Genomic DNA, 72,089 nt, shown 5'->3' on the forward strand with positions numbered 1-72,089 from the left:
TTGACCCCTGAAGCTCCCAGTGTCCGGCTCCCGAAGAGAGCAGACAAAAGAGTCCGACACCGTCTGGTATGCGGTCAGATGTTCTGAGGGAGTTGGTGGGGCGAGCGGCCATCTCAGATGAACACCGTATGCTGATGAATACGGTGATGGAGAGAATCTCGTCTGCCGAAAGCGGATTGCATGAAGCTTTTATGAGTCTACTGACAGGCTTTGAGGTACGTAAAATAATGTATGATAGTCCTGCACATGCTAGGTGTGCCCTGTGTAGATAGTAGCCCCTGAGACTCCGGTTGCCGTCGGAAACGACGACGAATAGATGATCATATTCCCAGGTAATAACCATACTGCCTCTATGTGCAGGTGATGGAAGCTCCGGTGGCTAGCTGGACTATCGAGTTTTCCTATTTAAAACGACAGTTGGATGCGGCAGACGCCGACATCGAGCTTGTTAACAAAAGGTTTGACGAGGCATAGGGTAAGTGTCATTATCTGGTAAACGCCACATAGTAAGAGCAGCATGATGCCAGTATCTTTAATATGTTGTGACTGCAGATGGAGCTGCCACTGTTGAAGCCTTGCGGGTAGAACTTGCCCGAGCCAAGGAACAAGCGAGGTTTGGTAATGCGGCTGCTTTGAAGGCGGCCGAAGAGTTGAAAGCCGAGAAGGTCGCGCATGGCGAGAGCCGAGATAAGATGGCCAAGATGGCCATACAATTAAAAGCCGCCGCCGACCGTTGCCGGGTTCTTGAAAAGGAAAACCTAGCGAAGGCATCAGACCTTGAGAAGGCTGCTGCGATGAGAAAAGACATCCGCTCTGCTATGAGGGCGAAGAAGGAGGAGCTGCGGGAAGCCGGGGATATTGTAGCTGGGAAATCCTTTATGTTGTGGAGGAAGTTCGAAGATCCACGGTATGCCCCTCTGGATCGGCTGTGGAGTTCGGAGGATGTGTATATGGATTTGGCGGCGAGCGCTACCAATGCGGCCAAGTACTTCCAGGGTCAGACGGACCGTGAAGTGGACCAGCTGTTTTGGACACAATTCCATTCTCCCGAGCGTCCGCTTTCATTGACTGACCAATTAGCCGAATAGCCGAACTGAATAGGTTGTCCGGACTCGCCATGAGGTCTGTTGTGGATCAGCTATGGCCGGAAAGGCCAAAACCGAATAGCTATTTCAGCTTGGTGCAACAGTTCCTTGACGTGGTGCCGCGCATTAATGCGATGAAGAGGTCGGCGTGCATAGAGGGCTCACGGATGGCCTTTGCCCGTGTTAAAGCATACTGGGCAGAGATGGATGCTACCACTGTTGCAGCGCGGGATTCGGCCATAGGCCGAATGGCTGCTGAGCACTACTTTGAAGAAGTTCTTGAGGGTGCTCGTTTGATAGAGACCCAATGCTCAAAAAATATTATGTTTGAGTGATATGTAATCTCATTGTAAGCGAAATGCTTTTATAAATTTTTATAAGGCTATTTTTATACTTTTGCCTAAAAGTAATATGATGCCTCCTGGGCGGTCGTTTATGTATACATGTGTATAACCTGAAAGATTGCAGCCGTCGGCTTCAACCCCGACGCATATAATGCGGAGGTGCTCACAAAAAACACGCGTTCACACTTAACCCAACGTCTTGGTCCTATTAAGGAGGTGATAGCGGAGCGATCGAGGCAACCGGACTATAATGCTTTAGCATTTTCACTTAGCCATTGGAGTTTGACAGTGGGGCTACTAGATAGCCCCTGGTGGCTCCGCACTCTCCCGATCCCGTGGTGCATACATGCCTGGCCGGAAACGGCCCTTCGTTAAGGCGGAGGAATTCTAACATTCCAACAGGTCATCGAGTGGTTGACCAGTCTCACGCTATATCATGACAGTCAGTTTTCGGCTTCCTCTACTGAGGTGCTCGTCCGGATGAACCAGGGCACAATCGCAGTAGTTCTCTTGGTGCTACCTTAGCCGGTAAAGCGGAACGTAAGGCGCCAAAACACAGGAGCCGGGTAAACCCAACATTTGACCAAAGACAATGATTCGGAGCTGATGCATATAGGGCCAAACTCACGACGCCGAACACTCCCTAAGGTATTCGGTCTTTGTGGTATAAACCAGGCCTAAATAATGGCCTTTGTAAGAAGCCCCTTGTGTCCAGGTACGTGCACTGTTCTGGCATGGCCACATGCCAAGACGTCAGCATCCTTCTCAACGGTGGATATGTATCAATAAGAGACAGTAAAAAAGGTTTACGCAGGGTCTTAATCTAAAAAGAATCCTTGGAGCGGGTCCCTGCTGCACGTCTGCGCTTGTGTCTTCGTTGTGCCGTATCCTGGACGGGTGTAGCACGATGATATTTTTTCTGCGCGCGTTGAGCCCCTTGTATTGACAAATAGGGGTGGGACCATTTATTCGGTATAAATAGCGGCGCCGGACTTGATTAGTTGTGTCTGAGGTCTTGATGACCTATTGGATGCTTTCGCTGGTCCGGGCGCCTTTAGTGTGCGGCTGCCAAGGCAGCCGCACTCTCTTCGGCGCGCAGAGATCGCTTGATATTTCCGTTCACTGAAATGATGCCACGTGGATCAGGCATCTTGAGTGTGAGGGAGGCGTAGTGTGGTATTGTATTAAAGCGAGCGAAAGCTTCGCGTCCGAGCAGTGCTTGATAGCCACCTTGGAACGGAGCGATGTGGAAGGTTAAATGCTCGCGACGGAAGTTATCGGGGGAGCCGAATATAACTTGTAGTAGGAGGGAGCCCGTACAACGAGCCCCTGGGCCTGGCGTTACTCCATTAAAGGTAGTATTGCTATGGCGAATTTTTGTTGGGTCTAACCCCATCCCGCGGATTGTATCCTGATATATCAGGTTTAGATTGCTGCCACCGTCCATCAAGACTCGTGTGAAGTGATATCCGCCAATTACTGGGTCTAATACCAGGGTAGCCCATCCTGCGCTTCGGATACTTGCTGAGTAATCGCGATGGTCGAAAGTGATCAGTTGAGACGACCGGTGGCAGGACTTCGCGGTGACAGGCACTTGGGTATATTTTCCTGGGAGTGTCGCGTTGTTTTTTCCCTTGATCACGTGTAACACGTTTACTGTTTTGACTTCTGGTGGAAATTTCTTTTGTTCCCCAGTGTCTTGCTTGGGAGGCTCGTCCTCGTCTTCACTTGGTGTATCCTCCCCCTTGTGTACGGCGTTGAGCTTGCCGGACTGCTTGAAGACCCAACATTCTCTGTGGGTATGATTAGCAGGTTTACCAGGGGTACTATGGATCTGACATACTTGGTCCAGAATTTTGCTGAGGCTGGACAGTTCATCCCTGGTGCCTTTATAGGGCCGCTTTTGCTGACCTGGCTGAGAGCTTTTGAATCCGGCGTTTACTGCCGTGCCCTTCGTGTTGTCTTCTTTATTCCGGCGTTTGTTATTGCTGTTGCGCCGTGATTTCCCGTTTCCATCTCTAACTTCAGATGTACTGGGGTTGCTGGTGCTGCATCTGGCTAGCCAGTTGTCCTCAGTCGCGCAAAAGCGGGTCATGAGGCTTGTTAATGCGGCCATCGTTCTTGGCTTATTTTGGCCGAGGTGTCTGGCGAGCCATTCGTCACGGACGCTATGCTTAAAAGCTACCAAGGCTTCGATGCCCGGACAGTCGACAATCTGGTTCTTTTTAGTAAGAAACCTGTTCCAAAGCTTTCAGGCTGACTCTCCAGGCTGTTGAGTTATATGACTCAAATCGTCCGCATCCGGAGGTCGGACATAAGTCCCTTGAAAATTTGCCCGAAAGGCGTCTTCGAGCTCTTCCCAACTTCCAATGGAGCTTTCAGGGAGGCCTTTAAGCCAGTGACGAGCTGGCCCTTTGAGCTTGAGGGGTAAGTACTTGATGGCGTGGAGATCATCTCCTCGAGCCATATGGATATGAAGGATGTAGTCCTCAATCCAGACCCCAGGGTTTGTTGTTCCGTCGTATGTCTCTATGTTTACGGGTTTGAATCCCTCTAGAAATTCATGGTCCAGCACCTCATCGGTGAAACATAGGGGGTGTGCAGCACCCCTGTAGCTGGGTGTACCGCGTTGTTCGGATGTTTGTTGTTTTGCATTGTATGCCGGGGCGCGCTTGCGTGGTCCATAGATGGATCTTGTTGCGCCGTCCTTTGGGTGCGAGCCCTCGCATGGGTCGCGTGTTGTATTGTGAGTGGCGTTGTATGCCGCTCTGTGTTGGTAGAGGGGTCGTCTATCCGACCAGGTGGCTGCTTTGATATTTGGTTGTGGGGGGTCTGAGGCCTCCTCATCGAATTCAGGTAGCAGCTTTCGCTTTGGGTAGCTCTTGGAGGGGCGATTGTCACCGTACCTCGCTGTTGTGTTGAGTATTTTACTCCATCTGATTTGGAGTGTGTCTTGCGCAACCTTGAGCCTTTGCTTCTGCTTTTTAAGACTCCTCGCGGTGGCAACAAGCCTTTTACGGGCATTCTGCTGCTCCGGGTGCCTGTCCGGCGTTATGTCGTCCGGACTATTATCCTTGATAGAATTTGTTTGTTCGGTTTGATTATCCGGATTGTCGTTGTCCGACAGCGGTTCGCCCTGCTCCAGCGCTGGGTCTGTGTGATCGTTATTTCTGTCGAGGCGGGATTTGGGGCGGCACTTGCGTCGCCGCTTTGACTGCTTCTCGAGGGAACAAGCCTTCGGTGCGTCCTTCCGCTCCTCGTCGTCATCTTTTGGTGCGTTTACCATGTATACGTCATATGATGAGGTGGGCGTCCAGCGCCCTGTGGGCGGTGGTTCTTCTTCGCCTCCCGCATCGTCGTCCATACCGTCGATGTTTTCAGAGTCAAAGTCGAGCATGTCGGTTAAATCGTCGACAGTGGCTACAAAGTGGGTGGTGGGTGGGCGTCAAATTTCTTCGTCTTCCACATCCCAATCCTGCTGGCCATGATCCGGGCAGGGCTCTCTTGACAAAGGGAGAGACTTTAGTGATTTCATAATATCGCCGAAGGGCGAGTGCTGAAAGATGTCCGCGGCGGTAAACTCCATGATCGGCACCCAATCGGATTCGATCGGCAGGGGCGCGGAAGGTTCGGAGTCCGGGGAGGAGTCCGGCTCCTTGGAGTCACGAGTCTCGCGGAGTGCGGGGCTGGTGTTCGGCTCGATCGTCGTTGGGATCGCAGCCCCCGAGGCAGCGTCCAACCACCCATCCTCGATCGGCGCAGTTGGCTCCGAATTAAGGGTCGAAGCCGATGCGGGTGCGGCCTCCAAGGCACTGTTCGGCGGCAGAGCTAGATCATGCCCGTTGTGACAGTGCGGCGCACTCGGCAGTGGCTCGACTCCGTCAAAGATCAAGTCCCCGCGGATGTCAGTCGTGTAGTTTAAACTTCCAAACCTGACCTGACGGCCAGGGGCGTAGCTTTTGATCTACTCCAGATGGCCAAGCAAATTAGCCCGCAGTGCAAAGCCGCCGAAGACAGAGATCTATCCGGGGAGACAAGTTTCACCCTGGACCGCATCACTATCGATGATAGTAGGAGCCATCAAGCCTGACGGCGACGACACAGAGGAACTCTCAATGAAAGCACCAATGTCGGTGTCAAAACCGGCGGATCTCGGGTAGGGGGTCCCGAACTGTGCGTCTAGGCCGGATGGTAACAGGAGGCAAGGGACACAAAGTTTTACCCAGGTTCGGGCCCTCTTGATGGAGGTAAAACCCTACGTCCTGCTTGATTAATATTGATGATATGGGTAGTACAAGAGTAGATCTAGCACGAGATCGGAGAGGCTAAACCCTAGAAGCTAGCCTATGGTATGATTGTTGTTCTATATGTTGTCCTACGGACTAAAACCAGCCTATGGTATGATTGTTGTTCTATATGTTGTCCTACGGACTAAAACCCTCCGGTTTATATAGACACCGGAGAGGGTTAGGGTTACACAAAGTCGGTTACAATGGTAGGAGATCTACATATCCGTATCGTCAAGCTTGCCTTCCACGCCAAGGAAAGTCCCTTTCGGACACGGGACGAAGTCTTCAATCTTGTATCTTCATAGTCCAGGAGTCCGGCTGAAGGTATAGTCCGGCCATCCGGACACCCCCTAATCCAGGACTCCCTCAACCACCTACCGGAACCACGACAAAAACATCCGTGTCTCCAATTGCGTTTGAATACTCCAAACCCTTCTCTTTACATTCTTGGAAGTTGCACGCTTTACTTTCCGCTGCTCATATACTCATTGCATGCTTGCTTGATATGTATTGTGTTTGTTAAACTTGTGCTTAAACTCCACTTAAACTTAAGAATATTAAAAACTGCAACTTTTGGCACTTAGTGTCTAATCACCCCCCTCTAGACACCTCTTCTCGATCCTTTCAATTGGTATCAGAGATTTTGTTTCCATTGCCTTGGTTTAAACACCATTGGAGGAAGATGGATGTGTCTACTTTGGGGAGTCTTAGACATAGAGTGCCTATTCTTGATGGAGAATATTTTCATGAGTGGAAAAATGAAATGCTTGAGATTTTCAATGAATATCATTTGAACAAGTACATTACTAGCCCTTATGCACCTCATGTTGATCCTTTGCACCCTACCCTGGATGAAGATATTGACATGATTCGCAATCTTAGAACTGTTAATCTTATCACTAGAGGCTTGCCTAGAAACTTGATTGGATGTTTGCCAACTCTTAAGTGTGCCTACACCATATGGAAATTTCTTGAGGAACTCTTTCCTAATTACTCCTTGAAAGATCTAGATGAAATCCTCCATAAGTCTATTGCTTTGATTAAGATGAGTTCCAATGATCCCAAATTTGGTGACTGCTTAATTGAGCTTACTAATCTTACGAGTGCCAAAGGAGATGTTGGAATCATTAGATATCATTTCCAAAGCTATTAGAATTCATAAAGATAACTATAGAAATGATCATTTATCTAATGAATTGTTCTCTCTAGGAATTGATCAATCACAAGATGATGTTGAACATGAATACTCGGATGAGGATGATGATGATAGTGACTATGATCTCGATGATGCGATTAGACACTTTGGTCTTATGGCAAATCTTCGCGGCTACATGGCTGGAGGAAAGGAATGGGTCCTTGATAGTGGATGTACTGATCATATGACCGGAGATAAAGATATGTTCCATGAGCTTGCTGAAAACGACGGCCTTCGAAAATATGTCACTTTTGGTGATAATTCAAAGGGTAAGGTGGTTGGCCTTGGTAAGGTGGCCATCTCACATGATAGCTCCATACAAAATGTCACGCTCGTTGAATCTCTTGGATACAATTTACTTTTAGTTTCTAGACTTGCGGATTTCGGTTTCAATGTCTTATTCATTGAAGTAGATTGCCAAGTGTTTCATAGAGACAATCATAAAATGGTCTTTACCGGTATACGTAGAGGAGATCTTTACATTGTTGATTTCACTAAAAAGGCTCAACCTAAAACTTGCTTAATTGCTAAATCTTCTAAAGGCTGGTTGTGGCATAGAAGACTAGGTCACGTTGGTATGAGAAATCTTGATAAGCTTATTAAAGGTGATCATATCCTTGGAATAAAAGATGTCATATTTGACAAGGATAGACTTTGTAGTGCTTGTCAAGCAGGGAAACAAGTTGGAGGAAGTCACCGCGCGAAGAACATCATGACCACAAGAAGACCACTCGAGCTACTTCACATGGATCTCTTTGGTCCAAATGCCTACAAGAGTCTCGGTGGTAACTCATTTGGTCTAGTCATAGTTGATGATTTTTCAAGATTTACGTGGGTGTTCTTTCTTGATGACAAATCGCAGGTCCAAAAGATCTTCAAAAACTTCGCTAGGAAGGCCCAAAATCAGTTTGACGTGAAGATCAAGAAGGTTCGGAGCGACAACGGAACGGAGTTCAAGAACGCAAATGTGGACACCTTTCTTAACGAAGAAGGGATTTCACACGAATTCTCGGCTACGTACACACCTCAACAAAATGGAGTTGTTGAAAGGAAGAACCGGACTCTTATTGAGATGGCAAGAACGATGCTTGATGAGTACAAAACGCCAAAGCACTTTTGGGTGGAAGCGGTTGAGACAGCTTGTCATGCAACAAATCGCTTGTATCTTCACAAGCTACTCGGCAAGACGGCATACGAGATCCTCACCGGTAACAAACCCCAAGTTGGATACTTTCGAGTATTTGGCTCAAAGTGCTACATTCTTGATAAGCATCATCGTTCTAAATTTGCTCCTAAATCTCATGAAGGTTTCCTACTTGGTTATGTCTCAAACTCTCACACTTACCGTGTCTACAACAATTTCACCCGAAAGGTTGAAGAGACGGTAGATGTGAAGTTTGATGAATCTAACGGCTCGCAAGTAGAGCAATTGCCAATTGATGTAGGAGACAAAGACCCTTCGGAAGCAATTCAAGACTTGTCCATTGGCAAGATTCGTCCAACGGAAGTGAAGGAGAGTACCTCGTCCGTCCAAGTGGAAGCTTCTACCTCACGACAAGGTGAACCAAGAGTTGATACGGAAGCATCCACAAGTGGGACACGCCAAGATGAAGAAAACAAGGAAGCGCACCAAGATGAACATCAACAACCTCCTTCTCCACCACGACAAGAGAACGACAACGTCAACAATGAAGAAGGCCAAGAAGAAGAACAAGATGAAGAGGATGTTCCACCCCAACCCAAGCAAAAGCTTTCACGAGTTCGAGCAAGAATTGCCAAAGATCATCCCGTCGAGCAAATCTACAATGATATCCAAACCAGGAGAATCACTCGCTCTAAAACTCATTTAGCTAACTTTTGTGAACATTACTCATTCATCTCTAGCATTGAACCTATGAAGGTTGAAGAAGCATTGGAGGATCCGGACTGGATAAACGCTATGCATGAAGAGCTACACAACTTTGAGAGAAATCAAGTGTGGACATTGGTCAAGAAGCCCGACAACAACCACAACATCATTGGTACCAAATGGGTATTTCGCAACAAGCAAGATGAAGATGGACAAGTGGTTCGCAACAAAGCACGTCTCGTCGCCCAAGGCTACACACAAGTTGAAGGTATGGACTATGGTGAGACATATGCTCCCGTTGCTAGACTTGATTCCATTCGCATCTTACTTGCTTATGCTAATCACCATGGTATCACCTTGTACCAAATGGACATTAAAAGTGCTTTTCTAAATGGCAAAATTGAGGAAGAAGTTTATGTTAAGCAACCTCCCGGCTTCGTCAATCCTAAGAAACCTAATCATGTTTACAAACTTCACAAAGCCCTTTATGGTCTTAAACAAGCTCCTAGAGCATGGTATAAATGCTTGACCAAGTTCCTTATCGAAAAAGGCTTTGAAATTGGTAAAATTGATTCTACTCTTTTTACTAAAAGGGTTAATGGAGAACTATTTGTGTGCCAAATTTATGTTGATGATATCATATTTGGTTCAACTAACCCTCATTTTAGTGAGAAGTTTGGAAAGCTAATGTCGGAGAAGTTTGAGATGTCTATGATGAGTGAACTCAAATTCTTTCTCGGTTTGCAAATCAAGCAAACTAAGGAAGGTACCTTTGTCTCTCAAACGAAGTACACCAAGGACTTATTCAAGAAGTTCAATATGCAAGAATGCAAAGGTATGACTACACCCATGCCTACTAGTGGACATCTTGATTTGACCAAAGATGGTGAACCGGTTGATCAAAAGGTTTATCGCTCTATGATTGGTTCATTGTTATATCTATGTGCCTCTCGTCCCGATATTATGCTAAGTGTGTGCATGTGTGCATGATATCAAGCTGCTCCTAAAGAGTGTCATCTTAAGGCTGTGAAAAGGATAGTGAGATACCTAATCCATACACCAGACTTTGGCATTTGGTATCCCAAGAGGTCCTCTTTTGATCTTGTTGGCTACTCCGATTCGGACTATGCCGGAGACAAGGTTGATAGAAAATCCACTTCGGGTACTTGTCAATTCCTTGGTAGATCTCTTGTGTCTTGGTCTTCCAAGAAACAAAACTCGGTATCCTTATCCACCGCCGAAGCGGAATACATTGCCGCTGGTTCATGTTGCGCTCAATTACTTTGGATGACCCAAACTCTTAAAGATTATGGGATATATGTGAAACATGTTCCATTGCTATGTGACAATGAAAGTGCTATTAAGATTGCTCACAATCCCGTGCAACATTCTCGAACTAAGCATATTGAAGTTCGTCATCATTTCATTCGAGATCATGTTGCAAAAGGGGACATTAACCTTAAGCATGTTCGCACCGATAAGCAATTGGCGGATATATTCACTAAACCACTTGATGAGAAAGTGTTTTGCAGGTTGAGAGGTGAATTGAACATCATTGATGCTTCAAACTTGGAGTAGGAACTCCATTTGATACATGCGGGGCATGAGCCTATGACTAATCCTCGATATTTCTCTTATGATGCTATTCATATGTCTTGGATATATTTGTACCTTGCATGTTATCTAACCCGTGTAGGTACTTGGTTGAATCTAAATCTATGAGATTGCAACTCACTCACATCTTGAGCAATCTCTACATCACCAAGTCTCTACACAATGGTGGTTGAAGACAAGGAAGCACAAAACCATTCAAACATATCCTTTGGCAAATTCTATGTTGAGTCTCATGATTGTCATTTTGGATACACAAGTGCTCTTTCTTGCAAAGCTAACCCATGTAGGTAGTGTTGGGTTTCGTAGTAATTTCAAAAAAAATCCTACGCTCACGCAAGATCATGGTGATGCATAGCAACGAGAGGGGAGAGTATGATCTATGTACCCTTGTAGATCAACAACGGAAGCGTTTGGTTGATGTAGTCGTACGTCTTCACGGCCCGACCGATCAAGCACCGAAACTACGGCACCTCCGAGTTCTAGCACACGTTTAGCTCGATGATGATCCCCGGACTCCGATCCAGCAAAGTGTCGGGGAAGAGTTCCGTCAGCACGACGGCGTGGTGACGATCTTGATGTACTACCGTCGCAGGGCTTCGCCTAAGCACCGCTACAATATTATCGAGGACTATGGTGGAAGGGGGCACCGCACATGGCTAAGAATATGATCACGTGGATCAACTTGTGTCTCTAGGGGTGCCCCTGCCTCCGTATATAAAGGTTTAAGGGAGGGGGGCCGGCCGGCCAAGGTGTGGCGCGCCAGGAGGAGTCCTACTCCTTCTGGGAGTAGGACTCCCCCCTTTCCTAGTTGGAATAGGATTCGTGGAGGGGGGGAGAGGAGAGAGAGGAGGAAGGGGGGCCGGCCCCCTCTCTTTGTCCAATTCGGACCAAGGGGGGAGGGGCGCGCGGCCCATCTCTGGCCACCTCTCCTCTCTTCCACCAAGGCCCACTAAGGCCCATATACCTCCCGGGGGGTTCCGGTAACCTCCCGGTACTCCGGTAAAATCCCGATTTCACCCGGAACACTTCCGATATCCAAACATAGGCTTCCAATATATCAATCTTTATGTCTCGACCATTTCGAGACTCCTCGTCATGTCCGTGATCACACCCGGGACTCCGAACAACCTTCGGTACATCAAAATGCATAAACTCATAATATAACTGTCATCGTAACCTTAAGCGTGCGGACCCTACGGGTTCGAGAACAATGTAGACATAACCTTAAGCGTTACCGGCAAGTCTCTTTACTCGTTCTGTAATACATCATCCCGCAACTAACTCATTAGTTGCTATGCTTTCAAGGCTTAAGTGATGTGCATTACCGAGAGGGCCCAGAGATACCTCTCCGACAATCGGAGTGACAAATCCTAATCTCGAAATACGCCAACCCAACATGTACCTTTGGAGACACTTGTAGAGCTCCTTTATAATCACCCAGTTATGTTGTGACGTTTGGTAGCACACAAAGTGTTCCTCTGGCAAACGGGAGTTGCATAATCTCATAGTCATAGGAACATGTATAAGTCATGAAGAAAGCAATAGCAACATACTAAACGATCGGGTGCTAAGCTAATGGAATGGGTCATCTCAATCAGATCATTCAACTAATGATGTGATCCCGTTAATCAAATAACAACTCTTTGTCCATGGTTAGGACACATAACCATCTTTGATTAACGAGCTAGTCAAGTAGAGGCATACTAGTGACACTCTGTTTGTCTATGTATTCACACATGTCTTATGTTTCTGGTTAATACAATTCTAGCATGAATAATAAACTTTTATCATGATATAAGGAAATAAATAATAACTTTATTATTGCCTCTAGGGCATATTTCCTTCAGTCTCCCACTTGCACTAGAGTCAATAATCTAGATTAAACAGTAATGATTCTAACACCCATGGAGCCTTGGTGCTGATCATGTTTTGCTCGTGGAAGAGGCTTAGTCAACGGGTCTGCAACATTCAGATCCGTATGTATCTTGCAAATCTCTATGTCTCCCACCTGGACTAGATCCCGGATGGAATTGAAGCGTCTCTTGATGTGCTTGGTTCTCTTGTGAAATCTGGATTCCTTCGCCAAGGCAATTGCACTAGTATTGTCACAAAAGATTTTCATTGGACCCGATGCACTAGGTATGACACCTAGATCGGATATGAACTCCTTCATCCAGACTCCTTCATTTGCTGCTTCCGAAGCAGCTATGTATTCCGCTTCACACGTAGATCCCGCCACGACGCTCTGTTTAGAACTGCACCAACTAACAGCTCCACCGTTTAATGTAAACACGTATCCGGTTTGCGATTTAGAATCGTCCGGATCAGTGTCAAAGCTTGCATCAACGTAACCGTTTACGATGAGCTCTTTGTCACCTCCATATACGAGAAACATATCCTTAGTCCTTTTCAGGTACTTCAGGATGTTCTTGACCGCTGTCCAGTGATCCACTCCTGGATTACTTTGGTACCTCCCTGCTAGACTTATAGCAAGGCACACATCAGGTCTGGTACACATCATTGCATACATGATAGAGCCTATGGCTGAAGCATAGGGAACATCTTTCATCTTCTCTCTATCTTCTGCAGTGGTCGGGCATTGAGTCCGACTCAACTTCACACCTTGTAACACAGGCAAGAACCCTTTCTTTGCTTGATCCATTTTGAACTTCTTCAAAATCTTGTCAAGGTATGTGCTTTGTGAAAGTCCAATTAAACGTCTTGATCTATCTCTATAGATCTTTATGCCTAATATGTAAGCAGCTTCACCGAGGTCTTTCATTGAAAAACTCTTATTCAAGTATCCCTTTATGCTATCCAGAAATTCTATATCATTTCCAATCAGTAATATGTCATCCACATATAATATCAGAAATGCTACAGAGCTCCCACTCACTTTCTTGTAAATACAGACTTCTCCAAAAGTCTGTATAAAACCAAATGCTTTGATCACACTATCAAAGCGTTTATTCCAACTCCGAGAGGCTTGCACCAGTCCATAAATGGATCGCTGGAGCTTGCACACTTTGTTAGCTCCCTTTGGATCGACAAAACCTTCCGGTTGCATCATATACAACTCTTCTTCCAGAAATCCATTTAGGAATGCAGTTTTGACATCCATCTGCCAAATTTCATAATCATAAAATGCGGCAATTGCTAACATGATTCGGACAGACTTAAGCATCGCTACAGGTGAGAAGGTCTCATTGTAGTCAATCCCTTGAACTTGCCGAAACCCTTTTGCGACAAGTTGAGCTTTGTAGAGAGTAATATTACCGTCGGCGTCAGTCTTCTTCTTGAAGATCCATTTATTCTCAATTGCTTGCCGATCATTGGGCAAGTCAACCAAGGTCCATACTTTGTTCTCATACATGGATCCCATCTCAGATTTCATGGCTTCAAGCCATTTTGCGGAATCTGGGCTCACCATCGCTTCTTCATAGTTCGTAGGTTCATCATGATCTAGTAGCATGACTTCCAGAACAGGATTACCGTACCACTCTGTGCGGATCTCACTCTGGTTGATCTACGAGGTTCAGTAGTATCTTGTTCTGAAGTTTCATGATCATTATCATTAGCTTCCTCACTAATTGGTGTAGGTGTCACAGAAACAGTTTTCTGTGATGCACTACTTTCCAATAAGGGAGCAGGTACAGTTACCTCGTCAAGTTCTACTTTCCTCCCACTCACTTCTTTCGAGAGAAACTCCTTCTCCAGAAAGTTTTCGAACTTAGCAACAAAAGTCTTGCCTTCGGATCTGTGATAGAAGGTGTATCCAATAGTCTCCTTTGGATATCCTATGAAGACATATTTCTCCGATTTGGGTTCGAGCTTATCAGGTTGAAGCTTTTTCACATAAGCATCGCAACCCCAAACTTTCAGAAACGACAACTTTGGTTTCTTGCCAAACCATAGTTCATAAGGCGTCGTCTCAACGGATTTTGATGGTGCCCTATTTAACGTGAATGCGGCCGTCTCCAAAGCATAACCCTAAAACGATAGCGGTAAATCAGTAAGAGACATCATAGATCGCACCATATCTAGTAAAGTACGATTACGACGTTCGGACACACCATTACGCTGTGGTGTTCCGGGTGGCGTGAGTTGCGAAACTATTCCGCATTGTTTCAAATATACACCAAACTCGTAACTCAAATATTCTCCTCCATGATCAGATCATAGAAACTTTATTTTCTTGTTACGATGATTTTCAACTTCACTCTGAAATTCTTTGAACTTTTCAAATGTTTCAGACTTATGTTTCATTAAGTAGATATACCCATATCTGCTTAAATCATCTGTGAAGGTGAGAAAATAACGAAATCCGCCACGAGCCTCAATATTCATCGGACCACATACATCTGTATGTATGATTTCCAACAAATCTGTTGCTCTCTCCATAGTACCGGAGAACGGCGTTTTAGTCATCTTGCCCATGAGGCACGGTTCGCAAGTACCAAGTGATTCATAATCAAGTGGTTCCAAAAGTCCATCAGTATGGAGTTTCTTCATGCGCTTTACACCGATATGACCTAAACGGCAGTGCCACAAATAAGTTGCACTATCATTATCAACTCTGCATCTTTTGGTTTAACATTATGAATATGTGTGTTACTACTATCGAGATTCAATAAGAATAGACCACTCTTCAGGGGTGCATGACCATAAAAGATATTACTCATATAAATAGAACAACCATTATTCTCTGATTTAAATGAATAACCGTCTCGCATCAAACAAGATCCAGATATAATGTTCACGCTTAACGCTGGCACTAAATAACAATTATTTAGGTCTAATATTAATCCCGAAGGTAGATGTAGAGGTAGCGTGCCGACCACAATCACATCGACTTTGGAACCGTTTCCCACGCGCATCGTCATCTCGTCCTTAGCCAATCTTCGCTTAATCCGTAGTCCCTGTTTCGAGTTGCAAATATTAGCAACAGAACCAGTATCAAATACCCAGGTGCTACTGCGAGCATTAGTAAGGTACCCATCAATAACATGTATATCACATATACCTTTGTTCACCTTGCCATCCTTCTTATCCGCCAAATACTTGGGGCAGTTCCGCTTCCAGTGACCAGTCTGCTTGCAGTAGAAGCATTCAGTTTCAGGCTTATGTCCAGACTTGGGTTTCTTCTCTTGAGCAGCAACTTGCTTGCTGTTCTTCTTGAAGTTCCCCTTCTTCTTCCCCTTGCCCTTTTCTTGAAACTAGTGGTCTTGTTGACCATCAACACTTGATGCTCCTTTTTGATTTCTACCTCCGCAGCTTTTAGCATTGCGAAGAGCTCGGGAATAGTCTTATTCATCCCTTGCATATTATAGTTCATCACGAAGCTCTTGTAGCTTGGTGGCAGTGATTGGAGAATTCTGTCAATGACGCAATCATCTGGAAGATTAACTCCCATTTGAATCAAGTGATTATTATACCCAGACATTTTGAGTATATGCTCACTGACAGAACTGTTCTCCTCCATTTTGCAGCTATAGAACTTATTGGAGACTTCATATCTCTCAATCTGGGCATTTGCTTGAAATATTAACTTCAACTCCTGGAACATCTCATATGCTCCATGACGTTCAAAACATCGTTGAAGTCCCGGTTCTAAGCCGTAAAGCATGGCACACTGAACTATCGAGTAGTCATCAGCTTTGCTCTGCCAGACGTTCACAACATCTGGTGTTGCTCCAGCAGCAGGCCTGTCACCCAGCGGTGCTTCCAGGACGTAATTCTTCTGTGCAGCAATGAGGATAATCCTCAAGTTACGGACCCAGTCCGTGTAATTGCTACCATCATCTTTCAACTTTGCTTTCTCAAGGAACGCATTAAAATTCAACGGAACAACAGCACGGGCCATTTATCTACAATCATACATAAACAAGCAAGATACTATCAGGTACTAAGTTCATGATAAATTTAGGTTCAGTTAATCATATTACTTAAAGAACTCCCACTTAGATAGACATCCCTCTAATCATCTAAGTGATTACGTGATCCAAATCAACTAAACCATGTCCGATCATCACGTGAGATGGAGTAGTTTCATTGGTGAACATCACTATGTTGATCATATCTACTATATGATTCACGCTCGACCTTTCGGTCTCCGTGTTCTGAGGCCATATCTGTATATGCTTGGCTCGTCAAGTATAACCTGAGTATTCCGCGTGTGCAACTGTTTTGCACCCGTTGTATTTGAATGTAGAGCCTATCACACCCGATCATCACGTGGTGTCTCAGCACGAAGAACTTTCGCAACGGTGCATACTCAGGAAGAACACTTCTTGATAATTTAGTGAGAGATCATCTTATAATGCTACCGTCAATCAAAGCAAGATAAGATGCATAAAAGATAAACATCACATGCAATCAATATAAGTGATATGATATGGCCATCATCATCTTGTGCTTGTGATCTCCATCTCCGAAGCACCGTCATGATCACCATCGTCACCGGCGCGACACCTTGATCTCCATCGTAGCATCATTGTCGTCTCGCCAATCTTATGCTTCCACGACTATCGCTACTGCTTAGTGATAAAGTAAAGCATTACAGCGTGATTGCATTGCATACAATAAAGCAACAACCATATAGCTCCTGCCAGTTGTCGATAACTCGGTTACAAAACATGATCATCTCATACAATAAAATTTAGCATCATGTCTTGACCATATCACATCACAACATGCCCTGCAAAAACAAGTTAGACGTCCTCTACTTTGTTGTTGCATGTTTTACGTGGCTGCTACGGGCTTAAGCAAGAACCAATCTTACCTATGCATCAAAACCACAACGATAGTTTGTCAAGTTGGTGATGTTTTAACCTTCACAAGGACCGGGCGTAGCCACACTCGGTTCAACTAAAGTTGGAGAAACTGTCACCCGCAAGCCACCTATGTGCAAAGCACGTCGGGAGAACCGGTCTCGCGTAAGCGTACGCGTAATGTTGGTCCGGGCCGCTTCGTCCAACAATACCGCCGAACCAAAGTATGACATGATGGTAAGCAGTATGACTTATATCGCCCACAACTCACTTGTGTTCTACTCATGCATATAACATCAACATATAAAACCTAGGCTCGGATGCCACTGTTGGGTTTCGTAGTAATTTCAAAAAAATTCCTACGCTCACGCAAGATCATGGTGATGCATAGCAACGAGAGGGGAGAGTATGATCTACGTACCCTTGTAGATCGACAATGGAAGCGTTTGGTTGATGTAGTCGTACGTCTTCACAGCCCGACCGATCAAGCACCGAAACTACGGCACCTCCGAGTTCTAGCACACGTTCAGCTCGATGACGATCCCCGGACTCCGATCCAGCAAAGTGTCGGAGAAGAGTTCCGTCAGCATGACGGCGTGGTGACGATCTTGATGTACTACCATCGCAGGGCTTCGCCTAAGCACCGCTACAATATTATCGAGGACTATGGTGGAAGGGGGCACCGCACACGGCTAAGAATATGATCATGTGGATCAACTTGTGTCTCTAGGGGTGCCCCTGCCTCCGTATATAAAGGTTCAAGGGAGGGGGGCCGGCCGGCCAAGGTGTGGCGCGCCAGGAGGAGTCCTACTCCTTCTGGGAGTAGGACTCCCCCCTTTCCTAGTTGGAATAGGATTCGTGGAGGGGGGGGGAAGAGGAGAGAGAGGAGGAAGGGGGCCCGGCCCCCTCTCCTTGTCCAATTCGGACCAAGGGGGGAGGGGCACGTGGCCCATCTCTGGCCACCTCTCCTCTCTTCCACCAAGGCCCACTAAGGCCCATATACCTCCCGGGGGGTTCCGGTAACCTCCCGGTACTTCGGTAAAATCCCGATTTCACCCGAAACACTTCCGATATCCAAACATAGGCTTCCAATATATCAATCTTTATGTCTCGACCATTTCGAGACTCCTCGTCATGTCCGTGATCACATCCGGGACTCCGAACAACCTTCGGTACATCAAAATGCATAAACTCATAATATAACTGTCATCGTAACCTTAAGCGTGCGGACCCTACGGGTTCGAGAACAATGTAGACATGACCGAGACACATCTCCGGTCAATAACCAATAGCGGAACCTGGATGCTCATATTGGCTCCTACATATTCTACGAAGATCTTTTATCGGTCAGACCGCATAACAACATACGTTGTTCCCTTTGTCATCGGTATGTTACTTGCCCGAGATTCGATCGTCAGTATCCTATAACTAGTTCAATCTCGTTACCGGCAAGTCTCTTTACTCGTTCTGTAATACATCATCCCGCAACTAACTCATTAGTTGCAATGGTTGCAAGGCTTAAGTGATGTGCATTACCGAGAGGGCCCAGAGATACCTCTCCGACAATCGGAGTGACAAATCCTAATCTCGAAATACGCCAACCCAACATGTACCTTTGGAGACACCTGTAGAGCTCCTTTATAATCACCCAGTTACGTTGTGACGTTTGGTAGCACACAAAGTGTTCCTCTGGCAAACGGGAGTTGCATAATCTCATAGTCATAGGAACATGTATAAGTCATGAAGAAAGCAATAGCAACATACTAAACGATTGGGTGCTAAGCTAATGGAATGGGTCATGTCAATCAGATCATTCAACTAATGATGTGATCCCGTTAATCAAATAACAACTCTTTGTCCATGGTTAGGAAACATAACCATCTTTGATTAACGAGCTAGTCAAGTAGAGGCATACTAGTGACACTCTGTTTGTCTATGTATTCACACATGTATTATGTTTCCGGTTAATACAATTCTAGCATGAATAATAAACTTTTATCATGATATAAGGAAATAAATAATAACTTTATTATTGCCTCTAGGGCATATTTCCTTCAGGTAGATGAACTCAAACTCCAAGTGGTGCTCCCAACCCTTGATGAACTACATCAACCTTGAGCAACCCGCACAAGTTCAACCACATGAGCAAGATCAACACCACCACCCAAGGTATGTTATTCCATCTTAGAGAAGCTTTACTCCAAGTCATGAGTCAAAGCAACTCGACAAGATGTGAATACATCAGAAGGCTTAAACGAAAAATGGTAACCCCATTTTGAGCTTAAACGATGAGTATGACCTATGATCAAGTGCTCTCACTTGACTCCTAAGTCAATATACTCTAACATAGGTGACTTTGTCACCGACCATTTCTAGATGAAGTTCTCTAGTGTTTCTCCGTGCTTTTGCATTTGCATATTTGTTTCCCCTTTCAAAAAAAACTTCATCTAGAACTTTTAGTTTCTTTTCTTTCCTTTTTGTTCTGCATCTTCTGCATCCAATTCATTGCAAATCTTTCAGTAAATTCCTTGCATATCCTTGTGAGATCTTACTTGTCTAGTGAGCTGAGGTGACAAGTGGTTTCACTCTGATGAACTCGGTCACACCGGTTTGTTCTCTTCGGCCTAACCGAAATCTTTCGGTGCAACCGAAGCACACAACTCGGAGTCACCGATTCCATCACAGGAAAACCAACTTGCCACTTATTCCTGATTTTTGTTTGCTCCAGCTCCACTCAATGATTCTTGTCCTCTACCAGCATCATATTAGACATGCTGCTTTGCTCTGTGACTCGAGGACCAACCCATTTGTATCACATGTCCAGAAGAGCCCTTCTTGGAAATTGATGTCAAAGGGGGAGAGAGAGAGATCACATCAAAGCTTAATCCTTCCTATAGGGGGAGAAAGAGAGAATACTCAGGGGGAGAGAGTTTCTCAACTAGGAGAAAGTAAAATCATCAAAGACCCCAGATGCTTGGTTTTCAAGAGGAGATATGTCACATGTCTTTAAGAGGGGAAAGACATGTTTGGTTGCTTGCTTTAGCTCAAGCTCTGTTGTTTCCTTTTTGTTGCTCTGATTTTCTGTTCCCTATCTTCTCCCAATATCCCATGCAGATTCATGGGGAGCAAGACATCTAAAGGAAGGAAATCTCTGATTTTATTGCATATCTTTACCTTTGGGGACATGTCTATATCCATTGTGGTACTTAGTACTCACTCTACATGTCATCCCAGTCTTGGTTCTCTTGTGGTTTCTCTTGCTTGCTCTGGTCAGTAGGTGTATCTGTGTTATTTAACCTTGTTTGCGCAGGTTCATCCCATCCTAAGCCAACTCAAGACCACAAGGTAAGTATATGCATCACAGTCATGTGAATGAGAAGTTCTTGCTGATGTACATACTGTTTGCAAGAAGGACTCATGAGCATGAAGGTACATTTCTCACATTCACATCATTTGCTCTGATGCATATAGCCAAGATACATGTAACACATTGCTTACTCTGTCATGTTTACACATTCACATGCTCCTATATTCAATATTCACATGATTGCATACATGTAGGGGGAGCCTATGCATGTTACATGTCTTTACAAAGCTTTACTTGCTATTCTCTATACCTTTATCTAAAGTTTTGATGTATGTTGTCATCAATTACCAAAAAGAGGGAGATTGAAAGCACAAGTGCTCCCTGGGTGGTTTTGGTAATTAATGTCAACATATCTCTTGTTGGACTAACACTTTTACCTAGTATGTTTCAGATAAGTTCAACAATGGAGTGGCATGGACTAGAGGATGTGGAACCCTTTCAAGATGCTAAGGACAAAGGATAGACTCAAGCTTCAAGATCAAGACTCTACATTTTCTATTTTAGTGATCCAAGATCACATTGAGTCTATAGGAAAAGCCAATACTATCAAGAGGGGATGAGGTGTTACTTAATGGCTTGCTTGCTCAAAGTGCTTAGTGATATGCTCCAAAACCCTCAACTACCTTCCCACATCCACATATGACCTAAACCAAAAGTCAAACTCGGCCCCATCGATTCTATCTATCCGGCGCCACCGAGTTTCAGATGTCATAGCCACTGCCACAAACCCTAGCAAATCGGTTTCACCGATAGGGATCTCGGTCTCACCGAGATGGGATTGTAATCTCTCTGTGTATGTCCATTACCAAAATCGGTCTCACCGAGTTTGAGCAATCGGTACTACCGAGATTACAATGCAAACCCTCTGGTTAGCTTATTACCAAAATCGGTCCCACCGAGTTTGTGTAATCGGTCTCACCGAGTTTGCCTGACCAACTCTCTGGTTAGCTTATTACCAAAATTGGTCCCACCGAGTTTGTGTAATCGGTCACACCGAGATTATGTTATGCCCTAACCCTAACCATATCGGTCCTACCGAATTGCATCTCAGTCCCACTGAAAATCCTAACGGTCACTAGGTTTGCCGAATCGGTCCGACCGAGTTTAACCATTCGGTCCCACCGAGTTTGGCAAATTATGTGTAACGGTTAGATTTTGTGTGGAAGCTATATATACCCCTCCACTCACTCTTCATTCGTGGCGAGAGCCATCAGAACATACCTACACTTCCAATACACATTTTCTGAGAGAGAACCACCTACACTTGTGTTAAGGTCAAGATATTCCATTCCAACCATATGAATCTTGATCTCTAGCCTTCCCCAAGTTGCTTTCCACTCAAATCTTCTTTCCACACAATCCAAATCCTGTGAGAGAGAGTTGAGTGTTGGGGAGACTATCATTTGAAGCACAAGAGCAAGGAGTTCATCATCAACACACCATTTGTTACTTCTTGGAGAGTGGTGTCTCCTAGGTTGGCTAGGTGTCACTTGGGAGCCTCCAACAAGATTGTGGAGTTGAACCAAGGAGTTTGTAAGGGCAAGGAGATCGCCTACTTCGTGAAGATCTACCGCTAGTGAGACAAGTCCTTCGTGGGCGGCGACCATGATGGAATAGACAAGGTTGCTTCTTCATGGGCCCTTCATGGGTGGAGCCCTCCGTGGACTCGCGCAACCGTTACCCTCCGTGGGTTGAAGTCTCCATCAACGTGGATGTACGATAGCACCACCTATGGGAACCACGACAAAACATCTGTGTCTCCAATTGCGTTTGAATACTCCAAACCCTTCTCTTTACATTCTTGGAAGTTGCATGCTTTACTTTCCGCTGCTCATATACTCATTGCATGCTTGGTTGATATGTATTGTATTTGTTAAACTTGTGCTTAAACTCCACTTAAACTTAAGAATATTAAAAACCGTAACTTTTGGCACTTAGTGTCTAATCACCCCCCCCTCTAGACACCTCTTCTTGATCCTTTCAACAAGGCGCACTCTGGCACACATGGGGTGGGCTACGAGCACGGCTGGCAAAAAAAGTTTGCGGCGCGTCTCGTGCTGGTCCTAGAACCATGTGTCCTGGAGGGACTAGTCTACGTCGTACCTATGGTCGGCTAGGTACTGGCGCGGAATCTGGGCGCGACGACGGGCGTTCCCAAGGAGGCGGACACGGTCGCTCGCCAGGACGGGGGAACGGGTACCCGATCTGGGCTCAGATGCCACTCATTAGGAGGTGCGCATCTTACCACGACAGTGGGGGCCTGGTCTCTGAGTACCGACGACAGATGGCGACCTTGACATAGGGCCGAAAGTGTGGCGCCGCCGCCGGAGGGGAGATGAAGAAGGATGCCGACGAGGTGGAATGGCTGGTCGCGCTTCCAGACGAGGCGGACGATGACCCTGCCTCATGGTCGTGCTTGGTCTTCTTGCCAAGATGCCACTTTTCCAGAACCCCATGGCCGGTAAGGAGCGAGGTGGGCGGGGGAGCTAGGCTAGGGTTTACTATCTAGGAGGGAGGGAGCAATGGAGATGGCGAGGAAGTGGAAGTGGATGGGAAAGTGGAAGTGAAAGTCCACGATTTCGCCATAAAAAAGGACGTGGCTGGGGCGTCTGGCTGACCGGCTGGCCCCCCATCCGTGTGCATTAACTGGGGTAGGTGGGAGGTAGTTGGACGATCGACACGTGGGGCCAAGGCGGACGACGAGAGGCCGCGTGTGCATCTGCTCTCTGTCCGTTTGACCGCAAAGCCAAATCAAGTTTGCGCCCAGGATGGGGTAAGCTGGACCAGAAACGAACGTTTTTTGCGGACGAAGGTGGCGTGTTGGGACAACTCGTCTGTCCGATTGGGCCCAAACATACTGATCCCGACGGTTTGAAGTCCTGCGTTGGAGTTGGCATAAAGACCTCACCCTCATACCCCAGTAACATAATAAAGATGACTAATACCTCATCCTCAATCACATCCTCCATTTCAATATGACATCAGACCATGTTTTCGCTTGTCCTTTTTGCCGTCCTCGTCACCGGTGGTCGTAGTACCAGTTATCACTAACTAAGGTTGGCCAGGTCTAATAGCCGGATCATTGAGTCTCCTTCATGTCCGGTGAGATCAAGAACGTTGAACAAAGTTTTTTTATTATCCGGCTAATATAATAGGAAAAAACACCACACATAATATATCTACGTATTATAATGTAAATTGAGTAATTTGTGCCAGATAGAACATGAAAAATTATTCAGATTTAAATAAAAGGAAAAAAATTGTTTTTTTAATGGCCGAGTTTAAATTTCTTTGTTGCTCTCACTTGAGAGCAAAAAGAAAAACACTTTTTATTTGGAAAAATGAATATTTTAGAACGCAAATATTTTGCGAAGTTTTGTACAAAGAAATTTAAACTCGGACATTAAAAATATATATTTTTCCATGGATCACTATCTTACCTTTTTTTAAATAGAAAAATCACTATCTTACCAACCACTGTAATTGCCCTCAGTGCACTCTGGTCGGATAGCGGTCTGAAATGGGCCGCTGATATCAATCGACCATGGGATCCAACGGCCCAACTGCAGCCCTAAACCAAGTACATCGCCAACAGAACCCAACGCCTCTCCTCCTAGGGCTCCACCAGCCGCCGGCTGTCCCGAAGTGTTCCGCTCTGGCTCTGCTGCCGCCGACGGCCGGAGCAGTTCCCCAAGTCAGGATCCGACGACTCGGGGGAGCAGAAAGGAAGAAAATCCAACTGCGCGCACCCTGAACTGGGGGAGAGGACGAGGTGCCCTATGAGCGCGATTCACAATTGTCTGATGCGTGGAAGAATCAGCTTCAGATGGATCGAGGAGATGGCCTGAGCTGGGGTGGCACACAGCGCACGGGGAACAGGTACGCAACCCTAGCAACTCCTAGTAGCGAAGGTAGGAGGGCGGAGGTGCGTGGGGGAAGCTCGGCGGAAGCCGAGCGAACAGCAAAGGCGCAAATGCAGTCCAAGATCAAACGCAGAAACACACAAGGGATCACCTACTTCGGCCTCGTATGGAAGAAAAACAAGAGCGACACGAATGCTATCAACGCGGACGATGTTATCTTTGGAAGCAAGGATGGTGTTGGTTCGTCCATGAAACCAATCTGCTGTCTCTGTCGCAAGCGATATTCCCCAGACTTGATGTACATCCGGTGTGAGAGGTGCAGAAGTAAGTTGATTCCACCTTTGACCTGCCATTTTTTAAGCAAGCAATTTCTGTTTTGCGTTATCATACCGATCTTTTCCGCATCTTGATATTCTCCTGTATACAGATTGGTTCCATGGAGATGCCTTGAGACTTGAGGAGGCAAAGATTGCTGAAGTCATATCCTACAGATGCTGCAGATGTCGGAGGAGGGCAATACCGGGATGTCCTCATTCAGATGATTATTATTATAAGAGGCCTGAACCAGAACCTGTCATCCAAGAAAGTGCAGCTAATATTCCCTCAAGTGAGGAAGCTATTGGCGCAGCAGATGAAAATACATCAAGTGCTTCATTTGGTATATTCGAACAAACTGTAGAAGATATTCATGCTGATTCCTCAGTGCACATGGAAACCTTTGTGCTGGGAAGTAATCAAGAGATGAACTTTGTGGATGGTTCTTACAATTCCGCCCATCCATTCGATAAGGTAGAAATTAAGCAGGCTATGAAGGTAACACTTGTTCTACTCATAATCTAAAATTGACATGCTCAGTTTACCTAACTTAATTTTTTCCTCCATGGATTTCTGTAGGTTTTTTTTCAGAACGGAAATCATTGTTTGTCAGTAGGTCACTTTTTTTTTGCAAGTTTCAATAGCTCATTATTGTATGGTTTCAATTGAGCATAAGAAATATTTGTAGTTTTTTTGTTGCCGATTGACAATTCTTGGTCTGCATATCCTATGTCCTATTACTTCGATGTATGCCATAATTTTAAGATTTAAGTGCAACAGTAATGAAAGGTGCTTGCAGTTCTTTAGTGCATATGGCTCTAGCCCCAATATGATCATGTGTGCGTATGCGAGCAGAGTCGTTAGTATAAACTGGAAATATCTAGTGCTCTAAAAGCATTTAGCCAAGTTGGAAATCACAATGTGTGTACATTCATTTATAATGTGTGTCTACTGTCTAAATTGAAATTTGAGTGCAGTTTACTGTAAAAGTGATATTTTATAACAAACACTGGACAAGAGTTCAGTTGCAGTCCTTGATATTTTATTTTTGAAAAATCTTGGTTTATCAATTATTCAGGACGCTCGGCCATATGATGCATGCTTTGCATGGTATGCTCCTGGTAGTGGTACATGCCAGCAATTGGACCCTATGGATCCTGTGGATGATGCCCCCCTGCCAGTTCCCACAGTGGAGACCAACTTTGAGAAAGACCAAACTGCCGCACTTCACAGAGCTGTATGTGTTAGAGTCTTGTCTGCATAATTCATTCATATTGCCTTGTGATGTTTTTATCGTAAATGCACTTCTTGCAGTATGGTGGTTTTCGGGTTGTTGCTGCGGAGACTGGCTCATTATATGAGCGGATTAGACAGGGGGATTATCTCACTAATGATGAGATCATGGGGACCTTGGACAAGCTTCAGAAAATTGCTCTACACCAAATGAAGGATATTGCCAGCCATGGCGTAGTCTACTCCGAGGTCCCGACACAACCAATGCACAACGCAAGCACCTCCACCACCCGGCCATCTGATCACCAGAGTAGCCTCTAAGACTCCAGCACCAAATGTGATTGCTACAGCATCGTAATGAACTATGCTATCAAGTGAGTAAGCTTTTCTATGGTTGCCGAGAATACATGTTCAATTAATAAGTAATCTGTATCATTGAAGTAATTCCAGAACTCTAGAAACCGTGAAGAATTTATTCCATTTTTCTATTTGGATTTTAGCGAACAGGCTTTTAAATGAGATTAGTTAAGTTGGTTTGCCTTAGTTGTCTGCTATAAGATAGCTAGTTGGAGTCAGATTTCTCCTCCTGGTAGAAAGAGTTACAATGCAGTTTTTGTTAAATAAATTATTAAAATAAGTGCAGCAGCCGGTTTCACAGCAGTTGGAGCCTACTTTATCAGATCAAGTTCAAGTGCTGAACCATGAACAAATTGGTGATTTACTGCAGCCCTGTAGCCAGTTCCACTGCAGTTGGAACCTACCATATCACATCAAGTTGATTCCATCGCCTTGCCGACATGAGCAAAGCTAATAGTCCACTACTAAATTGGGGCCAACTGCAGCGTGCAGGAGGTTGTTGTGAGGGAGACGGGGGTTATAGGCTGTGTAATTGCATTGGGATCTACTAGTCTAGGGTTCATTGTTTGTTGTTTTAGGTGTATACTGCAGTCTATATGCCCTATCGGTGCAGACTGTCCATGCCAGGGGGGCCTCCCCCAACCTTTTTTAAGGAAAACTTCAAGCAAAGCCCTGTCAGTATTTTTAATTCAAACACGCATCTAATTGCGTGTTGTTTTGTGTTAAAGAAAACACCAAGAAGGCGCAAATTGCCTGCGCCCACAAACAAAAATATTGTACAAAAAGTACCAGCCTGTCTAAGAGGATCTCCAACCACAAATAGCTAATTTGGCCCCCTATATGTCCGCGGACAGCATGGGCTCACCCCTCATTTGTCCGTGTCCGCAACAGCGCTCCCCATTTCCCAACCCTCAAATACATACACAAGCATGCAACGTCGATCAATACACGTACTTCGATTCCATAGCACATAGTTCATACATAGTCTGGAGCACAGGCGGAGCTCTTGGTAGGGCGAGGTGAGGCGCTCGCCCTACCTTGATTTCCAGTGATTTGGGTTTTATGTATGCAGATCGATCGCTAAAAAAATCATGGGAGAAGAAAACCAGTGTTCTATTGGGCCGTGAGCACTGACCCACCTTATTGGGCCTTATTTAAGTCACGCATCGAGCCACCCATCCATGGATGCTCCAGTCCACAACGCTCGATCAGGGCTAGTTCCTTGGTTTGTGACCCAGCGATAGTGAGTGCACAATTCTGTAGTTGCCTTTTGTTCTATGCCAACATTTAGTACTAGTGTATGTGCTTTTTTTTTGCGAGGGACTAGTGTATGTGCTAACAGGGGTTAGTACGGAATGGTGTGCATTTTTTCTTACGTCTGCAAAGTGTTTGCCTTTTCTTGTATGCATAGAATAGATCTGTCCGAAATGTTTTTGGGCATAATATTGTAAAATTAGTGGCGATTTTACATTGTGCAATGCGACTTTCTGACTATTTAAGTATTTATTATTGATTGGTCACATTTCCGCGTGCATATGTATAGCTCTTCTACATGGAAAAACTATTTGTGTGCATTTTAGTGCGTATCGACTACTCTAGTTTTGCATCGATTTTTTTTGTGCTTTAGGGCCTGCCCCACCTAAAAAAATTCGTCCTCTGCCACTGATGTGGAGATAGCATAGGGAAGTTCATCATAATCCCTCCGTCCCAAATTACTTGTCGCAGAAATGGATGTATCTAGAACTAAAAATACGTCTAGATACATCCATTTCTATGACAAGTAATTCAGGACGGAGGGAGTACATGCCATCAGACTACCACAATAACGGCATGTTCTAATAGTTCATAACTATATATAGGCTAAAGCATAAAGTAAAGTAGGACTATAGATAGGGAAAGTTCACCGACGGCCACCCTTGCCCTTGTCGTTTTTGTCGTGGAAGTAGAGGTCGAAGGTGAATTAGGGCTAGCCACCGGTGCTGGAAGTGTTGGAGGCGGTACCAGACATATTCTTGTCCGATTTCGGGGGCCGGCCGGCGAGGGCACGAACGGCTTGGGTTTGCTCCTTTGCGAGGGCATGGGCGGCAGTCTTGCTGCTTCGCGAGGATCTGGGCACGGGTTCCTCCGCGTCCTTGTTCTCTGCGGCACGGCGCGACTCCTCAATGCCCTCTCCATGAGGGTTTTGGCGTTGATCCGGTGGTGGTGGCGCGCTTCCGACTCTTTGGAGGCCAGGGACCGCTGCTTGACGGCACGGACGACCGGATCCTCCTTGGATCCGGAGGGCGCCGGTACCGCAGCGGACAAGCAGAGGCCACGGCGTGCCTTCGCCTTCTCACGGTGGGCACACTGTGTCTCGACCTCGGAGTAACCGCCGCAGCTATCGCGTCTGCGACCATGTGCATTGCTGTCGTTGGCCTCAGACTCCGAGGCCGACGTCGGCGCTGGGACAAGCGCCCTCGGCTGGGGTTGCAACGATAGAGCGGACACATGATGCTGCAAGCTTCTGCTGGATGCGGTACCGCCGCTGGATCCGCATCTGGGCAGCTGTGACGGTGGAGCTCGGGTCTCGACCCTGGACTGGCAGAGCGCGAACCGGACAGTTATCTCCTGCTTGTCCGAGTAGGCAGCGAGTTCCTAGTCGATGCCATCATCAGATCCGTACCTGGCGGACTCAGATCCGTTGCTCACCATGCCGGAGATGACTGGAGAGGAGCGAGGCTGAGCGGAAGCGGAGTGGTCTGTTCAAAATGGCTAGGGTTACGTCCAGGGTGGCTAAAGCGTGCTGATAATGTCAAGAGAGGTCGGGGTAGACCGAACTTGACATGGGAGGAGTCTGTAAAATCTGAAGGACTGGAGTATCAGCAGAAAACTAGCCATGGATAGGGGTGCGTGGAAGCTTGCTATCCATGTGCCAGAACCATGAGTTGGTTGCGAGATCTTATTGGTTTCACCCCTAGCCTATCCCAACTTGTCTGGGATTACAAGGCTTTGTTGTTGTTGTTGTGTCGCGTCCAGGGTGGGATTGGGATGGATTTTGTGCTGTCAGGAAGGGCCAGCCTGACTAGGCGGACGCGTCCGGGCGGCCCCACATATGAGCTGGGTTTGAGGGGCGCGGAACAGCGCGGACATTTGGCCTAGGTATTGGGGGGGGGGGCAGTTGGGTGCCCTTTTTTTGGTCTGGGCCGTGTCCGGGCTGTCCGCCCGGACATACGGGGGTGGAATAGGGGCTAACAAAACAGCAAAAGAAGAAGGCTAAACTACAGCAGCCTGTTGCTTACCGTCGTGGGAAGGGGTGCCAGGTCAGCTTCCTGCACTCCTGAAGCTTGTCATTTGCCGTATGAGTGAGCTGCTGCAGCCCATAGATCTCTGAATACTGCACCAGACTTGGCGTGCAAACGAGCACCCTGTGAGCAGAGGGGAAATGGTTTCAGGCTCCTGTTCACAGAGAGGGCATGCCCGCCAGGTGACCCACTCCAACATCTGTTCTTTGCTGCAAACCAACTGAAAATCTTGCATTTCAAAGAAGCCCAGCAATGCTAATTTTGCCGCCGGAGGGGAGCTTCAGTCCGCCCATCAAAGTCTGGTGCATTCCAGGCAGATTTGGCGGAGTATAACCCAGATTCAGTTCGGCATCAGATAAAGGTATCCTCAATCTTTGGAGCGAGTTGAACGCTCCCAACAAGCTCCCTAGGTGCAAGTACTCCATAATTCCTCGTGTCACAAACCCAGCGATCATCCGCTAGATCATCTGCAACTGGTCTGATGCGCACTCCGTGCTTGCTGACTGCTGCCACCACCTCCGGAGCTAAGTCAGCAATTGATTGACCGTTGATCAAACCATCTAACCAGAACTTGGTGCCTTTTGCAATTCCCTAGAATGTCCTTTGTTGTAGCATGAAACATCACTGTGGCGTTCCTGTTGCAGTTGAGTTTAAACTGAGCCCATGGGCCTGTCGAGGCTGGTGCGCAACAGCCATGGCCACCTTAGGCGCGGCGCCCACCTCATCTTTTGCAGGTTCTTCACCCCAATGCCCCTGTACTCAATCTGTTGGCACCATGCACGACACACAGGACTCTTGACTCCTTTTCGAAAAGAAGCTGCTCTTCTTTTTTATCTATCGCCTCACACGAACCATCTGGGCACATCCACTGCCAGCAGGTTATGAATTGGAGCAGCTGACGTGATTGTTCAACTAGCACCAGTTTCCCGCCCTTTATCATCACACCTAGCTGTCCATCAATCTTGTCCAGAATCGGTTGAAAGCCCTGATAGTCTTAAACCCAAATTCGCATCCGTATGGACTCGAACCCGGGTGGTGAGATCATACATCTGCTCTTGTGCACTTTTTTGAGAGAAAATCACATCTGGACTTGGGAAAGATGGGGGTAGAATGGTCTTTCTGTGCTCTTAACTGATGGATATGCTTATACAATCCCTAAAACAAAATCGGTTCTCACGGAAGAGTTGCAATGCAATAAATTCTGTTGGCATAATGAAGAATGAGGTTGCACTTAGTGGCGAAAACAAAACTGCATTTCATATTTTACTAATTTCTCTGTGCCGCTAAAAGGTTGCTGCTTATAAGATTTTATTATATGAGGAGCTTAGTGAACACAATATTTTATTCCAATCTCTTCGTACATTGTAATTATGAACAGAAGCAATGTTTCTCTTGGTTTGCATACATGGTTATTGATGCCTATACAATAGGAATGTGATAATTCAGAAAGGTTCACTGACAATCGATACTGAAAACCACAATGTAGTCCATAGAACATCAACACACCCTATTTTGTGGAGTAAATCTATGCTGCTTTACGTTCAAATATGTTTTTACCCTATCAACATGCCCTTTTTATATATTGGTTTTTGTCTGTGTTATCAGATTGCGTGTGATCAAGGCATTGTAATTTGGACTCCAGCAAGATTCACCTCAACAATATGATATTTTTTTCTCGAAGCGGATCAATAGTATGATTTAAGCTATTCATCTGCCTTCTTTTTTAGGTGATCTCTCATCGATGCGGCTTGCTCCTTGGGGTAATACTTGAAGCAACAAAGCTGGTTTTTGTGATGATGCTTGTTAAGGAACATTTCTTATACTGACGCTGCATAACCCATACTAGCAGCCCATGCCAATATACCCCGTTTCGAGTTCCTGTCACCGATGACTAATTATCTTGGAAGTTCCTGGCTGTACCGTGTTGCTGCTGCATGTGGCGCTGTCACCACTTACCAGCATTTAAGGAGTATATCTTTTTGTTTCTTGCAAAAAAGTTAAGGAGTTTGTTTTTCTTTTTGAAAAAATTTAAGGAGTACATTTTTGGCCTTTATGACCATGATTGCTGCAAGCTGGCATGCTCTGTGGACCGTTGTCAACTTCTTCAGTTATATACATGTTCTTGGTCGTCTTACTAGGCATGTACGTTGTGCATTCCTTGTTGTGCTCGTGGAAATACATCGTGCACCCCAAAATACCAGAGTTTGTTTGTTTATAAACAAAATTTAAGAAACCGAGCCGTGTGAAATAAACGCCGAGCCTCTTGCTGTGGGACAGACTGGTAAGTACTGTACTTATGATCTAAAGAGGCATGTCCTGAATAGGAAACGATTTGCACCAGCAGGCTAGCACTAGATTGATCTATGTGAGGAATGATGGGTCGTATAGTGCCCACCCATTCATGGTGACTTTTTGTACTACAAAATTCTGCATCAGTTGATAAAGAGTCGGGCGTGAATTCTTTTCGATTGTACCGCGCCGATGCGAAGTTTCGGATCAACCCTTTATGAACAGTGCGCGTGATAACGCGGCGTGTACAACAAACATGTTGCTGGTACGCGATAAGCAAAGCAGCTGAGAGCAGAGCACAGGCCCAAGCAGAACTGCAACTAGGCGTGCGTGCGTGTGTGTGTGGCAGTCGCTGGCACGCCACGACCAGTCTACCCGTAAAAACCTGGACTCCTGGAGGAGCAGGTCAAGCCCGGTACTTGGCGCGCGCCAACCGTTGGCCCGGCCTCCCCCTAGCCCTACCTCTACCCCGAGCGAGCAGTGCACCACCCCCCTTCCTCCCCTGACACCCACGGCGACTCCCTCCACCGTTTTGAATTTGAAAAAAGTGCAGCGCCACCCCGCCTCCATCCTGCTCGCTCGCGTCGCCGGGGGAACGAGATCGAGCGGCCGTCCGTCGTACCACTGCCGCTGCCCTCCCGCTTGCCCGGTTGAGCCGAGCCAGGCGGGCTGGACGGACACGACGAGGGGACCTGCCACGCACGCGGTTCCCCCTACCCGTCCATCCGCACCGGGTCGCGCCCGCCATCCGCCTGCCCCTCGTGTGCGTGGCCCCGCCCCTCACTCCCACCGCCCGCGTGGCCCCACCTCGCGTCACGTGGATCCGGCTCCGGCAGCGCGAGTAACCCGACCCGCGCAAGGCGACACGGACCGGAGTGACGCGACGCGAGCCCGAGTGCGGCCTTGCCCTTGCCTTCCCCTCCTCGTGCTCGCTCGCCTCGCCTCGCCTGTGCAGTTCTCGCTCTCCCTTTCCTTTTCCTCAACCCCTTCCCTTCCCTGCCCTGCCCTCCTCGCCCATTCCTCATCTGCTCCTCGCCTCCACCCCACCTCCTCCTCCTCCTCCTCGCCTCCCGCCGCCCCCGTCCCCGTCCCCTGCCCCGCCCCCGCCGCCGCGCAGCCCTGCGAACCCCCGCCGCCGATCGACTCCCGACCGCCCGATTCGCCGCTGTTCCTCGCGCCGGGCCTTGGGCTGTCACGCCGCCGCCAGCGCGTCGCGAGGTTCAGCGGACTCTCCAGATTCGCATCTAACCACACCCGGCCACTCCGTGAGCCCGTCCCTCCGGGAATTCTGCCGGAATCTCGCCCGGGGCGCTCGCGATTCGCGGCGCGGATGCTTGTCTAGGCAGGCGCCGCGCCACTCGGTTCGCTAGGGTTTTCGCGTCCGATGCTATGGACCCCGCGGCGGCTCAGCCCCGGGAAGCTGCTGATCGGACGCCTGCCGAGGACCCTCCCGCCGTCGCCCCGTCCGCGGCGCCACTTGCTGACGAGGTGATGGAAGAGATCGCGGAGGCCAGCGCGGCGGCGAGACTGGGAGAAGAAGAACCCCCTTCTGCGGCGCCCGTGGCCGTCACGAGTGAGGCCAAGGCGGAGGAGACGGCTGGAGGCACCACAACGGAGCAACCGAGTATCGTCTTGGCCTTGGTGAGTGAGGGGAAGATGGATGTGGACGATTGCTGCACGGGGGACGCAGATCATGCTGCGGCCCCTGTGGCCAGCGAAACGAAGACTGTGGTAGATGGCATCACCATTCAGGAGCAAGAGCATGCTCTGGCAACTGAGGTGAAGATGGAGGAAGAGGATCAACAGCCCACCCAACCTGCTGGTGCCCGTCAGGTGAAAGAGGAGGAGGGGGAATGCTTGGTGGGCCGCTACATCAGCCAGACTGCTGCTGATGGTACAAGGATTCGTCTTGGGAAGGTTGCATCATACGACACCAGCATTGGGACCTACAGCGTGGTGTTTGAGGATGGACAGAGTGAGGAGCTGGGGCATCCTCAGCTCCAGGAGTTACTCATGACTGAGGAAAATGGTGCATCTGGCATGAAAGTCAGCTGCAGGAAGAGGAAGCTGGACCTGGTCGTTTCATCAGGGACTGCCACGGTGCTCAATGGTCCGCCAACTACTAGACAGAAGGTTGATGCATGTCAAATGCCTGATGCATCCCAGCAAAGTGGATCTGTCTCAGATGTATCAGAGGATGTGGAATCTTCCAGCAATTCATCAGATTCTACTAAAGAATTGGCAATTGTGCCGTGCCTGCCAGTTCAGGGCCCAGAGTTGCCTCCGTCATCAGGCGACATTGATGTGCCGGGGGAGTCCATTAGTCACCTCTTTTCTGTTTATAACTTCCTCCGTTCATTCAGTGTGCAGCTGTTCCTCAGTCCATTTGGCATGGATGATTTTGTTGCATCCATTAATTGCTCTGTGCAGAGTACATTGTTCGATGCTGTACATGTCTCGCTGCTGCGGGCGCTGAGGCGGCAGCTTGAGACTAAATCCTCTGAAGGATCAGAGCTTGCTTCAAATTGCTTGAAGTATGTAACCTATCAACCCTCCATTTAGTGGAATCATTATCATTTTAGTGAATCTTGTGTCCTTTTACTTCAATACTGATTTTGTTTCTGTCAATTTTCCTCAAATATTTGCAGGTATCTAGATTGGTCATTGCTAGATGCACTGACTTGGCCAACTTTGTTACTGGAGTACCTCTATGTAATGGGTTGCATCAAGAGTCTAGGGGGGAAGAGTTTTGCTCGAAGCCTCTTGGCCCTTGAATATTATAAGCTTCCTGTTACCATGAAGCTTAGGGTCCTCCAAATACTCTGTGATCATGCCATTGATTCTGAAGAACTCAAAACTGAGCTGGAGGCACGGGAGGCCTATAATGAGGAACTGGAATATGAGATGGATTCAAGTAATTTCTCAGAGGCTGGATCACGAGTAGTCCTGACTAGGCCCTCAAGGGTTTCTGCTTGCAAAAAGATTGAAGATTCCCAGAATCTGGAAGCTGCTCCAAATGTAACAAGTCCAGAAGCTGTTGTAGCAAATGCATCCCTGGATGGCAACAGTGATGATTGCCGAATATGTGGAATGGATGGGACTCTTGTATGCTGTGATGGCTGCCCATGGGCATATCACTCAAGATGTATTGGTCTGAACAAAGCATTTCTGCCCCAGGGACTTTGGTTCTGTCCAGAATGTGTGGTTAACAAGCTTGGGCCAACATCTTCAAGGATAGAGCGTGGGGCAAGAGGAGCTCAAATGTTTGGCATTGACATGTGTGAGAGACTCTTCCTGGGATCCTGCAACTATCTGCTTGTGTAAGTTCTTGCATCTCAATCCTGCATTATTTGGTGTTTACTAGTGATCCAAGAAATAGAGCGATTATCCTAATTAGCTGCCATTTAGAACTTGCTGGTTGTTTCCGTTTCTTTGGATGACAGGCTTGCTCTTTGCGCTTATTGGGTTCGACGAAGCAGTTTTTTTTCCTTGTAAAGCTCGGGCCATTCTTTTGGAAACGGTGTTATTTTTTTTACATATTTTCTGCCACATATGGAGGCCCCCCTATGGACTCCACTACTTTTCCAACATTGTGGATCATCGAGGCGCCAGATTTCCCTCTGCGGCCCACGAACACAGTGTTGTATTTTCATAGATACAGAGGGTGGTTCTACTTGTGAGAGTTCTTCCGGTGGAGGGGAACCTTCTACTAGAAACCCTTCCCCGTCCCCTACGTTGCTAGTTGATAGGCATAGAACAATGGAATCTCTGGGGCACATTTTCTCATTCACTCTGCATAGCCAGCCCTACATCGATAAATACTGCTATTAATGTTGAATTCTACAGTACTCCCTCTGTAAACTAATATAAGAGTGTTTAGATCACTACTTTAGTATTCTAAACGCTCTTATATTAGTTTATGGAGGAAGTACATGTTTCTGTTTTTTTTTTTGGGGGGGGGGTCTGAAATAAGGGCAAACATGTGAGCTGTATAAGGTTAGGCGGAACTTAATTAATGTAGGGAAAACCATATTCTATTGGACCTGATAACCACAGTTATTAATTTAAGGACAGCAAGTCTTCTACTATCATATGCCCTTCTCAATCTCATGTAGTTCAGCCATTTGTTTCGTCTTTCCCCTTTGTCAATTCTGCTTTTGCACCTGTTCACAGCTGACTCCTGATCCGTATTTTTTTTAGTGCGTAGCCGTAGTTTGAGTGCTACCCCATAAATACCAGCCTTTTTCTCTGGCCTGTACCTGGAAATATATTTCTGTCCTAAATTTTCTTTAATGGTAATTCTGTCAAATAATGCAGGACTGGAACATCTTCGAATGCAGAGTCTTATGCAAGTTATTACAATCAGTATGATGTTGTCAAGGTCATCCAAGTACTTGCCCTTTCAGATGCATATACAGCTATATGTAGGAGAATAACAGAGTACTGGCCCCACCTGCTAGATGTATTTCAGAACGAGAGGTCAAAATTAGGTAAAAATACTGATGCAAGCTATGCTCTACAATGCAATACGTTGCTGAGTGCTACTCCAAATGAAGCAGTAGATGGAAGTGTCCGTTCAATCTTAAAAGATGGTGGTGAGAGTAAAACAGCAGTATTTTCTGAAGTAGATGTGCAGCACAAATTTGTGGCTAATCAATTTACAGTGTGCTCTGCCGATCAACTGGAGGAACAAAACATGGTGACTAGTGTAGATGGTACTGAGAACAACAACCTACAAACTTCTTTAGCTCAGAATGACGTACATACTACACCAATCAATGGAGCTTTTGGATCCTCGGGGTCATCATCAGTTTCTCATCAGAATGGGTCCATGGTAGCTGGTTTGTCTAACATAACACATGCACAGCCAGCATATCCGTTAATTCGTACAGACTTGTCCACCTCCTTTTCAGGGATGAAAGATAATGCCATGTCCAGAGAAGATATTGGGAGCGCCATTTCTGTGAAGGCAGACTCATCTTCTGCATCTCAAAATAAACATCCCTTTGGAAATGTGATTGGTGGCAAGGCAGCTAAATTGTCATCATTTAAACCTCAGGCTTACATGAATCTTTACAATCATGGCAATATCGCAGCATCTGCTGCCGCTAATCTAGCTGTTCTTACATCAGATGAAGGAAAAGTTGCAGCATCTCAAGTCATCACAAATCCAAGGAAGAAAATGGCTGCTGACTGCGCTCTACAAGTGAAAGCATTTTCCTCAGCAGCCGCTCAATTTGTTTGGCCATGTACTGAAAAGAAGGTTATGGAAGTCCCAAGAGATAGATGTGGCTGGTGCCTTGCCTGTAAAAGTTCGGCAATTGGAAATAAAAAGGCTTGTTTTCTTAATTTAGCCACTGCAAATGCTTCCAAAGGATCTGCTCGAATTTTTAGTGCCATGCATGTAATCAAAGGTTCTGAGAGCCATTTCTCCAGCATCGTTGCTTATCTGACCAACATGGAGGAGAGTTTACGTGGCCTGTTAGTTGGTTCCCTACAAGACATGCAGCAGAGACAACAATGGCATAAACAGCTACAAGAAGCTTCCAACTGCAGAACTATAATACCCCTCTTGCTTGAAGTGAGTTCAAGGATTCAAACTAATTTTTAAGTATCCTTGATAATTGTCAGTAATACTTTGAAGAACAGAATTGTTGGTTTACCACTTTATTTGTGCATATTTAGGGACACACTAGTTAATAGTCACGTCATCACGTGGAATGTAGTTTTACTTTCCTGCAAAAAAAAATCTAGTGTTACTTAAAAAATCAGGAAACATAGTTAATGCAGCATTTAGTCTCTACGTGTTTCAATCGTGTCTTCATTACAGGCGTATTTTCTGGGGAAGGGACCAACTCTGAATTGCAGCCCTTGACCCACCTTGACCCAATGAAGGGATGGTCAAGACCTCGCAGCTTTCAAATACACAATAAGGCTGGTCATAGTGGGAGTAACTTAGCTAGTAACATATGTTACTGTAACATAACACACCCAATGCAAATGAGTCTACATCTAAGTAAATGAAGGCTTGCATGATAGAAACATAGACTAGTAACATATGCATGTTACTAGTCTAAGTTACTTCCCACTATGACCAGCCTAAGATCACTGAGCCTTCAAATACCCAACCACCTCGCAGCTACAGTGATACCAAGCAATTCCGCGTTCACTGGCGAGGGCCGCGAGGCACACAACCACACTCTTAACCTTAATAACAACCTGGCGGAGGATTTCACCATGCCATATACACCTCGGTCTCCTGTAATAATGCCACGAGAACTGTTCTCGTATTCTTTTTCTTGGGTCGGTCGAGATCCACCACACAAAATCTTTCCATCTATAGCTTGAATTTGAACTCATACTTTATATGAGTATTTATAGGTTTTCTTCAATTGTTTGAGATTGCAGAAATTGCATGGATAACTCGATAATATATTTAGATGGAGTCTGCCTCTCCTTCTATTTTTGTATTTCTAGTTGGATTCAAGGGCTAAGATACTGTACTTTCTGCAACTTTACTAAGTTTTGGTCCATCCTAAAGAAAAATATGGTTATGGGAGCTAGTCTTGAAGAAAGGACATGAACAAGTGTGGTTATCAATAGCAGACTGGGGGGAGGGTTTCTGCAATGGTAGCAAATAGAGGTGATATACAGGGTTAACATAACTAGGCATATTTCTAGAAACAAAGTAACTCAATCTAAAAGGTATATTCCAATAAAAGCTGATATGAATATGTTATTATATGACGCAACTACGCAAGTAAAAAGCAGAAAAGTGTGGGTGGCAATTTCGTCAAGCGCTTCATGGCTCAGCGCTGGATAATCGGAAGTGCTAAATGGAAAGGTCTTTATTAGGCAAAATAAAATAATATGGAAAATATAATGGCATATTTAGTGCTGTTACATTCGGGCTAGTATCACTTGCTTCTGTGAATCAAGTTGGGTACACAATAATAGCTGTAACATAATGTTGAGAGCCCTGCAGAAATTATTGCATTAAATAGCAGTAGAAAACAAAATATATTTGTTATCTAATAAAAAGTTGCTACATTTCGTGTGCAGTTGGAGAGCAATATTCGTGGGATAGCATTTTCTGCAAGCTGGTTGAAGCTAATGGATGATTGGCCTGTGAAATCTCCTGGTGTATCTGCTGGACCATCCCGTTCTGCAGCATACCAAAAACGTGGAACTGGTGGAAGGCGGGGCAGAAAACGTTTGTTGGCATCTGAATCTTCTACTGTTACTGATGATGACAAGAGCTGGAAAGAGGTGAATTGGTGGAATGGAGGAAATATTTCTAAATGTATTTTGCAGAAGGGGGTTCTTCCAAGTTCGGCCGTAAGAAAAGCTGCTCGTCAAGGTACTGCTCATCTTTGGCTATTGTTATGACTATCATTCCATACTCTGTTTGCATTGAGGGTAAGAATAAATTGACATGTTATGTTGCTCAATAGGTGGTAAAAGAAAGATAGCAGGTCTATCTTATCATGAAACTTCCAATTTTCCAAGACGAACTCGACAATTTGCTTGGCGAGCATGTGTTGGGTTAAGCCATAATTCATCTCAACTTGCTCTGCAGGTTAGCATCTTGAACATGATTCCTAATGTTTAAAAGAGTTACTCTGACTTAAATTAACAATGATCCTAATATATATATATATATACATCTCAGGTTAGATACCTTGACGCTCATATAAAATGGAAGGAATTCATCCCTCCAGACCAAATTCCTTCAGATGGAAAAAGTTCTGATGCTGACCATTCTGCTTTCAGAAACGCAGTGGTTTGTGATAAAAAAGTAGTCGATGGAAACATAAGGTATGCACTGAAGTTTTCAAACCAGAAGCATCTTCCTGTGCGTGTAACCAAGAATATCTTAGAAGCAGAAGATAATCAGGATGAGAATGGCAAATTGTGGTTTTCTGAAATCCATGTCCCACTGTATTTAGTAAGGGATTTTGAGCAGAAAGCTGGGGTTAGCTCCTCGCCTAGTCCAGGAATCATAATCTCTAATAGTTTCACAAATTTCTACCAAAGACGAGTAAAGGCAACCATCGGAGATATCTTTTTCTATCTCTTTCACAAGGGAGATGTATATACCTGCTCCTCATGCGAGAAGGATGTGGCCTTCAGGTGTCCTCTTCTTCACATCTCTGTTGCGCTCATTCAATTATTCTTTTCTTGTCACTGCAAAAAAAAAAATCTTGTATAGCAACCGATTTTCTTCACTTCTCATATGTGTTTTGTTGGATGATGTAGGGATGCCGTAAAGTGTAGCTCTTGTGAAGGTATGTACCAGTTTATTGGCATGTTCTTAAAGTTTTTTCCCCTCTCATGTGTGGTTATACCTAGCCAATATCTAAGCTGTCCAATACCAAGTCACAGTATTGATAACCACCAATATTTTGCAGGCAATTGCCATAAAGAGTGCACATCAGGATCTGTTGGAAGCAAAGGAGGCAATACTGCTCCGAATTTGATGTGCAAGTTATGCTTTCAGAAGCGTAATCTCACCCAGACCAAGACAAATGCAAATTCTGCCTTGTCTCAACAAAAGAGTAATGGCCAACTGCCAGCGACTGCTCCCAAAATAATCTTCACGGTTCGTTCTGCCCATTCTTCTGAACCAGCCATGAATGTCGCGGCTAAGGTTGAAGCTCAGCCAGTTGCAAAGGTGGAAACTCAGCCAACAAAGGTGGAAACCCAGACAGTAATGAAGGTGGAAACCCAGCCAATACCAAAGGCAGAATCTGGACCTGTTACAAATGTGGCAACTCAAAATATTGCAGGGGTGCAGGTTCAGCCTAAGGCTAAAACTAAAAAACCGAAGACAGAAAAGCCAAAAAAACCTAAAAAAGTTCAGGTTATCACATACTTTGGTCTTGTTTGGAGGAAACATAAGAATGACACTGGTGGAGAAGATTTCAGGGCCAATGATGTAATCCTAAAAAGCAAGGATGGTATAGGTTCTTCAATAAAACCAGCCTGCTGTCTCTGTAACAAACCTTACAGTCCAGATTTCATGTATGTCCGCTGTGAGAGGTGCCAAAGTAAGTATGTTTCTCATTATTGTTGCTTTTTAGGATTATCTTTTATTTTCTTTTAACATCTTGGTATCCTCCTGCATACAGAGTGGTTTCATGGTGATGCCTTGCAGCTTGAGGAAGAAAGAATAACTGAAGTGGTTCAATACCGATGCTGTAGATGCCGAAGGAGAGCCATACCACAATGCCCTCATTCAGATGATTATAGGGAGCCTGAACCAGAAGTCAGTGAACAAACAGCTACTATGTCATCACAATCAACTATGCTCTCTGGTGAGGAGACTTTTGCTATAGCAGTTCAAGATCCACTGCTTGCTTCATATGGAATAGTTGAACCGATTGGGGAGGAGTCAATGAATGCTGATTTGTCAATGAACATGGGAAGCCTTGTGCCAGGAAGTAATCAGAAGTTGTCCATAAGAAGGGCACAAGTTAAGAATTCTGAATACCTTGATCAAGCTGGAACATCAGTGAATGGGTATTATGTTCAGAACCAAACTCCAGGGGATGCAAACATTAATTTCAGTCATATGAATGAATTTTCCATGTCAGAGGCTGATGGTGTGGACGCTTCGGAGCTATTGGGGTGGGATTTTACCCAAGGAAACGGATATGCTGTTGGTCCTGATCAGGGCACTAATTCCCAGTGGAATGACACTAGCGGTGGCAGCATTGTGGCTGAGGAATATGAACCACAGACCTATTTCTCATTCACAGAGTTGCTCGAAGCTGATGATACACAGTTTGATAACACATTCGGGATGTCTACTGGTCTGCAAGATGATGGTAACTTTGCAGGAAGCTTTGATCAGCAAGGGGCTAGTTTTGATGAATTGACTTTCATGGTAGAAGAAGAGTCTTCAAATATGCACTTCCCAGCAAATGATCCATCCATTGGCGAGTTAGTGTGCCACAAGTGCAAGGATCCTCAACAGCCACCTGATCTCAAATGTTCTTCCTGTGGCCTGCGTGTACACCATCAGTGCTCACCCTGGCAGGAAAGTGGACAGCCTGGTGACAGTGCCAATTGGAGGTGTGGTACTTGTCGGGAGTGGCAATGATGAGCTTTCAACTTTATTACATTGGTTACCCGAGTGCCCGGAGCAAATGCTGCCGATTGTTATGGCAGGTAAGCTTCCATCTGATGACTGCATTATTGCTACAAACAAGAATTGGGTTTACTGTGCTGACCAGTCTTTCTATTTAGGTGGAATGTATATCCCATGAAGGGTGCTGGGGAATATCAATGGAATTTTTTTCAATCTAGCTGTTGGTATGTGGTGATGGCGATCCTGTGGAACTGAAGTCGGCGTTGGTTACTGGACATAATCTTAATCATCAGAAAGTTAGACTAGTTATACCGTCTGTGCGAAGTTGACATTGTACATACTAAAGGATGGGTCTCCGGTGGCCGTTTTCCATTCTTTAGGTGGTTTATTTAGGGGGAGAGTTATAGAACTAGTGCTGTTAGCAGCAGGTCATATGGGACTAGAAAGCCAGGTTCCTTTCTGTGTGTCCTCTTGCATTCTCTCTGTTCTTCTGTTTACCAGATAGAAGTGCCTCTTTCACTCTTCGTTAGAGTGGCTGTTGTTATCCTTGATATCTTGTCAGCCATGTTAAAATGCTTACTCATCTCCATGCCTCTTGCGCTTGCTCGTGCGAACGTGCGGCAGAAGAGGAAAGTGGAGAAGTGGGGCATTTAGTGTGTGCTATTGACTCCGGAAATCGCTATCCGTTGTGCCTATGCCTAGTTTTCCCTCATCAAGTTGGATTTTTTTTCCATGTTTGCCACGTAGTGTGAGTATGCCTAGCCAAAATGACTTTCTACGTTTACAAAATACCATTACGAAATGCCCTACAACTCCACTTAGGGCCTACAAGAAAATAAGATTGAGAAAACTCAAGAACTCCACGTGCATGAATAAGAAAAGAAAAGGAAGTTATTTTTATAAACCGTTAGGTGAACCATGGGTTTTGTTCAGGGGAGTAAACTTGAAAATGCCAACTGGAGGCTCAGCTTCATGGAGGCCTTAATTTGAAAACTTCAAATTCAAACTTTTCATTTTTCAAAAATTCTGAAAAAAACCCACATATACATAGACATAATGTACATGTGTGTAAATTTTCAGGTCTAAATATGTTAAAATGAGAGCTACACAAAAGGAAAACAAACCCGTGACTTTTTAACATATATGTACTGTTCATCCTCAAAGCCCATGTTTTTTCGCGCAGCTGGCAATTCAAGGTTTTTTATCCTGAATCTTTGTATGCATGTGCATTTATTTTAGAAGTTTTTGAAACTAATTTTTTTGATTTCATAAAAAAATTAAGGCCTCTGTGGAGCTGAGTCTTCAAAATGCCCTATTCGAGTAAACTTGCCTTTTAATTTTAATAAGGAATAATACAGAAAAGTGCCTTATTCAACATGGACGAGAGAAGTTTTAACTTACCCAACTCAACACAACTTCAACTTACTCTTTGTCTCATTGCTCGTTCCCAACCCTTAGCCGATGCCGTTGTCAAAGGTCTCCTCCGCGCCACCACCTCGGTCCTCCACCATCTCTTAGTTCGGCGACAAAAGGAGTGGGTACCCTTTGTTTTTTTTCTTTTACTTAGCTTTTGTTTCCCCGGTGGCATCAACGAGGTGGTGGCGGCGATGGCATGTTGAAATAAGATCTCTGACTGCATAAAACAACGACATCCACAAAAGAAAAACTATTATAGCCAACAATGGTTATTTCAAATTTGGCTAAAGAGTGAAAAAGGGTGAAAAAGGCAAAGGGGTGAAAAAGACAAAGTATAGGGCTAACGCAGTTGGCACCCATATCAAAGAAATCTAGAAGATCAGATATGTGCACGCCTTGTGATATCTTTGACAACATAACATTTTATGTTACTTGATGTGGGGAGTCATGTGGGGAGGCCGATGGCTGAGAAGGGACATGAAGTTAGCGGCACCCATGTTTAGAGTGGTGGAAGGCGACAAAACCCACATGTTGGCACCCCTTCTGTGATATGGATGACAATGGGGATTGAAAAGAGATGGTAAGAGAGAGATATGTAAAAAAACAAACTTGGGGTGGGAGGGGTCAAACAGAAGGTTGGACCGGTTGTATCGTTTGAAGTGTTAGGAAGTGTGCGTGGGACAACGAGAATTTGCTTGAAAACTTGTTCTGAATCGCCTAAAAATTAAGTATGTTGCACAAAAATGTACCAACTTTCGTCCCAGCTAACAAAACCATAAGAAAAAAATACACTATCAAAACTACGCATTTAAAGTTATCCTAAAGCAACCACATCCAGAAAAGAAAAACTATCATAATTATCAATGGTTATTTCGAATTTGGCTACATAACCAAGGATCTACTACGAACTTACCTACTACATTGCATTGATAAAATGGTGGCATAAATAGAGGATAGGGCTAGCACAATCAGCACCCGTATCAAAGAAACCTAGAAATCAGATCCGTGCATGCCTTGTGAGATTTGCGACGACATAAGAAAATTAGCGTCGTTAGATGCGGGGATGCCGATGGATGCGACTGAGAAGGGACATGGAGTCGGTGACACCGATGTTTAGAGTGGTGGAAGACAATGAAATCTACAGGTTGGTGCCGCTTTCATGATAGGGATGACGGTGAAGATTGGAAAGATATGGTAAGAGAGAAAGATGAAAAAGCAGAAACAGAACTTGGGGTGGGGTCAACTATAAAAGATAAAAAGGTTGGGCCTATTGTCTCGTTTGAAGTGTTGGGAAGTGTGTGTGGGACAATGAGAATTTGCTCGAAAACTTACTGTTCTAGATCGCCTCAAAATTTAGTATGTTGCAGAAAAACATACCAACTTTAGTCTGAGGCTAACAAGACCATATATTTCTAACAAAAGAAATCACCATCGAAATAAGAAAAACAATATGCTATCAAAACTACAAAACTACGTGTTTTAAGTTTTCCTAAAACAACCACAACCAGAAAATAAGAATTAACATAACATCAAACATTATTTCAAATTTGACCAAAGAACGGGTTTGATAAGAACTTACCTACTTCATTGCATCGGCAAAAGGAGGACATAGATAGAGGATAGGGCAAGCACAATCAGCATCCGTATCAAAGAAACATGATTCATGCACGTCTTGGATATGTGTGATGACATACGCAAATTAGCATCACCAGATGTGAGGAGGCTGATGGATGCGGCCGAGAAGGGAAGTGGAGTCGGTGGCACCCATGTTTAGAGTGGTGGAAGGCGACATAATTACAGGTTGGCCCTGATTTTTTGATATGGATGATGGTGGAGATTAGAAAGAGATGGTAAGAGAGAAAGATGCGAAAAAGAAATAACACTCGTGGTGGGAGGAGACAAACTATAAAAGATAAGAAGGCTGGACCGGTTGTCTAGTTTGAAGTGTTGTGAAGTGTGTGTGTGGGATAATGAGAATTTGCTCGAAAACTTGTAGTTCTCGATCGACTCAAAATTTAGTATGACGCACAAATCTTCGGAGGCTAACAAAACCATATATTTCTAATATAGGAAATCACCATCGACATAAGAAAAACAATGTACTATCAACACTACGTATTTTATGTTTTTCTAAAACAACCATATCTATGAACTAAAAAAATCTAAGGATTAGTAGTTCTTTTTCAAAATAAATTTCTAAAAAGTAAATACTAATATAACTATCAATGGGCATTTCAAATTTGGTTAAAGAACCACATATCTGGTAAGAACTTACCTACTTCATTGCATTGGCAAAAGGGTGACATAGATAGAGGATAGCCCTAGGACAATCAACACATGTTTCAAAGAAACCTACAAATCAGATCCGTGCTTTCCTTGTGAGATCTATGATGGCATAAAAAATTAACCTCGCTAGGTGTGGGGAGGCCGATGGATGCGACTGAGAAGGAACATGGAGTTGGCACCGCCTATGTCTAGAGTGATGGAAGGAAACAAAATCTACATGTTGACACCACTTTGACGATTGGGATGAAGGTGGGGATTGGAAGGATATGGTAAGATAGAAAGATGCAAAAAAGAAACAAAACTTAGGCTGGGAGGGGTTCAACTATAAAAGATAAGAAGGCTAGAATGGTTGTCTTGTTTGAAGTGTTGGGAAGTGTGTGTGGGACAATAAGAATTTGGTCAAAAACTTACTATTATGGATAACCTCAAATTTTGATATGTTGAAGAAAAATACACCAGCTTTAGTGTGAGGCTAACAAGACCACATATTTATAACAAAATAATCGCCATCCACATTAGAAAAAAATATACTATCAAAACTACGTATTTTAAGTTTTCCTGAAATTACCACATCCACAAAAGTAAAACTAATATATCAATTAATGGTTATTTCAAATTTGGCTAAAGAACCACATATCTGGTAAGAACTTACCTACTTCGTTGAATCGACAGAAGGATGACATAGATAAAGCCATAAAGGATAGGGCTAGCACAATAGGGACCGTATCAAAGAAATACAGAAACTAGATCTATGCACACCTTGTGAGATTTGTGACGACACAAGAAAATTAGCATCACCAGGTGTGGGGAGGCCGATGGACGCGTATGAGAAGGGAAATGGAGTCGGCGGCGTACATGTTTTGAGTGCTGATCTACAGGTTGGTGCCGCTTTTGTTATAGGGATCACGATAGGGATTGAAAAGAGATGGTAAGAGAGAAATATGCAATAAAAGAAACAAAACTTGGGGTGGGAGGGATCCAACTATAAAAGATAAGAAAGATGGACCGGTTGTCTCACTTGAAGTGTTGGGAAGTGTATGTAGAACAATGCAAATTTTCTCAAAAACTTACTATTCTGGATCACCTCAAAATTTTGTATACTGCACAAAAATATGCCAAATTTTGTCCAAGGCTAACAAAACCATATCTTTCATACAAAAGAAATCACCATCAAAAGTATGTATTTTAATTTCTCCTAAAATGACCACATCCACAAAAGAAAAATTGATACAAATATCAATGGTTATTTCAAAGTTGGCTAAAGAACCATGGATCTGATAAGAACATACCTAGTTACTTGCATCGGCAAAAGGATGTCATAGATAGAGGATAGGGCAAGCACAACCGACGTATCAAAGAAACTTGGAAACCAGATGCGTGTACGCCTTGTGAGATCCGTGACAACATAAGAAAATTAGCATCACCAGATGTGGGAAGCCTGATGGATGCGGCTAAGAAGGGGCATGGATTCGGTGGTGCCCATGTTTAGAATGGTGGAAGGCGGCGAAATCTACAGGTTTGCAGCGCTCTCATGATAGGGGTGGTTGTGGGGATTGAAAATAGATGGTAAAAGAGAAACATACAAAAAGAGAAAGAAAACTATGGTCGGGAGGGAGGGTCCAACTATAAAACAGAAGAAGGCTGGACCAGTTGTCTCGTTTGAGTGTTCGGAAGTGTGTGTGTGGGACAATGAGAATTTGCTCCACTATTCTGAAATGACTCAAAGTTTATTATGTTGCAAAAAACATACCAACTTTAGTCCAAGGCTAACAAAATCATATATTTATAATAAAAGAAGTCGCCGTACACAATAGAAAATAGTATACTCTCAAAGCTATGTATATTAAGTTTTCCAAAAACAACCACATCCACAAAACAAGAACCAATATAACCATCAATGGTTATTTCAAATTTGTCTAAAGAACCACAGATCTAGTTAGAACTTACATACTTCATTGCATCTGCAAAAGTATGACATATATAGAGGACAGGGCTAGCACAATCGGCACTCATGTCAAAGAAACCTAGAAACCAAATCTGTGCATGCCTTGTGCAATCTGTCATGGCATAAGAAAATTAGCATCGCCAGATGTGGGGAGGCTGATCGATGTGGCTGAAAGGAACATGTCAGCGGTGCCCATGTTTAGAGTGGTGGAAGGTGACAAAATCTATAGGTTGGCACCATTTCTGTGATATGGATGACAGTAGCGATTGTAAAGAGATGGTAATATAGAAAGATGCAAAAAAATTGGGGGTGGGAGGGGTCCAACTATAATAGGTAAGAAGGCTAGACCGGTTTTCTCATTTGAAGTGTGTGGGACAATGAGGATTTACTCGAGAACTTACTATTCTGGATCGCCTAAAGATTTAGTATGCTGCACAAAACATACCAAATTTTGTCTGAGGCTAACAAAACCTTGTATTTCTAACAAAAGAAATCGCCATCCACATAAGAAAAACAATACACTATCAAAAGTGCATAGTTTAAGTTTTTGTAGAACAACCACATCCACACAAAAAGCTAATATAAACTATCAATGGTTATTTTAATTTGACTAAAGAACCACAGATCTGGTAAGAACTTACCTACTTCATTGCATCGGCAAAAAGGATGACACAGATAGCGATATGCCTAGCACAATAGGCACCCATATCCAAGAAACCTAGAAACCAGGTCTGTGCACGCCTTGTGAGATCTATGACGACATACGGAAATTAGCGTCGCAAGATGCGGGGAGGCCGAGGAATGCGGCTGAGAAGGGACATAGAGTCGGCGACGCCCATGTTTAGAGTGGTGGAAGCTAACGAAATCTACATGTTGGCATTCCTTTGTGATATGGATGACGGTGGGGATTGTAATAGATAAAGATGCGAAAAAGAAACAAAAATTGGGGAGATTGGTCAAAAACTTATTGTTTTGGATCGCCTCAAAATTTAGTATGCTACAAAACATACCAATTTTTGTTTGAGGCTAACAAAACCATATATTTCTAACAAAATAAATTGCCCTCCACATAAGAAAAATAAAATACTATCAAAACTACATATTTTAAGTTTTACTAAAACAACTACATCCACACAAGAAAAACTAATATAACTATCTATGGTTATTTAAAATTTGCTATAGAACCACAGATCTGGTAAGAATTTACCTACTTCCTTGCATCGGCAAAAGGGTAACATAGGTAAAGGATAGGGCTAGCACAATAAACACCCATGTCAAAGAAACCTAGAAGCCATATCTGTGCACACCATGTGAGATCTCTAACGACATAAGCAAGTTAGTGTCGCTAGATGTGGGAAGGCCGATGGATGCGTGTGAGAAGGGACATGGATTCAGCGGCGGTCGTGTTCAGATTGGTGGAAACCGACAAGATCTGGAGGTTTGTGCCGCTTTCACGATAGGGATGACAGAGGGGATTGGAAAGAGATGGCAGAAGACAAAGATGAAAAAAAGTGGATGGGAGGGGTCCAACTATAAACGATAAGACTGGACTAGTTCTCTCATTTGAAGAGTTCGGAACTCTGTGTAGGACATTGAGAATTTGCAGAAAAACTTACTATTCTGAATCGCCTCGGTGCACAAAAATGTACCAACTTTCATATGAGGCTAACAAAACCATATATTTATAACAAAAGAACTTGCTATCCACATAAGAAAAATAATATTTGTCAAAAGTACATATTTTCATTTTCCTAAAACAACCAGATCCACAAAATAAAACTAATTATAACTATCAATCGTAATTTCAAATTTGGCTAAAGAACCATAGATCTGGTAAGAATATACCTACTTCATTGTATCGGTAAAAGGGTGTCATAGATATAGGATAGGGCTAGCAATTGACACCCGTATCAAAGAAACCTAGAACCCAGATCCATGGATGCCTTGTGAGATCTGTGACGACATAAGCAAATTAGTGTCGTCGGATGGGGAGGCCGATGGATGCGGCTAAGAAGGGGCATGAATTTGGCGGCGGCCATGTTTAGAGTAGTGTAAGGCAATGAAATCTATAGGTTGGAAGAGCTCTGATGATAGGCATGGTGGTGGGGATTGGAAAGAGATGGTGAAAGAGATACATACAAAAAGAGAAACAAAACCTGGGAGAAGATGGGGGGGGGGTCCAGCTATGGAAGATAAGAAGGCTCGACCGATTGTCTCATTTGAAGTGTTGGGAAGCTTGTGGGGCATAATTTTCTCGATTAGTTCTTTTTCTTGTGGGAACATGAGGAGAGGGTTGATTTAGCTCTAGGGATGGCACCCATCGGGTTTGGGTATAGGTGGAGCCACCACATACACTTACCCTACTCCCTTGAGCTTAACCATCTCCCGTACCCATACCCACCAATGGGTATAATTTTTCCCATACCCGTCGCCGACAGGGTAAACGGGTACTCGCGTGTAAAAATAACCACGTTTGCAAAGCATCAATTCGTGCAGCACATAGTCACAGACAACAACACATAATCGTAATTTATACACAACAACAGATCATAACATGAGCATATACTTATAAAAGAGGGCACATTGTATACCGCCGATAATGAACAAGAGCACATCATAAACAACATCACTTTCTCATAAGCAACAATACATAGTCATAAACAACAACAGTCAATTAGTCATACTTTTAAGTTCACAAAACAAGACAAAGTATAGAGGTAATAAAGTCGTGATTGTGAAATTTTATATGGATATATGGGTATGCGGGTATGGGTCATACTATCCCATACCCGTACCCGCTCTACCCGATGAGTTTGAGATTTCCCTATTTATATACCCATGGGTAACTTTTTATCTCATACCCTTACCCTAATGGGGTTTTACCCATCGGGTACGTGGGTAATGGGTACCCATTGCCATCCCTATTTAGCTCATGTATTTCTTGATTTTCATGTGTTCAAATTTGCTAAAGATGAGTGTGCTACTAGGTCACCTATTCATTCATTGTTTTTATGGTTCTATAAAGATTTTTTGTTAACAAAATGCTGACGGAGCATCTTTTCCTTGATATTAGTAGAAGAGAGTTGTTGTTACAGCAGGAGGGTTACAGAGGAAGTATCCCCACAGAACACCTAACAGAAGGGTCCTCTAGATAATTAATCTGGTTCTCTAGGTCTGTGGATCAGCATTGCGATCTTGCTCTTGCCGGCGGCCGTCCATTGCTCGATGTCGTCCTTGATGCGGGACATCACCTGATCAACTGTCGAAGTCTGGTTGTAAAAAATGCAAGCATTCCTCTCCTTCCAAGTGTTCCACCAAACGATTTGGACGAGCGAGTTCCAAGCTTTTTGGTGAATCTTCGGCACTTGCTCCTCGCTCCATCCACCATGGAATCAACGAAGAGGTCGTGGTGGCCAGTCCAAGCGTGGTTGGCAGGCCACACCGCTGAAGCACCATGTTCCAGAGCTTGACAGCAAAGGAGCAGACGGCCAGTAAGTGGGGCGTAGTCTCCTGCTGTACACCGCACAACCGACAAATCGAATTGTGTGGCCAACCTCTCTTTGCTAGGCAATCTGCAGTCAGGATTTTCCCCAGAGCGGCCATCTAGGAGAATGTCTTGCATTTCAGGGTAGCATCTGATTGCCAAATGAGTTGCTTGAAAATTGATCACCGAGAGCCTTCAAATTGAATGGTGTATGCAGACGCGGTGGAGAATTGACCATTGGAAGTCCACTTCCAAGAAACTGTGTCCGGTTGATCACCTAGAGTAACTACTTGCATCATCGCCCATAATCTTGTGAATTCGCGGATAGCATGTGGTGAGATGGTTGTCTTCAGGTGTCTTGTCCATTGGCTTTCCTCCATAACATGTGGTACCAAGAGCTTCTTCCTCGTATAGAAGGAAAAGAGTGTTGGGAACCAGTGACAATGAGCCAGTCCATCCATCCATGGGTCTAGCCAGAACCTGATTCGATGTCCATTGCCAAGGTGGAATCTGGCTGATGCCGCAAAGAGGTTCAACACTTTCAGATATGAGGGCAACGGTAAATCAGTCCATGCCATGTCTGGGTCAGTCCATTGCATCCACATCCATTGTAGTTTCAGCGATGTACTCTGTGCTGCAAGATTCAAGATTCCTAGTCCTCCGAAACATGTTGGCCGGCATACCACATTCCAGCTTACCAGACACTTCCCACCATTTGCAAGCTCCTTCCCTTCCCACAGAAATCCTCGGTGCAACTTGTCAATTTGTTCCCTTAGCCACATCGGCAGCTCTAGGACGAGCATATGATAGACCACCATGGCTGAAAGAACCTGCTTAACTAAGACAATTCTACCATCTAGAGAAATGTGCATTATGATCCATCCTTTGAGCTTCTTCCCTAGTTTGTCAATTGCTGGCTAAAAATCCACTCTGCGAAGTTTTGAGTCCGAGAGGGGCATCCCAAGATAGGAGCATGGGAAGTGCTTGATGTCGCAGCCTAGTTCTTGAATTGCTGCTGGCAAGGTGTCACCACAGCGGATCGGCGTAATGGAGCTTTTCCTAAAGTTGGATCTTAATCCCTTGGCATTCCCGAAGGCGTCGAGCAGTTTTGTGGTTGCCCTCACTTCTTCATCCACAGGGTTGATGAAGATCACAACGTCATCAGCATATAGAGAAGTTCTAAACAGCATCCGATGGGTTCCGATGCGCTTGAGCACCTCCGAATCGGTGGCGGCGTTGAACAGGGCAGCCAAGGAATCCATGACAATGACGAGCATCAAAGGTGATATGGGATCGCCTTGTCGCAGGCCTCTCATGTGTCGGATGGGCTGGGAGAGCTCACCGTTAACCAACACCCTTGACGAGGAGGAGGCGAGTAACCTTGTAATCCAATTTCTCATTTTCTGGCCAAATCCTTTTGCCCCCAAGATATGAAAAAGAAATTCCCATGAAACAATATCGAACGCCTTCTCAATGTCAAGCTTGAGCATCAAAGCTGGTGTCTTTGATTGTTTAAGAGCTTTGACAATGCCGCTGACATAAACATAATTGTCGTGAATGGTTCTTCCATGGATGAAGGCATTTCGATAGGGTCACACTAGTTCCTGCATTTTCCCTTTGAGACACAATGCCAAAACCTTAGTGAATAGCTTGGCAAAGCTATCAATAAAGATTATTGGGCGAAATTCCCTAGGTGATTAAGCTTGTTCATTCTTTGGGATTAGCAGCATACTTGCTCTGTTTAGGAGGTACAACTTTTGGTAATGAAGGTTATGTAGCACATGTAGCGCGACCATGACGTCGTCCCAAATGATCTCCCAACATTACTTGTAGAACAGAACAGTGAACCCATCAGGCCCGGGCGCCTTGTTGCTATTCATCTCATTGTGCGCCGCCTGAACCTCCTCCGATGTGAATGGTGTTTCCAAGCTGGTCAAATCTGTTGCATGGATGTCAAGAGACGCCAGATCAAGGTGTTGGGTGCGCCGTACCTTTGTCCCAATTAATTGTTCAAAGAATTCTTCCATCGCACCAATCTTGTCAGCTTGGTCAGTTAGTATTTGGTCGTTGTGGACTATACGGTGAATGTGTTTCTTCCTCCTGCATGCCGATGCTTTTGTGATGAAGAATCGCAAGCTAGCATGGCCTTCCTTGATCTCCTGGACCCTTGAATGTTGTCGCCATATTGATCGTTCTAGAGCAGCTAGACCGAGGCGCTGCATCTTGAGTGTAGCCCTGAAACTTCTCTCTTCAGACGCGAGCTCTCTCTTGTCCATTGCAACATCAAGCCTTGTGATGATCTTGCTAATGACGGACCCTTTGAGAGTGATGTTGTTGCTGAACTCTAAGCTCCAAGCTTTCAATTCGTTGCTAGTGTGTTGTAGTTTTTGGTGGATTCGACCTAGCGGATCGGAAGTAGTCACTGGCTGGTGCCAAGCATGTTACACCACTTGGTTGAAATTCTCCATCTTCACCCAGTAATTCTCAAAGAAGAAGTGTCTAGCAGGCCTGAATGGTGCGTCACATGTCAGCAGCAGCGGGCAGTGGTCGGAGATCTCCAAGGAGAGTGCATGTAGTTGGCTACCCGGGAAAGCAGCGTCCCAACTGTCGTTGAACAGAATGCGATCCAGTTTAGCCATCATTGCTCTCACCTAATCATTACTCCAAGTGTATCGTTGAGGGAGTCCTGGACTAAGGGGTCCTCGGGTGTCCGTCCTGTTGGACATGGGACGAACTGATGGGCTATGAAGATACAAGACCGAAGACTCTCACCCATGTACCAATGGGACTCTCCTTGGCGTGATGGCAAGTTTGGCGTTCGGATATGAAGATTCCTTTCTCTGTAAGCGACTTTATATAACCCTAGTCCCCTCCGGTGTCTATATAAACCGGAGGGTTTAGTCCGTAGAGACAATCATAATCATATAGGCTAGACTTCTAGGGTTTTAGCCATTACGATCTCGAGGTAGATCAACTCTTGTAACATTCATATTCATCAAGATCAATCAAGTAGGAAGTAGGGTATTACCTCCATAGAGAGGGCCGGAACCTGGGTAAACATTGTGTTCCCCGTCTCCTGTTACCATCGACCCTAGACGCACAGTTCGAGACCCCCTACCCGAGATCCGCCGGTTTTGACACCGACATTGGTGCTTTCATTGAGAGTTCCGCTGTGTCGTCATCAGAAGGTTCGATGGTTCCATCCATCATCTACAACAACGCTGCCCAGGGGGATATCTTTCTCCCTGGCCAAATCTTCGTATTCGGCGGCTTCGCACTGCGGGCCAACTCGCTTGGCCATCTAGAGAAGATCGACAGCTATGCCCCTGGCCGTCAGGTCAGGTTTGGAAGCTTGAACTACGTCGCTGATATCCGCGGAGACTTGATCTTCGACGGATTTGAGCCCATGGCAGCTGCTCCCTGCCACCGCGATGAACATGACCTAAATCTGTCATCAGACCATACCCAGGAGATTGCGCCTATAAGCGCTCTGGCCCTAGATCCGGTGCAACTTGTGCCATCCGAAGACGGGAAGCTTAAACCCGCCACGGAAGCCGCAGACTCATCGGCGTTGGAGTCGCACACAGACCCAACTTCGAGTAGGGTCTGCGTCACTGGACCCCCGGATTCATCTCCGGTCACTGGTTTCGAACTACATGCATCCGCGTCCGCCGAGCCTTACCAGACACCGATTGTCGAATTCAGTTCCGCGGACATCTTCTGGCACTCACCTTTAGGCGATGTGCTAAACTCATTAAAAACCTCTCTTTAGCAGGGGACTCACAACCGAATTATATCCAGGTTGAACTGGGGGCTGATGACGGGGAATTTCGCTTCCCACACACCTCCCACTTAATAGCCACTGTCGAAGATCTAACCGACATGCTCGACTATGACTCCGGAGACATCGACGGTATGGACGACGATGCCGAAGAGGAGCAGGCCCAAAACCCGCCATTTACTGGGCACTAGACGGCCACCTCCTCCTACGACGTATACATGGTGGACACACCCAAAGAAGTTAACGGTGATGACAAAGAAGACCCAGTGGAAGATAAACCTCCTGAGATACAGCCAAAGTGCCGACGACAGCGGCGCCGCTCTAAGTCACGCCGTGAAAAAGATAACAATACTGGCACAGGAGAAAACAATACTCTAGACGATGCCGGAGACAATGAAGACCTCGTTGAGCCAACTTCCAAACAGGACAAACGGGAAGATGGGCGAGTCAGCCCTGACGAACAGGCCGTGCACGAAGACTCAGAGGACAGTAATTATCTTCCACTCTTCGAGGATGAGGTGAGCCTCGGCAACGAGGATTTTATTGTGCCTGAGGAACCTCTCGAGTAGGAGCGCTTTAAGCACCGGCTAATAGCCACTGCAAGGAGCCTGAAAAAGAAGCAGCAAAAACTTCAAGCTGATCAAGATCTGCTCAATGATAGATGGACTAACGTCCTGGCAGCCAAGGAATATGGCCTCGAGCGACAACCCAAAAGTTACCAAACGTGCAAATTACTACCTCAATCCGATGACGAGGCGTTGGAGCCCATGCCATCAGCGCACAATGCGGCTGACCGACCACCATGTGGTCGGGACAAAGCGGCAACTCAAGCCGAACAGCAGCCCGTACTACCTCGCTGTAAAGGCAGGGATAAAACAGCTCGGGCATATACATATGACCTTCGACAGGACCTGGATAGTAGAGCAAGACATACCAGATCGATCTACGGATCGCAAGGGCATGCCTCGACACGTGACGACGGCTATCTATTCGGACATGACAAACCTAATCACGCCCGTGCCGAATGCCGCAGCCGGACTCCATCCGAGCTACGTCGCGATATGGCCTGATATAGAGGCGCCGTACACCGTCTTTGCTTCACTGATGAAGTAATGGGGCATGAATTCCCCGAAGGGTTTAAACCCATGAACATCGAATCATACGATGGAACAACAGATCCCGCGGTATGGATTGAAGATTTTCTTCTCCATATTCATATGGCCCGCGGTGATGACCTTCATGCCATCAAATACCTCCCGCTAAAACTCAAAGGGCCAGCTCGGCACTGGTTAAACAGTCTGCCTGAAAACTCTAGTGGCAGCTGGGAGGACTTGGAAGAAGCCTTCCGTGACAACTTCCAAGGTACATACGTACGACCTCCGGATGTTGATGACTTAAGTCACATAGTTCAACAGCCCGAAGAGTCAGCCAGGAAATTCTGGACTAGGTTCCTAACTAAAAAGAACCATATCGTCGACTGTCCGGATGCCGAAGCCCTAGCGGCCTTTAAGCATAGCATCCGCGACGAATGGCTCGCACGTCACCTCGACTAAGAAAAGACGAAGTCCATGGCAGCCCTCACGGCACTGATGACCCGTTTTTGCGCGGGCGAGGATAGTTGGATAGCCCGTAGAAAAAACACTGCAAGCGAGGCTGGCACCTCTAAGATCAAAAATAGCAACGGCAAGCCCCGGCGCAACAGGCACAAGCATCGAAGCAACGATGACAATACCGAAGACACGGCGGTCAACGCCGGATTCAGTGGCTCCAAATCCGGCCAGCGGAAGAAGCCATATAAAAGAAACAATCCGGGCCCATCCAGCTTGGACCGCATACTCGATCGTCCATGCCAGATCCATGGCACCCCAGAAAAACCAGCCAATCATACCAACAGGGACTGTTGGGTCTTTAAACAGGCTGGCAAATTAAATGCCGAGAACAAGGAGAAGGGGTCGCAAAGCGAGGACGATGACGAGGAGTCCCGTCCGCCGAACACAGGGGGACAGAAGAAGCCCCCCCAAGTTAAAATAGTGAACATAATATACGCCAGCCATATCCCCAAGAGGGAGCGCAAACGCGCGCTCAGGGACGTCTACGTGATGGAGCCAGTCGCCCCAAAGTTGAACCCATGGTCTTCCTGCCCGATCACTTTCGATCGCAGGGACCATCCGACTAGTATCCGTCATGGCGGTTCAGCCGCACTGGGCCTTGACCCAATCATTGATGGATTCCATCTCACGCGAGTCCTCATGGACGGTGGCAGCATCCTGAACCTGCTCTATCAGGATACAATGCTCAAAATGGGTATTAATCCCTCAAGGATCAAGCCCACAAAGACTACCCTTAAAGGAGTCATATCGGGTGTAGAGGCTCGCTGTACATGCTCAATCACACTAGAGGTTGTCTTCCGATCCCCGAACAACTTCCGAAGCGAAGAGTTGATCTTCGATATCGTCCCCTTCTGTAGTGGCTATCACGCACTGCTGGGACAGACCACATTTGCTCGATTCAACGCGGTGCCACACTATGCTTATCTCAAGCTCAAGATGCCCGGACCACGCGGCGTCATAACAGTCAATGGAAACATAGAACACTCCCTCCGTACCGAGGAGCACATCGCTGCTTTAGTAGCAGAAGTACAGAGCGGCCTCTTCAAGCAGAACCTCAATTCGGCGGCCGAGCTCTCGGACACTGTCAAACGAGTCCGGACTACTCCGCAGCAGGACAGCCCAGCTCGTCAAGAGCTCAACTAGCAATTCGGCCTCCGTCCTAGTCCCTACCAAGTGGCGGCGTTCATACTGCGCGTATAAAACTACGCACTCAAAATACCATGGGCATAGATGGAGGCATAACTAGATTGTGAATCATAATACGGCTCGACCCCCCTGGACACACATACCTTTACCTTTTCTTTTTCTTTCCCTTTTCAGATTTCTTTTCCACAGGCCTTTTCTGACGGCCCGATCACAGGTCCTTTCGAAAGGATAGATACACCAAGATGGCACAAAGCACTGACGTATAAGGGAATTTTTAGGTGGTCTCTTCCAATGATCACTCTACCTGTGTTCAAGACCCGCACGCAGCTCTCCCTTGGTTGCAGCATATTAGATATCCCTGTTGCTTATTGCTCTACTTGTACAAATGCACTTTGACGTATTAATCAAACTATAATGGAAACAGTTTGCAGCCCAACTTTTGCGGCACTAGTTTGCTCTTTTGATAATCTTATCAAATCGCACCCGTACACTTTGGTACACTTTAATCCGCCAGGGGCTTCATTGCGCCCCATAATACGACAACAAAGTCCGAACACTTTTTACAGTATAGTTTGGCACCCCGAATTTAGCATTATATGCATTGGCTCCGAATCATGTCTTTGGTCAATAGTTGGGTTGGCCGGCTCCTGTGCTTACTACCTTACATTCCGCTATATCGGCTAGGGTAGTAAAGGGAGAACTACTGCGATTGTGTCCTGATTTATCCGGATGAGCACCTTAGTAGAGAAAGTCGAAAACTGACTGTCATGATGCGGCGTGAGCCGGTCAGCTCTTCGGAGGTTTCAAATCTTTAGCGATTGTTCTGCAATATTCGATGAATCGGTTCTTATCCGATCAGGTGTTTACATCACCCTAGTTCGGATACTAGGGGCCGCGCCTAAATTTTTATTGTCAAACTCCTATGGCTAAGTGAGGGTGATAAAGCCACATAGTCCGATTTCCTGGTTTGTTGCGCTAAACACCTCCTTCAAGGACCAAATTCATGGATAAAGAGTGTTTAGATTCATCCCGAACACCCCCGTACTACCTACGTGGGGGCTGAAGCCGATGATTGGCCAACTCTCAGACTTGATAAAACGGCCGCACAGGAGGTAAAACTTTAAATAATAAACATCAAAGCATTATATTACATATCAGCATTGTTTTCATCATACAGGACGGGATAACATGAATGTATTCATTCAAAAATAATGTCCTTAGCACATTGCTCTGCTACAATGCGGGATCCCTTCAAAACATCTTCAAAATACCGCTCGGGCGTGCGGTGCTCCTTGCCCGCGGGCGGTCCTTCGGTCGCGAGCTTGACGGCGTCCATCTTCGCCCATTGTATCTTGACACGGGCGAAGGCCATCCGCGCACCTTCTATGCAGACCGACCGCTTGATGGCGTCAAGCCGAGGGAAGGCATTGACCATCCGCTTCACGAGTCTGGAGTAGCTGCCGGGTATAGCTTCTGCAGGCCACAATCATATTATTAAATCCTTCATGGCTAGTTCGGCCAACCTATGTAGCTCGACCAACTGTTTTAGCTGGTCTCCAAAGGGCACCGGATGTTCTGGCGCAAGGTATTGCGACCAGAACAGCTTCTCCGTTGAGCTCCCCTATTCGGCTCGGAAGAATTCCGCAGCGTCAGAAATACTACGCGACAAAACCGCAAACGCCCCTGGAGAACTCCAAATCCGGGTCAGTAAGAGATACCTCTTCCTCATATACTTGCTTTGCATAATGAAAGCCTTACCCGCCGCGATCTTTTTGGCCTCTTGGATCTCCCGCAGGGCGCCTTGGGCTTCGGCCCGGGCCTCTTGTGTGCTTTGGCGGGCCTTAGCGAGTTCAGACTCTTGGTCCGCATTCTGGCGCTCCAAGGACTCATATTTCTTCACGGCGTCCTGGAGCTCCTGCTAGACCTCACCAACCCTGGCCTCATGCTTTTCTCGGGCGGCTTTTTTCCTTTACAGCTCTCTCCTCGGCCTCGGCCAGCGCCTTCTTGAGGGCCTCCACCTCGGTCACCGCCCCTACGAAAATATCACGACACTATGGTCAGCACAAAAACATTCATACTTTCCGGACATGCATAAAATGATTGAATACCTTGATTGTCCTCTAGCTGCTTTTTCGCACGACCGAGCTTTTCCTTGGTCTGCTCCAACCTCTGCTTCAGTCCGGAGACTTCGACAGCATGAGAAGTCACGGCCAACAGTGACGCCTGCTTATTCACATAGACATATATGGTTAGTCTGTTGCGAAAAACTATTTGATCCTCTGTTCGACTCTTCTTTCCAAACCCCGGACAGGGTCTTAGGGGCTACTGTCCACACTGCGACTTTCTTTTTACATAATTGTATTTCTTACCCCAAAGCCTGTTAGAAGGCTTGTGCAGGCTTCGGTCAATCCGCTCTTTGCGGACTGAATCTTCTCAATCACCGCACCCATGAGGGTACGGTGTTCCTCAACGAAGGAAGCGCTTCGTAGCGCTTCTAGTAGAGTATCCGATGCCTCTGGTTGGATAGAGGTCACCGGCGGAATGGGCACACCTCCTTCTGACGAGGGAGGTTGCTTTCCGGACTCCAGAGCCATATAGGTCTCTGGAACCATATTCGGCTGGGGGCCGAATTGGACATGGCCCCCATCGCCAGTCTCCATGGGGATCTGCTCCCCCATGTGTCCGGCGGCTGAGGTCTCGCCCTCTGGCACCGTCCTGACGGCCTCCTGCATCTCTCCCTGGCCTGGGATCCTTCGGGATAACACCTTGGTGTCATCCATAGCCCTGGGAGAGGAGGCCGCTGGTAGGGACCCGCTGTCCATCATCTTCGAGTCCAGCGAGTTCCCTGGAGATGAGGATCGTTCGAGGGCGGAACGAGCCGGACTGCAAGTGCATGATTCGACATGTTAAAATTATGAAGTAAAAGAGTATGATATATGAATGCGTCAGGGTCTTCGGATACTCACGATTCGGCCAGGGGCTTATCTCGGGGGCGCCGTTCTGGGCTGCTATCGACGTCGCATGCGGAGCTATCCGCGAGGGAGACCTTCCCCTTCTTGGATGCCTCCGCCTCCAGATTTGTGGAGGCCGCCCTCTTCTTTCCTCCCTCGTGGAGGGGGGAGTTGCTTTCTTCTTCCTCTTCCTCCTCCTCGTCATCTTCGGCAGCGGAGGAGTGAGTTTCAGCGTCTTCAGACACCATGTCCGAAGTACCCTTGGGACGGAGGCCACCTCTAGTCCCCTTGGCTTTCTTCTCCGGTGCCTTGTAGGGAGCCAGAACCAGCATCTTCGTCAGAAGCGGGATAGCTGGTTCCTCGGGCAGCGGAGCTGGACACTGAATCTGCTCCGCCTTCTTCGACCAACCCTGAAAAAACAAATAGGGAAGTTCGAACATCCTCCTTGAGTAAGCAAGTAAGGGATATACCTTGAAACACAGAAAACTTACCGAACTGGCGGGATGGGCCAGGTCGTGCCCATGGTCCTCGGTCGTCTTCGGCCACGTCTCGTTGGCCTTGGAGAGCACCTTCCAGATATCTTCATGCATAGTTCCAAAGAACCGTTGGAAGGTCTTGTGCTCGGACGGATTGAACTCCCATAGTTGGCAAGCCCGGCTCTGGCATGGAAGGATCCTGCGAACTAGCATCACCTGAATCACATCGACAAGCTTGATGTTCTTGTCCATCATGATCCTGATGCACGTCTGAAGCGCTATCAGCTCGTCCGACGAAGACCAATCCAGGCCCTTCTCTTGCCAGGACTGAGGGAGTCTGTAATGCCCCGAGACCGTTGCGCCAGTTGTCTTCCAGTTATTCGCTGTTGTTGCCTTGTCATTTGCTTGCGTGTCATGCATTTCATATCATGTCATTATGTGCATTTCATTTGCATACGTGTTCATCTCATGCATCCGAGCATTTTCCCCGTTGTCCGTTTTGCATTCCGACACTCCTATGTCCTCCGGTGTTCCCTTTTGTCTCTTTTCGTGTGCGGGTGCTAAACGTTCTCGGATTGGACCGAGACTTGCCAAGCGGCCTTGGTGTACTACCGGTAGACCGCCTGTCAAGTTTCGTGCCATTTGGACTTCGTTTGATACTCCAACGGTTAACCGAGGAACCGTAAAGGACTCGTGTGTGTTGCAGCCCAACACCCCTCCAAAGTGGCCCAAAACCCACCTAAACCTCCTCCATCCTCTCGGTCGTTCGATCACGATCGCGTGGCCGAAAACCACTCCTCTTTTGGACTCTCCTAGCTCCCTCTACCTATTAATATGTGCTCTCCTCCGAAAATCTCGCGCAGACGAAACCCTAGTCATCTTCCTCCTCGCGCCGCCGGACATGTCCATCCACGCCGGACATGTCCAGCCGCCACCTCACACCGACCAACCAGAAGGCGCCACATCACCCCGCCACCGCTCTCCACCAACCAGGAGACGCCACCTCGCCCGCGCCCGCATCCTCTCCCTCCCGGCCCGCGCGCCCGAGCCGGCCGCCCGCTGCCGCTCGCCCGAGCCGGTCGCCCGCTGCCGCTCACCCGAGCCGCCTCCTGCGCCCGCCGCCGCCGCCGTACGCCGGCGCGCCTCGCTGCCGGTGCCGCCGGACTGCACCACCGCAGCTCCGCCGGAGTGCGCCGCCCGGCACCGCCGTCGCCAGATCCGGGGATCCCACGCCCGGATCTCGCTTCTCCGACCCCGGCGACGCCTCCTTCTCCATCTCCGGTGCAACTCCGGCGAGTTCTCGTCGGGGTGGACGAGATCCACCCATCCCTCCAACCAAACAGACGGATTCGTCTCGCACCGCGCCGTCCCGCTCCGCTTGATCCCGCGTTGACTTTTCGCGGAGGTAAAATTTCACTAAGTCCCCAAAGTTTCCAGATTCATGTGCCCATGTTCATCATGCCATAACTTCCTGTGTGTTGCTCCATTTTGCGTGCATAAGATATCGTATTGTTCGTCTCGATGTCCTCTTCATTTCATTCCATTGCACCATGTTCATTTGAGCTCATATTGATGCTCTAAATGCTGTTGTAAGAGTGCTATGTAATGTTAGTTTCTGTTTCTTATCAGATTATGGACATTTGTCATTTTTGCCATGTTTAATGTGTGCCTTCTATGAGTATGAGCTCTACATGTGTTTTGTTATATGCCATGCCATCTTTACAGGGGTGTATGCCATGTATTTTTGTGACCAATGTGGTGACTATCACAAGCATGCAAAGTAGCTCTCGTGATGTTGCTGATTCCAGGGACTTGGAATTCTTCTAAGTCATTTCCCTGATGTTATTTTTATGCCATGTATTCTTGTTGCTACAGAGTGATCCATGCCTCTTTTGAGCATGTTCAGTAAGGATGATTTTGAGATATTGTTATGCTCTATCCATCCATGTCTTTGTTTGCAATTATGGAGTACCCTAGCATGACTCAATCTTGCTCTACTTTTGCTATAAAATGTTCCTGGCAGATTGTTTACATGTTAATCAATTTTGCCGAGGTTGTTGTAGTTGATCCATGCATGCTATGAGATTGTTCTTGCCATGGTTAGCTTTATAATCATGTCTTATTGCTGGGTGTATGCTTAGTTTGTCATGCAATGCCTTGTGGTGAGAGCTTCAAGCTCGCAAACATGCCTACGTAATTCTGTTTTGCCATGTTCCAGTTTTCTGCTAAGTTTGAATCTGTTAACGAAACTTGCTATGTTTACATGGGTGACATCATATCTTCTGATCCCTTTTGGCTTATGGTTAGTAAGGGACTTTTGTTATATGCTTTGAGTAGCTTCATGCCATGCCTTGCCTTGCCATGATATGTTCCTGTAGCATGTTGTTATCTTGCTCTAAACATTGCTTCCTGATGTTAAATTCCTGACATGTTGTTATTTTCACTAAGTCTGTGAACCTGATATCTTTTGCACTTTTGCCATGCTTGTTTGAACCTGCTATTGAGTGAATTTTCCATAGCTTAGTGTTCATCTTTTGTCAAGCATCTTAAGTGGATCACTGCCATGTGTTTTGTTGCTATGTTAGAGTGAAGTAGATTGTTGTTCTTGATGCATTTAGAGGGCCTCGTGCTGTTAATCGCAGCTTTGTGCCATTATTGTTTTGCTTGCCATTTGCATACCGTGCATCCGGTTCCGGTGATCTTTATATCGATTTCGACCGAAATCAACTCATCTTTCCAGTGGCACTCTTGGTTTGCCAAGTTGAGGCCTGGTACAATCTTTCCTTTCCGAAGCATGCATATGCATTGCATATCACTTCCCGCATATCATGCCATGTTTTGCATTATGTTGCTTGTGCATTGCACCGTGGTTGATTGTCGTTTCCTTTGCTTGTGTTCTTGCTTTGGGTAGAGCCGGAGATGATTTCATGTTCGAGGAACCCGTTGAGAACTCTTGCGAGGATCAAACTTTCGTCTACACGGAGAACTTTGCAGGCAAGATGACCATACCCTCGAAATCACTCCTATCTTTGCTTGCTAGTTGCTCGCTCTATTGCTATGCCTATGCTGCAATACCAACCACTTGATATATCATGCCCCCCATATTGCCATGTCAAACCTCTAACCCACCTTGTCCTAGCAAACCGTTGTTTGGCTATGTTACCGCTTTGCTCAGCCCCTCTTATAGCGTTGATAGTTGCAGGTGAAGATGAAGTTTGTTCCTTGTTGGAACATGGGTTTTGTTGGGATATCACAATATATCTTATTTATATTTAATGCATCTATATACTTGGTAAAGGGTGGAAGGCTCGGCCTTATGCCTGGTGTTTTGTTCCACTCTTGCCGCCCTAGTTTCCGTCATACCGGTGTTATGTTCCTTGATTTTGCGTTCCTTACGCGGTTGGGTTATAATGGGAACCCCTTGATAGTTCGCCTTGAATAAAACTCCTCCAGCAAGGCCCAACCTTGGTTTTACCATTTGCCACCTAGCCTTTTTTTCCCTTGGGTCGGCCAACCCAAGGGTCATTTTTATTTTAACCCCCCGGGCCAGTGCTTCTCTAAGTGTTGGTCCAACCTGAGCGATGTCCGGTGCCCCCTGGGCAACCAGGGTCTATGCCAACCCGACGTCTGGCTCATCCAGTGTGCCCTGAGAACGAGATATGTGCATCTCCTATCGGGATTTGTCGGCACATCCGGGCGGCTTTGCTGGTCTTGTTTTACCATTGTCGAAATGTCTTGTAACCGGGATTCCGAGCCTGATCGGGTCTTCCTGGGAGAAGGAATATCCTTCGTTGACCGTGAGAGCTTGTGATGGGCTAAGTTGGGACACCCCTGCAGGGTTTTGAACTTTCGAAAGCCGTGCCCACGGTTATGGGTAGATGGGAATTTGTTAATGTCCGGTTATAGAGAACTTGACACTTAATTAAAATGCATCAACCGCGTGTGTAGCCATGATGGTCTCTTCTCGGCGGGGTCCGGGAAGTGAACACGGTGTTGGAGTTATGCTTGAACGTAAGTAGTTTTAGGATCACTTCTTGATCACTTCTAGTTCACGACCGTGCTTTGCCTTCTCTTCTCGCTCTCATTTGCGTAAGTTAGCCACCATATATGCTAGTGCTTGCTGCAGCTCCACCTCATACCTTTTCCCTACCCATAAGCTTAAATAGTCTTGATCGCGAGGGTGTGAGATTGCTGAGTCCCCGTGACTCACAGATTACTTCCAAAACCAGATTGCAGGTGCCGATGATACCGTGCAGGTGACGCAACCGAGCTCAAGGAGGAGCTCGATGAAGATCGTGTTTGTTATGTTGTTCCGTTTCCAGTTGATCAGTAGTGGATCCCAGTTGGGGCGATCGGGGATCTGTAGCATTAGGGGTAGTCTTCTTTTATTTTGGTTCCGTAGTCGGATCTTGATTGTATTCTGGATGTTGTAATGCTATATTCATGTATTGTGTGAAGTGGCGATTGTAAGCCAACTCTGTACCTCTTTCTTATTCAGTACATGGGATGTGTAAAGATTACCCCTCTTGTGACATGCCTACAATGCGGTTATGCCTCTAAGTCGTGCTCCGACACGTGGGAGATATAGCCGCATCGTGGGTGTTACAGAGTCCTAGACTAAGGGGTCCTCGAGCGTCCGGTCTGATTAGCCATGGGCCGGACTGATGGGCTGTGAAGATACGAAGACCGAAGACTACACCCGTGTCCGGATAGGACTCTCCTTGGCGTGTAAGGCAAGCTTGGCGACCAAATATGCAGATTCCTTTCTTTGTAACCGACCTTGTGTAACCCTAGATCCTCCCGGTGTCTATATAAACCGGAGGACTTAGTCTGGAGGATACTCATTATCATAACCATACAAGCTAGACCTCTAGGGTTTAACCATTACGATCTCATGGTAGATCAACTCTTGTAATACTCATACTCATCAAGATCAATCAAGCATGACGTAGGGTATTACCTCCATAGAGAGGGTCCGAACCTGGGTAAAACATCGTGTCCGATGTCTCCTGTTACCATTGACCTTAGACGCATAGTTCGGGACCCCCTACCCGAGATCCGCCGGTTTTGACACCGACATTGGTGATTTCATGAGAGTTCCACTGTGCTATCATCAAGAGGTTCGACGGCTCCTTCAACCATCTAGAACGATGCTGCCCAAGGGGGAGCCTTCCTCCCCGGACAGATCTTCGTGTTTGGCGGCTTCACTATGCGGGCCAACTCGCTTGGCCATCTGGAGCAGATCGAAAGCTACGCCCCTGGCCATCAGGTCAGATTTGGGAGCTTGAACTACGTTGCGGACATCCGTGGGGACTTGATCTTCGTCGGATTCGAGACCGCGGCTACAACTCCTGGCCACCCCGAGGGACATGACCTAAATCTGTCATTGGACTGCATCCAGGAGACAGCTCCCATAACCGCTCTGGCCTTAGATCTGGAGCAGACTGCGCCATCCAAGGACGGGAAGCTCAACCCCGCCATGGAGGCCACAGATTCCCCGATGTTGGAGCCGCACATAGACTTGATCTCACACGATACCTGTGCCACCAGAACTCCGGACTTGTCTCTGGTCGTAAGTTCCAAACCATGTGAGCCCGTGGATGCCGAACTTGATCATTTATCGATCTTCGAATTCAGCGCCGCAGACATCTTCCAGCACTCGCCTTTGGGCGACATGCTAAACTCATTAAAAAACCTATCCTTAGCGGGGGACTCACAGTCGAACTATGTTTGGTTCGAACTAGAGGCTGATGACGGAGAATCTTGCTTCCCACCCACCACCCACTCCATAGCCACTGTCGAGGACTTAACCGACATGCTCGATTACGGCTCCGAAGACTTTGACGGTATAGACGACGATGCCGAAGAAGAGCAGGGCTGAAACCCGCCACTCACTGGACACGGGACGGTCACTTATTCATACGATGTATACACGGTGGATACACCTAAAGAAACTAACGACGATGACAAAGAAGATCCAGTTGAGGATGAACCTCCTGAGACACAGCCCAGACGCCGGCGTCAGCGGCGCCGCTCTAAGTCACGTCGTGCAAAAGACAACAATATCGGCACCGGAGAAAACAACACCCCGGACGATCCCGAAGACAATGAAGCCCCTTTTGGGGAAACATCCGAACAGGATGAACTGGAAGACGGGCACGATAGCCCGCATGAACAGGCCATACACGAAGACTCGGAGGACAGTAATTATCTTTCGCTCTCCGAGGATAAGAGAGCCTTGGGGACGAGGATTTCATCGTGCCTGAGGAACCTCTCGAGCAGGAGCGCTTTAAACGCTGGCTATTAGCCACTGCAAGGAGCCTGAAAAAGAAACAGCAACAGCTTCAAGCTGACTAAGACCTGCTCAACGATAGATGGACAAATATCCTAGTGGTGGAAGAATACGGCCCCAGGCGCACAACCAAGGGTTACTCGCAACGCAGATTGCTACCTCAGTTCGATAAGGAAGCGCTGGAGCCTGTACCACGCGGTCGGGACAATGCGGCTAACCGACCACCATGCAGTCGGGATAAAGCGACTGCTCAAGCTGAACAGCAGCCCGCCTCACCCTAAAGAAAAAATAGAGATAAAACAGCTCGGGGTCATACATACGACACTCGGTAGGACCTGGACAGTAGAGCAAGACATACCAGATCGATCTACGGATCGCGAGGACATGCCTCGACACGTAATGTCGGCTACCTATTCGGACGGGACAAGTCTAGTCACACCCGGGCCGAAAACCACAGACGAACTCCATCTAAGCTACGTCGCGACGTGGCCCAATATAGAGGCACCGCACACCCACTCTGCTTCACTGACGAAGTAACGGAGCATGAATTCCCAGCAGGGTTTAAACCCGTGAATATCGAATCATATGATGGAACAATTGATCCCGCGGTATGGATCGAGGATTTTCTTCTCCATATTCATATGGCTCGAGGAGACGACCTTCATGCCATAAAATACCTCCCACTAAAACTCAAAGGACCAGCAAGGTACTGGTTAAACAGTCTGCCTGAAAACTCTATCGACAGTTGGGAAGATCTGGAAGACGCCTTCCGCGACAACTTCCAAGGTACATATATCCGGCCACCAGACGCCGATGACTTAAGTCACATCGTCCAGCAGCCCGGAGAGTCAGCCAGGAAGCTCTGGACTAGGTTCTTAGTTAAACAGAACCAAATCGTAGGCTGTCTGGACACGGGAGTGATACGTCTCCAACGTATCTATAATTTTTGATTGTTCCATGCTATATTATATCCTGTTTTGGACATTATTGGGCTTTATTATACACTTTTATATTGTTTTTGGGACTAACCTATTAACCGGAGGCCCAACCCAGAATTGCTGTTTTTTGTGCCTATTTTAGGGTTTTGCAGAAAAAGAATATCAAACAGAGTCCAAACGGAATGAAACCTTCGGGAACGTGATTTTTGGAACGAACATGATCCAAAGGACTTGGACCCTACGTCAAGCAATCAACCAGGAAGGCACGAGGTAGGGGGGGTGCCTACCCCCCAGACGCGCCCTCCACCCTCGTGGGGCCCATGTTGCTCCACTGACGTACTCCTTCCTCCTATATATACCTACGTACCCCCAAACTACCAGATACGAAGCCAAAACCCTAATTCCACCGCCGTAACTTTCTGTATCCACGAGATCCCATCTTGGGGCCTTTTCTGGAGCTCCGACGGAGGGGGTATCGATCACGGAGGGCTTCTACATCAACACCATAGCCTCTCTGATGAAGTGTGAGTAGTTTACTTCAGATCTATGGGTCCATAGTTATTAGCTAGATGGCTTCTTCTCTCTTTTTAGATCTCAATACAAAGTTATCCCCTCTCTTGTGGAGATCTATTCGATGTAATCTTCTTTTGCGGTGTGTTTGTTGAGACCGATGAATTGTGGGTTTATGATCAGGTTTATCTATGAACAATATTTGAATGTTCTCTGAATTCTTTTATGTATGATTGGTTATCTTTGCAAGTCTCTTCGAATTATCAGTTTGGTTTGGCCTACTAGATTGATCTTTCTTGCAATGGGAGAAGTGCTTACCTTTGGGTTCAATCTTGCGGTGTCCTTTCCCAGTGACAGTAGGGGTAGCAAGGCACGTATTGTATTGTTTCCATCGAGGATAACAAGATGGGGTTTATATCATATTACATGAGTTTATCCCTCGACATCATGTCATCTTGCTTAAAGCGTTACTCTGTTCTCTTGAACTTAATACTCTAGATGCATGCTGGATAGCGGTCGATGTGTGGAGTAATAGTAGTAGATGCAGGCAGGAGCCGGTCTACTTGTCTCGGACATGATTCCTATATACATGATCATATCTAGATATTCTCATAATTATGCTCAATTCTGTCAATTGCTCAACAGTAATTTGTTCACCCACCGTAATACTTATGCTCTCGAGAGAAGCCTCTAGTGAAACCTATGGCCCCCGGGTCTATTTTCCATCATATTAATCTTCCAATACTTAGTCATTTCCTTTTCCATTTATTTTACTTGCATCTTTATTTCTCTTTATCATAAAAATACCAAAAATATTATCTTATCATATCTATCAGATCTCACTCTCATAGGTGACCGTGAAGGGATTGACAACCCCTTTATTGCGTTGGTTGCGAGGAGTTTATTTGTTTGTGTGGGTGCGAGGGACTCGCGCGTGGCCTCCTACTGGATTGATACCTTGGTTCTCAAAAACTGAGGGAAATACTTACACTGCTATACTGCATCACCCTTTCCTCTTCAAGGGAAAACCATTGCAGTGCTCAAGAGGTAACAAGAAGGATTTCTGGCACTGTTGCCGGGGAGTCTACGCAAAAGTCAACATACCAAGTACCCATCACAAACCCTTATCTCCCGCATTACATTATTTGCCATTTGCCTCTCGTTTTCCTCTCCCCCAATTCACCCTTGCCGTTTTAGTCGCCCTCTCTCTCTCCATCCTCCCTCTCTTTCTCTATTCACCTCTTTTTGCTCATTTCTTGTTTGCTTGTGTGTCGGATTGCTTGCTTGTCACGATGGCTCAAGATAATACCAAATTGTGTGACTTTACCAATACCAACAACAATGATTTTATTAGCACTCCGATTGCTCTTCTTACCGATGCTGAATCCTGTGAAATTAATGCTGCTTTGCTGATTCTTGTCATGAAAGATCCGTTTTCCGGCCTTCCTAGTGAATATGCCGCTACCCATCTAAACAACTTCGTTGATTTGTGTGATATGCAAAATAATAAATATGTGGACAATGATATTGTTAAATTGAAGCTATTTCCTTTTTCTCTTAGAGATCGTGCTAAAGCTTGCTTTTCTTCTTTGCCTAAAAATAGTATTGATTCGTGGAATAAGTGCAAAGATGCTTTTATCTCTAAGTATTTTCCTCCCGCTAAGATCATCTCTCTTAGAAACGATATTATGAATTTTAAGAAACTTGATCATGAACATGTTGCACAAGCTTGGGAGAGGATGAAATTAATGATACGCAATTGCCCTACACATGGTTTGAATTTGTGGATGATTATACAATTTTTTTATGCTGGATTGAATTTTGCTTCTAGAAATCTTTTAGAAACGGCCGCAGGAGGCACTTTTATGGAAATCACTTTAGGAGAAGCTACTAAACTCCTAGATAATATTATGGTTAATTATTCTCAATGGCACACTGAAAGATCTACTAATAAGAAAGTGCATGCGATAGAAGAAATTAATGTTTTGAGTAGTAAGATGGATGAACTTATGAAATTATTTGCTAATAAAAGTGTTTCTTCTGATCCTAATGATATGCCTTTGTCTACTTTGATTGAGAATAATAATTAATCTTTGGATGTGAATTTTGTTGGTAGGAATAATTTTGGTAACAACGCGTATAGAGGAAACTTTAATCCTAGGCCGTATCCTAGTAATTCCTCTAATGATTATGGTAATTCCTACAACAATTCTTATGGAAATTTTAATAAGATACCCTCTGATTTTGAATCTAATATTAAAGAATTTATTACCTCGCAAAAGAATTTCAATGCTTTGATTGAAGAAAAATTGCTTAAGATTGATGAGTTGGATAGGAACGTTGATAGAATTTCTCTTGATGTTGATTCTTTGAAACTTAGATCTATTCCTCCTAAGCATGATATCAATGAGTCTCTCAAAGCCATGAGAATTTCCATTGATGAGTGCAAAGAAAGAACCGCTAGGATGCGTGCTAAGAAAGATTGCTTTATAAAAGCGTGTTCTTCTAGTTTTCATGATAATAAAGATGAAGATCTGAAAGTTATTGATGTGTCCCCTATTAAATCTTTGTTTTGTAATATGAATCTTGATAATTATGGGACTGAATATGATCCACCTTTACCTAGAAGGCGTTCCAAAAATTCGGAGTCTTTAGATCTTGATGCTAAATTTGTTAAAAGTGGGATTGTAGAAGTCAACACTTTAAATATTAATGAACCCACTATTTTGGATTTCAAGGAATTTAATTACTATAATTGCTCTTTGATAGATTGTATTTCCTTGTTGCAATCTATGCTAAATTCTCCTCATGCTTATAGTCAAAATAAAGCCTTTACCAAACATATTGTTGATGCTTTGATGCAATCTTATGAAGAAAAACTTGAGTTGGAAGTTTCTATCGCTAGAAAACTTTATGATGAGTGGGAACCTACTATTAAAATTAATATTAAAGATCATGAATGCTATGCTTTGTGTGATTTGGGTGCTAGTGTTTCCACGATTCCAAAGACTTTGTGTGATTTGCTAGGTTTCCGTGATTTTGATGATTGCTCTTTAAACTTGCACCTTGCGGATTCCACTATTAAGAAACCTATGGGAAGAATTAATGATGTTCTTATTGTTGCAAATAGGAATTATGTTCCCGTGGATTTTATTGTTCTTGACATAGATTGCAATCCTTCATGTCCTATTATTCTTGGTAGACCTTTCCTTAGAACGATTGGTGCAATTATTGATATGAAGAAAGGGAATATTAGATTCCAATTTCCGCTAAGGAAAGGCATGGAAAACTTCCCTAGAAAGAAAATTAA

General features: G+C 45.8%; 2 protein-coding genes across 5 annotated transcripts; both read left to right on the plus strand.

The window, feature by feature from the left end:
- The first annotated feature begins 24,091 nt into the window (after positions 1-24,091).
- LOC125508369 lies at positions 24,092-31,696 on the plus strand. Of its 3 annotated transcripts, none has more exons than XM_048673068.1 (5): positions 24,092-24,700; positions 24,804-25,165; positions 25,770-25,928; positions 26,006-26,298; positions 31,290-31,696. In XM_048673068.1, exons 1-4 carry the CDS (start codon positions 24,340-24,342, stop codon positions 26,243-26,245), a joined length of 1,122 nt encoding a protein of 373 aa, XP_048529025.1. In that variant the 5' UTR covers positions 24,092-24,339; the 3' UTR covers positions 26,246-26,298; positions 31,290-31,696. The 3 variants fall into 3 exon arrangements, with proteins under 3 accessions (XP_048529025.1, XP_048529024.1, XP_048529023.1); XM_048673067.1 differs by having other exon boundaries at positions 24,093-24,700; positions 24,804-25,189; positions 31,168-31,696; XM_048673066.1 differs by having other exon boundaries at positions 24,095-24,700; positions 24,804-25,189.
- A 1,250-nt stretch (positions 31,697-32,946) lies between these two features.
- Positions 32,947-42,490, plus strand: LOC125508368 (DDT domain-containing protein PTM-like). Of its 2 annotated transcripts, none has more exons than XM_048673065.1 (10): positions 32,947-34,385; positions 34,500-35,171; positions 36,169-37,432; positions 38,914-39,211; positions 39,306-39,430; positions 39,524-39,984; positions 40,111-40,139; positions 40,263-40,901; positions 40,983-42,024; positions 42,090-42,490. In XM_048673065.1, the coding sequence occupies exons 1-9, from the start codon at positions 33,241-33,243 to the stop codon at positions 41,954-41,956; spliced, it is 5,607 nt and encodes a 1,868-aa protein (XP_048529022.1). In that variant the 5' UTR covers positions 32,947-33,240; the 3' UTR covers positions 41,957-42,024; positions 42,090-42,490. The 2 variants fall into 2 exon arrangements, with proteins under 2 accessions (XP_048529022.1, XP_048529021.1); XM_048673064.1 differs by having other exon boundaries at positions 32,948-34,385; positions 42,103-42,490.
- The last annotated feature ends 29,599 nt before the right edge of the window (positions 42,491-72,089 follow it).

The sequence above is a fragment of the Triticum urartu genome, chromosome 5 (assembly GCF_003073215.2).
Source record: "Triticum urartu cultivar G1812 chromosome 5, Tu2.1, whole genome shotgun sequence".
Classification (NCBI taxonomy): domain Eukaryota; kingdom Viridiplantae; phylum Streptophyta; class Magnoliopsida; order Poales; family Poaceae; genus Triticum; species Triticum urartu.

Excerpts from the sequence above, each read along its gene's own strand:
- LOC125508369 (XM_048673067.1), top strand. The coding sequence starts at position 24,340 with ATGGATCGAGGAGATGGCCTGAGCTGGGGTGGCACACAGCGCACGGGG. Across the intron at positions 24,701-24,803 it reads CCGGTGTGAGAGGTGCAGAA|ATTGGTTCCATGGAGATGCC; the intron begins GTAAGTTGATTC and ends TCCTGTATACAG. Across the intron at positions 25,190-25,769 it reads AAATTAAGCAGGCTATGAAG|GACGCTCGGCCATATGATGC; the intron begins GTAACACTTGTT and ends TCAATTATTCAG.
- LOC125508368 (XM_048673065.1), top strand. The coding sequence starts at position 33,241 with ATGGACCCCGCGGCGGCTCAGCCCCGGGAAGCTGCTGATCGGACGCCT. Across the intron at positions 37,433-38,913 it reads TAATACCCCTCTTGCTTGAA|TTGGAGAGCAATATTCGTGG; the intron begins GTGAGTTCAAGG and ends TTTCGTGTGCAG. Across the intron at positions 40,902-40,982 it reads CCGCTGTGAGAGGTGCCAAA|AGTGGTTTCATGGTGATGCC; the intron begins GTAAGTATGTTT and ends TCCTGCATACAG.